The sequence below is a fragment of the Hakea prostrata genome, unplaced genomic scaffold, assembly GCF_041222555.1.
Source record: "Hakea prostrata isolate BN-2017 unplaced genomic scaffold, UWA_Hpros_2 contig_64, whole genome shotgun sequence".
In the NCBI taxonomy this organism is placed as follows: Eukaryota; Viridiplantae; Streptophyta; class Magnoliopsida; order Proteales; family Proteaceae; genus Hakea; species Hakea prostrata.
The window spans coordinates 111,829-183,917 of NW_028291183.1; the positions used below are offsets into that span (position 1 = coordinate 111,829).

Consider the following 72,089-nt stretch of genomic DNA (forward strand, 5'->3'; position numbering starts at 1 on the left):
GGATCGATCCAGAACTTGGAGGAATGCTTAAGAATAGTATGAGGACACTACAAATCAAGGAATTAACATAATCCAATAGTCTAAATAGAAAGCCCCAAATTGAGCTACTAAGTTCAAGAGACAAGCATCATAGCATGGATTGAAATTGATTGCATTGACATTGAAAAGGCATGCATTAGAAATTTGATTAGGATCATATGCTAGTGATAAACATGTACATAGCATACTATACACCTCAATTTTGTACAAGATGGCATGATGTTAAGAAGAAAATCAAAGAATGTATATGTTAGGCTTGAAATGGGGGCATAGCATCAATAGATAGGTAAGAGGATCATAGGTTAAGCAAGAGTGGACACTTGGAGTGATGGTTGCAAGGTTGCAGCACCATCTCCAAGGTCTCAACAGCAAGAGAGGGATAGAAAAGAATAGAAAAAGATAGAATAGAGAGTGGAATGATGAATCATACCTTGTAGTTGTAGATGGAGACAAGAAATAATGATTAACAATGAGTTTTGGTAGAGTATCCTTCACAAATGCCTAAGAGTTGCTTTGGGAAGCTCCCCCCACGTTCTCAGGAGTGAAAATGATTGCAATAGGGCTCAAAACACGAGGCTAGTATAAATAGAATAGGGAATATTACAAAGAATCATCAACTTGGCTGACTGGGAAACTTTGGTCGATGGTCCTTGGTCAATGGCATCGACCAAAGAGGATCGACCAAAATTTATATCAACAGAAAAGTCAAGTTTAATTCAGCAACTTCACACAGGGTTTTGAAGGGCTATACAGGGTTAAATTGAGTGGGGTTTTTTTCTACAATTCAATCAAGAAGTCTAGTTTCAGGGAATACCTTTGGATTGTGCACGGGAGGTCATTAGGTACTTCAACTAAATCATTCTTCTCCGATGCGCAGACTTTCATTAAACACCGACAATGTACTCAAGTAAGGGGTATCATCGTCAATGTCTATGGGCTCGGTCTCTGACTCCTAATTATCAATCAAAAGGGTCCATAAGTCTCTTCTACCACCGCTTCAGGTCTTCGGACCTAAAAACAACAGTGGATCCGGGTTAGGGTCAGGGTTAGAATAGGGCTAGATATTACAATGGGGTTTCTAACCAAACACTTCTAGACATCCTAGGCATGACATCCAATAATTATGAGAATTGCTAAGGGGCATCATAGGATTGTGTTCCATACCACCTTCACTGATGTCTCAAGACAGAAACACCCAATTGGCATTCCCCAATTTACAATCACAACCTAAGCATTCGCATTACAACATGATTTCAAACACATCATCATAACACAAATCAATCTCAATCTGAACAGTCACAAATCTAACACATATGTATAACATCATTAATCAACTATATTCTGAAATTACAGAGTCATAGATCATGTTTATGTCCTAAAAACAGCAGCATGTAATCATACGTTCAAGTTCTATAGTAAGCAATACTGAAATTGTAGTTATGTATAGGTGAACGTCCTCACCTTGTCGACTTGAAACCCTTGAAGAGTGGACCAAAAGATGAGTTCAAACTTGCCAAAAAAAAAGCCCTAACAATTTGATGATTTGATGTTATGAATAAACCCTAAAGGTTCGAAGTTGAAAATTGGGCAAATCAAGGCATTCTACTGTCACAGTGTCCCTTTAAGCCTGGCTATGTCACTTGAGGCTGCCATGCCAAGCCACCAACGCTACTGTGTACAGACAACACACTACAAGAAAAAGTGGCAATTGCCGCGAAGCTTTTGCCACGGAAAAAAGATACCCTGGCAAAAGGCCACATATTGTCACGGAAGCTAAGGAACCGTAATATTTAAGGGATTATATGCCACTGAAAAATAATTCCGTGGCAAAAACTCAGTATATACCACGGTAATTACCGTAACAAATAGATTGACTAAATGCTACGGTAATTACCGTAGCAAATAGTCAATTTCAAAGTCTTGCAAAAATGGTAGAATACTTAAATCATTTGCCACGGTAGCATATTACCGTGGCAAATAGATTGACTAAATCCAACCCATCGAGTTTAATTATAATAAGGCTTAAGCCATTTGCCACGGTAGTATATTACCATGGTAAATAAATTTACTAAATCGAAAATTGGTTATAATACTTAGACCATTTGCCATAAGCATTGGATATAATACAATTTGCGACGGTTATATTACCGTGGCAAATATATTCACTGAATTGTGTGAAAAACACTTTGGTTATATATATAATACTTAACCATTTGCCACGGTAGTAAATTACCGTGGCAAATAGTTTTTTTTTTTTTTTTTGGTAAAAGGAGATTTAATTAAAAGAGGGACAAGAGCCCAAGACATCCTGAGTACAAGCTTCAAGAAGCCAAGGAACGGAATTAGACCAGACCATCCTACTTGTCAAGGATAGGGCCTTCCTAGCTAGACAATCGGCTACACAATTAGCCCATCTAGAAATAAAACGAACCAACCATGACGGTTCAATCTTGAAAAGATGACGGATATCTTCTACCACACGATGAGCATCCAGATCACAAGGGAAAAAAGGGTCTTCCACAATATGAATCAGGTTTATTGAGTCACACTCAAATATAATATTCAATAGTCCTTCATCTCGAACCCACATCAAAGCCTCTCTCAGAGCCATCGCTTTGCCCGCAAGAGTGCTGCAACATCCTCCAGGAATCGAGATGGCTGTAATGCATATGCCATCTGAATTTCTCAGGAGAAAACCGAATCCTATTCTGTCATCGGCCGGAGAACAAGCAAAATCAAAGTTTATCTTCAGAATATTTGCTGCGGAGGTTCCCAAACCCTAGAACAGGTATGTGAATGCTGTGTATTCTCTGGCGATCCATTCCAAAATTCCTTGAATGCTTTCCAAGCTCGATCTACTATCTGATCCGGACTCCACTTGACATTATTGAAGTAGAGGTCGTTCCAAGCTAACCAAATACTCCAGCGAGTGAAGAAACAGAGACTCAGCTTCTCTTGTTTTATCTTCTTCTCCGGGAAGTGGATGCTGTTCCAATTATTCAGAAGCCTCATCATAGATTTTCGGGAGTGTGCTTCGATAATTCCGGTAAGTCCCACACCAAACCATATGGCCCTAGAATGATCACAATCGAATATTAGATGATCTAATGATTCTGTTTCCTTTCCACATCTTTTGCATACTGGATCAACTTAATTTGTCTGATCAAAAGATTTTCCCCTATAACTAAAGCCTGGTTCAAAACCCTCCACACAAAGGATCTGATTTTAGGGAGACATTTAGCATGCCAGATCAGCTTCCATGCACCTGTGTTTACTTCGTCCCACTTATGTAGCCGAGAGGAGGAAGGAACCAAGTTCATTCTTGAATCACGCCAATTACAGAGTAAGTGATATGCACTTTTAACAGGAAAAATGCCATTAGAAGCTCCTCCCCAGATTGCTGCATCGTTCCCTGGAATATTACTGAGATGAATCTTCAAGATTGCATTTACCTCTTGCTGTGTAAATAATTGTTGTAGTAGATGTCTATTCCAGATATTAGAATTGGGCTCCATCAGCTCAGAAACCATTTGTAAATTACATGATGCTGGCTTAGTAGAGGAAATATGGAAAGAGGGGAGACTGGGAATCCAGTTCTCATTCCAGATAAGAGAATTCCTTCCATTACCAATAGAGGAAATGATGCCCATCTGAAGTACTTCTCTACCCTTGAGAATGCTCTGCCAGGCCCACGAAGCTGTATAACCTTTTCGGGCCTCTAAGAAAATGCAGTTAGGGTAGTAAATGGATTTAATAAATCGAGCCCAATTGGACTCCGGCCGTGTCCATAACCTCCATGCCACTTTAGCAAGAAGAGCCCAATTTTGCAAAATAGGGTCGCGAAAACCTAGCCCCCCTTTTTCCTTTGATCTGCATAACCTTGACCAAGACATCCAATGCAATTTACGTTCCTCCCCTTTTTGCCACCAATAGAAGTTGGAAATGATGCTTCTTGTATCATTGTGAATTGATGTTGGAAGAAGGAAATGGGAGCCCGAATATGATGACATGGTAGAAGCAACTGACTTTATAAGAATTTCACGCCCAGCTTGAGAAAGTAACTTTTCCTTCCAACCTTGAGTTCTTTTGCCAACTTTCTCACCTAACTCCTTAAAGATTTCAGACTTCTTGACTCCAAAATCAGAAGGTAATCCGAGATACTTCAAAGGCCCTTCACCATATTTAATTTTTAGAACTCTAGAAAACCATCTTCGAAAGCGAATAGGAGTGTTAGGACTAAAAGTGAATGAAGATTTACCTTCATTAATAGTCTTTCCACTCACTCGACAATAAAGCTCCATACATGCTTTGAGCTGACAAATCTGTTGAAGGTTGACTTCTGAGAACATTAGGCAATCATCAGCAAATAGGAGACGTGAGATCCGAGGAGCTCTGTTTTTCACATTGATTCCTTTAATTAACTCTTGGCCCTCTGCATCATTCACAATGGAACTTAGAACTTGAGAACCCAGAATAAATATAAAAGGAGAAAGAGTCGCCTTGGCGAATGCCTCGAGTTGGACAAAAGGAACCTTTCTCTACCCCATTAATCAACAAGGAGTAAGAAACTGAAGTAGTGCACTCCATGACCATATCTACCCATTTATTTGAGAACCCCAATTTGAGAAGCGAGGCTTTGATAAAAGGCCATTCCAATCGATCATATGCTTTTTGCATATCTAATTTCATCCGAAGAAATTTTTTTTCCCTTTTTTTCGATGCTTCACATAATGAAATATCTCATGGGCCATAAAGACATTATCTGAAATGAGTCTATGAGGAATAAAAGCCGATTGGGAGGGAGAAATAATACTTGCTAATGAATCATTTAGTCTATCAGCAAAGATTTTTTATATGAGCTTGATCACCACCCCACAGAGACTAATTGGTCTGAACTGACCTGGAGACTCCGGATTATCACATTTTGGTATTAGGCAAACATATGTTCTATTTAGCTCCCTTGACATAATACCAGAAGTGAAGAAATCTTTAACAAAGCTACAAATTTCTTCTTTCGTGATCTCCCAAAATTTCTGGTAAAAAAGGGGAGGGAACCCATCAGGACCAGGGGATTTAAGAGGACCCATTGCTTTCAGAGCCGAAAGGATTTCTTCATCATTTGGAATGCTACATAATAGTCCATTTAGCTCACTATTAACCACTGGTTGTACTTTCTCCAATGCAATATCCAGTGCAGCTTGGGAGAAGCCCTCCAAAGTGACAGCACCACTAAAATGATTCAATAAAAGCTCCTCCAATTGGTTTTCATTTGCTGTCCAACTACCATCAGATTTTTTTAACTTTAAAATTCTGTTTTTTCTTCTTCTTTGAATAGTCGAAGCATGAAAAAAAGCCGAATTTTGATCACCATGTTTTATCCATTCTATTCTTGACTTTTGATGCCATAAGACCTCCTCCCTCTTCAACTCTTCATCAAGTAGATCCTTTAAGTGTTCTTCTTCATCAATCAGCTCACTGTAATTAGGCCTACTTTGAATGATCTCAATCTGATTTTTTAGATCTTTGATTTTTTCTTGCAAGATACCAAAGTCCATCTTGTTCCACTTCTTGAGAGTTCTCTTACAATTTTCAGATTTCTGAAAAAGAGGGTGCTTTTCATTTCTGCTGCTAGATACTCTCCAACCTTCGCTAACCACTTCTTTACACCTTGGATGTCTCAACCACATGGCTTCAAAACGGAATGGACGGAATCCATTCACTTTGCCTCCAGCCGAATCCAAAAGAATTGGATTATGGTCCGAACAAAATGCAGGTTTAATGAAGACAGCCGAGTCTTCAAAGAGGTAATTCCAATTTGCATTTGCTAGAACTCGATCCAACTTTATACGAATATTGGCCCCACCTCTTCGCCTATTATTCCATGTAAAACACGGCCCATTTGAACCTAAGTCCATTAAGGCACATTGTGATATCATCATATCTTGGAACTGGCTAATATCCTTGCTCCCTTTTTTGTTGCCCCCTGATTTTTGTTGCCAACTAAGGAAACTGTTAAAATCACCCATGCATATCCAGGTACCCACTCTAAGTCTACTGATATTAATCAGCTGAACCCACACTTTTTGTCGCTGATTTCTGATAGGATCACCATAGACACATGATAAATAGAATTTTTTTTTCCTTCAACAGTAATTTCAAAGTCCATCAACCGGTTATTTGCAAAGATAGTACTTACCTGGGTTCCATTCTTCCAAAATAAAGCAAGCCCGCCAGCTGAGCCCACTGTATCTACTGTAAAGCAACCATCAAATTTAATTTTTTTCTTTATCTCCACCATTCTCTTGTGATGACTTTTGGTCTCAGCCAAAAATAATAAATTTGGAAGCTCCGATTTAGAGAGATTCTTTAATGCACGAATTGCCCTGGTACTTCCTAACCCCTGACAATTCCAACTTAGGATTTTCATAACTCCCCGTGGGACTGATAAACCCCAGTCTCCACGGGTCCAACTCCTAAAAAATGACCATCATCATCATTGAGGAGAATATTAGCTTGAGTGACATCAACTGATTTCTTTCTTGGCCGACCTCTCCTGCCTTTAGAGAGAGTCCTAGATGGTTCAACAATGTTCAAGGAGTTTCTCTTTTTAGAAGTGGGCTGGGCTTTTGGAACATTTGCTATCAATAAAGGAGGAGGCCTAGATAATTCACCAATAACCTGACTGGGCTTAGAAATTACATCATCAACAGGCCCTTTGTTCACCATAGACTCCACCGAGAGCATAATAGGATTAAAATGGGCTTGGGTAGAGGGAGGCCCATTAAACAAGGGATTATGATTTTGCAAGAAAGCATCGTTCTGAGTAGAGGTGGGTGTTTGCTGGCCACTACTTTTAAAATTCTAATTTGGCAGATGTGGGATAAACATTGACTTAGAAACATCCTGGATACCTTTATCTTTGGAAGTCAGATTGAAGTTAGCCATATGGTTCAGAAGAGAGACGATGGCAGGGGAATGGTCAGGGCACATCCGAAGATACTCCTGAATGGAAGAGGGCAGTTGTTCATGGCAATTGAAATTTGGGGCCTCTGAAAAATTTTCTGCAGGTGAACTACCCGATGGATGAACAAAGCTAGTTTGGGTTTTATTGAAATTGAAATCAGAAAAGGTGTTCTCATACCTTTCACCAGAAAGGAAATTCTGCAGGTGAGTGTTGGCAACGACTGCATCATCTGCCATCCTCATTTCAAGGTTACTCGGAGCCGTAGGCAGATTGACCATCTGCTCTTTCCCTGCTCTTCTATTTGACATTTCCTCCTCAAAGCAAGAGCCCTGATTTTCCGAGCGGACTCCGGTGGTCTGAGCTCCTCTTGCCGGAGTAGTTTCAGAGGACGCACCTTCATTTTCTACAGAATATAGCTTAGTAAAAATCACCTTTGCTTTCTTGATAAGCCTTGCCTTTGTTACTGCCCCTCTAATTTCTGTATCACATTTGGGTTTGGGTCTTGCCTTGCAAATATTTTGATCACTGCAACCATGGTTGTCACGGTGTAGTTTCAGCTCTTCAAATTTTCTCATACATCTTCCTTCTTCATGGCCTATTCTTCCACAGAAACTGCAATAAGTTGGTAATCTTTCATACTTAACTGGAGCTTCAACACCTGATCCTTGGGGATTGTTAACCTTGATACAAGTTCAAAGGGGTTTGCAAACATTGATACACACCCTAGCTCTCACATATGAAACTTTTGTACCAAATTGCATACCTTCAATCACCATAACAGAGCTTGTTTCTCCTAGTGTTCGTATTATCTTCATGACGATGTCAAGATCCAAGAACTCAATCGGAAGTGAGTGAATCTGAATCCAGAAATCACAATATTTAAACTCCCAGTTCTTCTTCTCATTCCAAGGTTCAAGTAAGAGTAAGTTTCCAGCCACAGTCAAGGGACCTTCTTTCATCACGTTTTCTTTATCCAGCTGATGTTGGAACTGAAATAGAAATTTCCTCTCTTCCAAGTTTGTGATTTCAACTTTGTGACAAGTATTCCATGCATTAAGTAAGCTTTCTATAACAGCTTGTCTTCTGAATATCTTACCTTCCATCACATACCCAACTAAAGTATTTTCCCATGATTTTTTCACCCGCAGTTCATCAGCAGCATCTAAGGAAACCTCATTATCAGAATCATCTGAGTTCCATTCTGTTCTTGGAGATCCATTGTGGGATGAGGGTGGATAAAAAGGGGATGAGGAACCATGTTCAGGAATTTTGATGGGGATCAGAGTTCCTGGGATTGACAAAGGATGTTCCGGTTGAGACATTTGAAACTTCAAAGGAGGTAATGAGGAAGGAATATCTAAGGAGAAGAGAAGAAATAGCAGAGGACAGAACAGACAGATCTTAAGCAAACTGAAAAAGGCCTTAAGAGATTAGGAGAACTTCACGCCGGAGGGCGGAGAGGGCACACGCCGGAGGGCGGAGACCATTTCTAACTTCCCGGTAAAGGAAATTATGAGTTTGTGGCAAATAGATTCACTAAATCGATTTTTAATGGATTAATATATACAACGGACATAACTTCTCGTAATAACAGATTAACATATAAAACTTTATGGACACATGCCTAAATGCTACGGTAATAACTGTGGGTATAGATTGACTAAATGCATTACCGTGGCAAAAGTTTCATATATTACATCATCTATTTGCTACAGTAGGTGATTACAGTGGCAAATAGATATAGCAGAGATTATTTTAGGCGCCTTCCACTTATTCTCGCTGATATAACAGGACTTCTTTGAGATTTCATCGGTGATTGCAGTGGAGAACCAGCACATGGAGCTGAGAAGCTTAGGTCGTGGTTCTGGATCCTCTTCCTGTCGGTGATTGCAGCGGTTAGTCATTCGTTTCAACCCTTGAGTTGCCGATGAGGTTGAAAAGGATCTCATGAGCTCTGTTTCAAGCTAAATTGATGGACTGAAAGGCCTGCCATTCTCTTTTTCCCTCATTGCTAGGGTAAGGTTTGCTGATCATAAGACCTTGTACATTTTCGAATCATTGGCTCTTAGTTATTGATGCGTCCAAAATCTGCTCAGCCCTTAGATCTCCTCGTGATGACTTGCAAAACGAAAGTGTCAGATGTGGCCCGACCGCTGGGATCGGGAGTCCACCTCCGAAGGCTAAGTCAGTTGATGAACTTAATCACAAACGGCTCTGCTAGAAGCACAGAGCTAAGGAATGAAGAACTGGGAAAGGTGATCTAGATAGCAGATCGCAGATAGTTTAGGTCTATCAGTATGTATCTGAACCTGAGTCTCAGATAGTATTCTTTTCGATCGATTGATCCCTCCCTCACCTTGTATGGTAGTGAGGTTTATATAGAGTGTACCTTCGAATCTCCTTCGTTGGATGCACTTGAGCCTTCTTCGGGTATTCGTTGGATCTTATCAGTTAGATCCGTTGAGCGATAGACTTCTACTAGTTTGGGCTAGTAGAGGACTCCTGATATAACCTTTAGGTTATGCGATGGTTATCCCTTCGATAATGATTATCCGCAGCCGTCAGTTTGAGTCTGCCATCATTAGGGTGATTACCCTAATCCATAAGTAAGATTAGGGCACGCTTGCAGCCGAATAAGCTTTCTTCTTCAGCAAGCCATCTTCCGGATCCGGTTCGCTCGGGAGCGATTCGGTTTTCTCTGTCTCGACCGGGGTCGAGGGTCGGACCAGGTATGAACCCGGTCTGATCATAAACTCTCCATATCACGAGCCCCCCCAGACCAAGCGTTCGGTCGATCCCGAGGGCTTGGTTTTTAACTGGGTTCGTTGTCAGGTGATGATCTCTACGTGCTTCATTAAATGTCATATCACATTTAATGCGGTGGTCACTTTTCCTTGAGCGTTGTGAGTGTAAGGCCACATATCTCGTTGCAGTTGATCTGTCGTGGCTCACGTCATCCAAGCGACGGTTTCCGAACGCCTATTTCGGATTCGTGAGTTCAAACTTTCAAAACGTCTTTCAATCTTGATCGTTGATTTTGAATCAATCTCGATCGTTCGATTCCCGAACACTCGTGCGGGAGTTTTAAAAAGCGGTTCGTTGTCTTCGTAGGTTTCATTCTTCCTGTCTGGAATTTGAACCTTTGTTGTATGCCTTCGCGCCTTCCTCGCTCTCAAGCTTCCGTCTCCTTGAATCAATAAGTTTCTTGGTCTTTTTCTTTTTGTAGTTTCTTGAAACGAGTAATGGCGGACGATAGGGCTTCTTTAGTACCCCATGATGGTAATAGCGGTGATGCTTTTGCTTCTCCTGCTCCCGAACGATCGGATAGTGATAACAAAACCCTAACTGTCCTCTGGCAGGAGTTCGCTGAAGTTTCTCAAAAAGGTTTTGAAAGAAAAACCGAAACTTCTCCTATCCTTCTCGAGTCTGGATCTTCCAAGATTGTCGAGTCTTCTAGGCAGCCTCAAACCTCGGGGTCCAATGGTAGACCTGGCTCTGTTCCCTCCATTTACAATGAGGAAACCCTTCTTTCAGCTGTCCAAGATTTTGATCTTCCTTCCTCTTATCAGGTTAGGGCTCCCCACCCTGATGAGAGGGTTGATTCATCCCTTTCGGGTGAATTTTCTCTGTATATAGATGCACTGGAAAGCGGGGTTCGCTTTCCCTTTTTTAATCCTTTGTTCTCCGCAGTTTTGAATCACTGGAACATTTGTCCCGGAATGCTCCTCCCCAATAGCTGGCGTCTCATCGTCGGCTTCTTGGGTTTGTGTTTTGAGCTTGGCATTATGCTATCTCTTTCTCTTTTTGTACATTTTCATGTTCTTTCTATCTCCCATCCTCCCGGATGGATTTTTCTTTCCAAACGCAATAAGGCTGAACTTGATTGGAGAGGCAGCATCCTTGTCAAAGGAACTTGCCCTTCTAACCACAAAAGATGGCGCGAACGATACTTTTTCTGTCGAGCGCCTCCATCAGATCTTAACTTCCCAACCACCTGGAGGAGGTTTACTTCTTCGTCCGAGAGTAACCGGGGCCTTCCCTTATCCAAAGAAGACGAGGCGGCCATCAGGAAGATCAAATCCATTCCGTGGTATCAAGAGATACATGGATATGAAGTGGAGTATAACTCCATCCTTGAAGATGGGGCTTGGCTCATTGTGAGCTTCTAACCATCATCCTTTGATTTGACTGAAGTGATATGTTTTGAATTCGACTCTTGTCCTTCTTCGTTGCGGTGCCTCCCCGGAATGAACCCTGAAAGCCTGCGGGTGAAGGCCGCTAGGGCCGTTGTGACAGCCGAACAACAATCGCCCAGGGTCTTGACCGTAGATCAAGAGGCTTCTCTTCCCTCTCCCGACCCCTCTTATAGGGGTATCTGGAATACCGGGCCCTGTAGGCGATGCTTCGGGTAAAGGGAAGAAACCAATGGTGGAGAGGTCTAATGTCTCTTCCTCCGCCCGAACCAAGAGGAGGCATGACACAATTGATGCTCCCTCCAATAAAAAATCCAAAGCTTCGACGGATGGTGAGGAGGTCTTCACCCCCGGTGGACCCCGAAGATAACCGACAGGGTTACTCGGGATCCCGAGAAAGCTGCAGAATGGAGCTCCCTCAGTCTTGCTCCTTCTGATCGCCAGGAGTTTGAAGCCCTGAACGGCGTACCTTTCTCCGAGTTGCTAGGTCTCTACAACATTCAAGCTTATCGCATGGGGCAGAACGACATTTGGGAGCGAATCCTTGGATCGATCCATGACTTCGACACTGCTCCTTTTCGTGAGGTATGCCACCAAGAGGTCTTCGGGAAAGTTGGTATGGATCTCCCGGACTGGGCCCAGGAAGAAAATGATCCTTTTCCAGCTGACCCTCAATATGAGGCATACCTGAATGACGAGCCGGCACTTCCAGAGGAGAAATCACAAGCCGAGTCTCAAGTTGTTGCTGTAGAGGACTCAGCCGATGCCGCTCTTGAGGAAGGCTCTTCTCATGATCCTGAGAAAAGTTCTCCCGACCAGGGTCCCTCGGGCAACAATGAAGAAAAGGCTTAGGGAGTTGTCTTTTTGTAAAGATTTACCCTCAATTTAATGAATAGACATTTCTTTTTTCATGTTGGCCTTTATATTTCCCCATCTCCAGCCGAAATCTTGCGTTGAATATCAAAGTATTAATGATAAAACTTATCACTTAACTTTTCATTCCTCGCCGAATAATAATCTTGTAGAAATATTATGAAGATGCGTTTCGGGAAGATGCATTAATCTTCCCCACCATTTCATTTATTGCAAAGTCCGCACGTTTCCCTTCTGCGAAGTTCAAACGTTTTCTGCTTTTGTATACCATTCACTGTTTCCAATGAATCGGAAATACATCCGTTATTTTAATGGCGGTGCGACGATTGGAGGTATCTCTGCATCAGGTGCTCGCTTCCACATGTTTCCATGTGGCATCCCTTCGACCGTTGATCTTGCTTTTTGCGGATTTCGAAGCGTCATTTCAATCTAGGTCGTCGGTTGTCCTTAGCCTTCAACCGTCGTCTTATACCTGAGGCTATTTAAAGCCTTCGTGGGTACTCTCCATCTATCCTGACTTCTGCAAGTTAGATTTGCTAAAGTGCCAAAGCGACCTTTCGTCCTTCGGCCTGCTTCCGTATTCCTCGTACTCCAACAACAGCTCTATCAACTTCGAACAAGTGAGTTTTTTGATTACTCATCTCCTTCCCCACTTCCCCCCTGAGTAAACTGCACAGTAGTTATACTTGGGGTTTAGTTTGTTGGTTTGTCAGAAGTTTTAGAAAACTAGGGTTTCCCCGCTATTGCTGTCGTTTATTTTTGTACTGATACGGCTGGTTTTTTTTTTTTTTTTTTTTTTGCATAGTGGCTCCCAAGATCAACCCGAACTTTATCAGAGCAAAATCTTGCAAGAAAATCGTTCCGTCGGTGGTGGTTGGGGCCGGTGCGGTGGTTTCAGCTAGTGAATCCTCCAAGCGTAAGGCGACTGCTGGCGGTGAATCTTCAAGTCAGATTCCCGCAGTTTCTATTGATGCCGTCCCTGCGCCTCCTTTGCCCAAAGTGATCGCTCGTCTTTCCTAGGAAGATCTTGATCACTCCGTTGCCGATGGTGCTGCTGGTGAGCCTGTTGGTGAGCCTGTTGGTGCACCCCCGAAGGAGACTCTTCGGGCATCTGAGGCAACTATGTTGGCGTCTGATGAAGGTGTGGTCTCAGCAGGTGCTGCTCCTATTTCTAACTCTAGTGCTTGTTTGGCATCCTCCTCCTCTCCTTCCGAGTTGGAGGATTTTGCCACTAGGAAGCGCCGTCGGGTGATAAGTGATGCAGCCCATCCTTCTCTTGGTGTAGCTCATCCTTCTCATCCTTCGCCTGAATTAGTGTCAAACGAGTTTGACAGAGCGTTGGAATGGTGTACTGCTGCTCGAATGACTTCTGAGAGCGCAGTTCTTTCCAAACTTCCAGATGAAGTCTTTACGAAGTCACTGGTGATGTAAGTCTTTCTTCATTATCCTCTGATTCTGAAAAATTACTTTTCTGCTCCTCGATAACTCGGAAGTTGTTTGCAGAAGTCTTGCTGGTAACTTCCACAACCAAGTGGAAGCAGTTACTAGACTCAATAGGTTGAGCAATGAAGTTTCTAGGCTTCGGGAAATCTTTGAAGCTAAAGATGTTTAGATTGCTCGCCTTCGGAATCTAGCTTGGGAGGTGGCAGGAGAAAAAAAATTTCTATGATTGGTCGTCTTCGGTCGGACTTGGATGATGCTAGGGAGAAGATCCGGCGACTGGAGCGAACAGTTGGAAAGTCAGGAGCCAAAGGATCTGAAACATTACCTGAAAGGCAAGCTGTCGTTCCTTTGCCCGAATCCCTTCCAACCGATGTTCGCAGAGCTGCGTCTTCAAATATTTACACAGTAAGCCCTTTGTTGATATGCTGAATGCTTATAACTTGCAGGCGTACCGGGATGGTGAGAACGAAGTATGGGAATCAATATTAAGGAAGGATCCTCATTTTGATACGACTCCCTACAGGTCTGTTTGCCATCCTGAAGTATTTACCGACACGGGTATTCCTCCTCCCGATTGGACCAAGGATAAGATTGATCCTCCACCTTCCGATCCAGATATTATGCAATATCTCGGAAGATTCTCCTGTTTATTCTCCCCTGGAAGAAGTCAATTATGACGAGCTTGTACTGAATGCGAGTTTGGTCGAGGACCATTCTTCTCCTGGACAAGCTGGACAAAGAGTATGAAATTGCGGAGGATTTTATGCATACCAAAATATTTTTGTAATCCTCATTTCTTCTCTTCTTTTCCTTGAATCCCCACCAATGGTTGACTCATATGTTTGTTCTAGCAAAGTCGCATCGATCTTGTATAACTTGTTAACAGTCACCTATAATGATTTTCTTCTTTGATCGAAGATTGTATCCAGCTCTTGTAATTGTTTTGATACTGGCCTCTTTGGATCTTTTGAAGAAATAAGAAATTACTTTATCTTGAACTTTGCTAGCCACTTGAATCGCCGTTGTATTAGGTCTTAGTTGTCTGAAACAATGCCTTTACTTAAGGATTTCCGGAGAAATACAATAAGTCTAAGAAGGAACTCACTCGGGTTTTAAACCGATGCCTTTACTTAAGGATTTCCGGAGAAATACAATAAGTCTGAGAAGGAACTCACTCGGGTTTTAAACCGATGCCTTTACTTAAGGATTTCCGGAGAAATACAATAAGTCTGAGAAGGAACTCACTCGGGTTTTAAACCGATGCCTTTACTTAAGGATAATTCAAAAATTCAATAAGTCTCGAAGGAACTCACTCGGGTTTCAAACCGACGCCTTGCAAAAGGAACTCACTCGGATTTTCATCCGATGCCCCGACTTAAGAAAGTTCGAAAAATTTCCATAAGTGTTGAAGGACCCATATGAATTTTCATCCGATGCCTTATAGTTGGATCTTGTTCTTGAATGTGGTGTATGATGCCCCCCAATCAAAAGATAGTTTGTTGAAAGCCAAAAATTGCATTGATTGAGTTGAAAATGATTACATCGCGAACAAAATTGAAATCATCCTCAAGGATAAAACTTTTTGAGATGCCTAGCATTCCACGAACGATCCAACTCTTTCTGGGAATTGATGTTCTTCAGCCGGTAAGCTCCTGAACCGACCGGTTTCACAACCATATAAGGTCCTTCCCAGGAAGGGTCCAACTTTCTTTGGTGACGCGGGTCGGAAGCTAGGGTGTTTCTCAACACCAAATCTCCAGCTAAGTACCGACGATTCTTCACTCGAGTATTATAATGAGACGCTATCCTTCTTTGATAATGTTGAGTTCGTGCTATTGCCTTTGCCCGAACTTCGTCCAACAAATCAAGACTATCAAGCAATCCTTGTTCATTTGCTTTTTCCTCGAACTCACGATCCCGTAATGTCCCCGCCATTATCTCCACTGGTGCCAATGCTTCGGATCCATATGCCAACCTGAATGGAGTTTCTCCTGTGGGTGTTCGAACCGTAGTTCTATAAGCCCATAGTACATTATGTAGTTCTTCGACCCAAGAAGCTTTGTCAGCTTCGAGTCTTCTTTTTATTCCTTCCAGTAGCGTTCGGTTAGTAACCTCTACGGCCATGCCATCGCTTTGGGGGTATGCCACTGAGGACATACGATGCTCGATCATATATGTTCCACAGAATTGCTCAAATTGTGGACAGTCGAACTGAGTACCATGGTCAGTGACAATAATCTTTGGAATCCCAAAGCGATATATGATTGATTCAAGCACAAATTTCTCCACTTTTTTCTCAGTAATTGTCGCCAGTGCACTGGCTTCTACCCATTTTGTGAAGTAATCAATTGCTACTATCAGATATTCCCGTCTGCCTGATGCCTTGGTGAATTTGCCCATGATATCAATTCCCCACATTGCAAAGGGAATGGGATTTAGAATTGAAGTCATAGTTTCCGCCGGGCGCTTCGATTCTGTCACGCCCTCCCAGCCGGTACCCTATCTGGCATACCCGAGAGTGTGATCCACAGCCCGAAGATCAGGTATCGAGTGATCAACCTCCCACATAAACAATAACATAATCATGAACAATCATAATAAAAGTGCGGAAGATAAATCATAGATCCAATAAAGAAAGAATGAATCATAAATGAATCAGAATAGTAGATATAATCAGAGTATCAAACAGATAAGTAAAGTGAGGCAAAAATCCCACTTTACAACCAGCGGAAAAGTAGCTCTAAAGAGAATAAACTAAATAAAATCTAATCCCAGTAGCTAGTACATTGGGTAACTAAATTGTTCTCCACTTTATAGACAACATCCTTGTAAGTGTAAATCTCATAAATGGCACAAGGACGCTTCAACTCAATGGTCGGACTAAGCATCGTACGGAGCATAACCACTCGCGGGATCTTCGAGTAATTGTGGTAACCGCAATCACCTTCCCGGAGATATGCCTCTTCGCCTTGCGCTTCTTCATAGGGACCGTCATAGTACTCGGTACTGCAGGATAGTCTAACAACATTGTACAATAAAGGAATGAGTTTCAAAGAAACTCGGTAAAGGCGATTAAAAATCCATAATAACATAAATGGCGGGATTCCGAACAAACATAAATGCAATATGATATGAGACAAGCAATGAATGAATGAATCTAACTCTATGTATGCTGGTCTCTATTGGCGGACATGCTTTAAGTCATAGCACCGTACTTCTTTAGGAAGGTCCACTCACATCCTCAACCATTAAAGATATCTTGGATTCTCTCACGGATCATTTCACCGGTCTTGAGCAGCCGATTGGTAATGGGTCCTTCATCCCTCGGGACAAACCATGGCGGGGGTTAAGTCAACACACTCTCTCACAACCATTTGGTATAAGTGCTGGCGCATGTCGGGGTAAAACCTAGCCAAATGCAAGTCTTCTACTTAGTTACATCAAGTCGGATCCAGATACTTCCATTCCTCGTCCCCGACGATCCTTTCCGGTATCCTTCACACTAGAGTCCTCATAGTCCCTGACTACGGACTCATCAACCCTATTGATCATCCACATATGGTAAACGGGAAGCTCTCACGTCCTCTCACGGGTTGGTTACCGGTCTTAAGCGCCCGTGAGCCCAAGTCTAACCATATGCAACCCTACCAATAAATGGCCCCCACAATGTGATTCCTGTCCTCTCACGGGTTGGTTACCGGTCTTGAGCGCCCATGAATCCCCATTGCTACCACGGGTCGTTCGGTCTCAATACCCCCTCCGATTAGGGTCTGACATAACAGGACATCCTAGCCAAACACTACTAGACAATCCTAGATATGTCATCCAACAGTTTAGGAAGGTGTCCAGAGGGCATCTCCGGAAACATCCCATAATATTCCCGTAGTAGTCCAAGAACAGAAGTGTCAAAAGGACACCTCTCCTTTCCAAACCATACTTAAGCATACACATGCATCAATTCATATCATCACATATATGGTAACTTCATATATGGAAAGAAATCAATAATTACAATCACTTTTATAACATTGGTAAGTAAATCATACATGAATCAATTTAATATGAATAAGTAATGCTACTGTAATCAAAGTTATGCAACAGTAGTATATCATTGTAAGAATCTAATTTAGGAATCATATCTATGATATTCAAATATAGAAACTAGATTCATGCTATCTATGTAATTAAGGAAATAACCATCCTTACCTTTTATAACTCGCAAAGGAATCCTAAGAAGTCAAGTAAGATCTCGGCAAACTTGAGAAGAAGGTCCTAAACAAGTATATACAACATATTAGGAAAGATCCCTAACAGAAAAGATACCAAAACATCCAACATAGACCAATTCTGGAGTTGCTGTACTCATTGGTCGAGTGGATTGGTCGACTGGTCCAATCGACCAATGCAGACAGTAGCCTATAAAATCAGAGTTTTAAGATATGAAATCCGAATTTGGTGGTTCAAAAGGGTACTAATCAAGGGGTAGACTACATCAGTAGTATTCTAACATATAGGGGACCTCAAAACACCAATCAAATCAAGATATCAAGATCCAAATTAGGAAACAAAAAGTTACCATAATTAAATCAACCATGGATCTTGATGAATTTGAAATAGAAAACAAAGACATGAACAATAGGAGGATGGATCATTGCTTCAGGTAAAGGTATCATGAAAACATACTTAGATCTTCAAGGAACAAGGCTTAGAAGCATAAATCTAAATAAGGAAATAAAACCTACCATATATGTAACTACCATGCATCATGAAGAACACATAGTAAGGTTGAAGAGAACTCTAGAGATCTATAGATTATGGATCATGGAAGGAAAACACAGTAATTAACTACTAACATGATCAATCATAGAAGATCCAAAGAGATCAGAATTCAAATCAGATGTTTAACAAAGATTAGATCATGGTTTGATCATGATTCCTTCAAAAGCTTGCAATGATCATGGTTAAGATCATTGTTCTAGCCTCAAATCCTTAGGATGATCATGAGAACATGTTCAGAGATGTTTGCAACAGAGAATGCAGCATCTCTTCTACTGTCTCAACTCAAAAAGGAAAGAAAAACAAAGATGGAGGAGAAGAAGAGAGAGTAGACATACCTTTTGATGCAAAAAGAAGAGTTTCGACGAAGATCCGTCAAGAAAACACCAAGGATGCAAGAGAGATGACTTGCAGAGGTCTTTGGTTCGTTCCAGAGAGTTTGGAGGCAGCAAATACGAAGTGGACTCGAGATTGGACTTAAATAGAGCAAGAACAACCTAATTGCCAAAGACAGCACTCATTGGTCGAGTGGATTGGTCGACTCGCCCGATCGACCAATCGGTCGACCAATGCTGACAGCAAGACCAAAACAGGGAATTGAAGGTCCAGATCAAATCCAATCCTAAAGGGGTTTTGCACACAAGTCAAGTGACTTACCTAATAGGTAGAAATGCCTTCAAACCAAGATAGAGAGCACTCCAAGTCCATCAACTAATCAGATCTTCATCAGGATTCAGTTTCCAAAAATAGAACCTCATCATCAACTTTCATGGATTCAAAGCCAGACACCAAGTCCTCCACTGGGATGGCCCAAAGCTGACTTCTTACTTTACTTCGGGTCATCGGACCTACAAATAACAAGGTTTCCGGGTCAAGGTTAGGGCTGGGTTTTACATTCTCCCCCCTTAAAGAAATTTCGTCCCGAAATTGAAAGCGTACTGTGCTTCCAAAGAGGTAAGGAAACTTCTCCTTCATATCTTCTTCCTTCTCCCAAGAAGTTTCTTCAGGGGTATGGTTCTTCCACCGAATCTTCACCAAAGGAATGGTGCGATTCCGCAGCTGCTTGTCCTTCCTATCCAAGATTTCGGCCGGTTCTTCATCATAGGTCAAATCAGCACTAAGTCCTTCGGGTGCTTGCTGCAAAATGTGTTCGGATTCTCTATGTATTTTCGGAGCATCGAAATATGAAACACATTGTGAACACCAGCAAGAGGCGGAGGTAATGCTAATCGATACGCAACAGGTCCAACCTTTTCCAAAATCTTGAAAGGTCCAATGTAACGAGGGCTAAGCTTTCCCTTAACATTGAATCTCATCACACCCTTCATTGGTGAGACCTTGGGAAAGACTTTCTCTCCAACTTGAAATTCCAAATCGGTCCTTCTCTTATCAGCATAAGATTTTTGTCTCGACTGGGCAGACTTAATCCTTTCTCTTATCATATCTACCATAGCACTTGTAGCTTCAATCATCTCAGGACCTAAGACTTTTCTTTCACCTGTCTCTCAGTCCAGTACAAAGGTGTCCTACAAGTACTGCCATACAAAGCCTTGAATGGAGCCATGCCTATTGTTGCTTGATAAGCGTTGTTATAGGCAAACTCAACCAAAGCTAGGTGTTCATCCCAATTACCACCCATATCCACCACACAAGATCTGAGCATGTCTTCCAATGTCTGAATTGTCCGCTCGGATTGTCCATCGATCGTGGATGATGAGCTGTACTCAAGTTCAATTGGGTTCCCAAGGCCTTCTCGCAAACTATTCCAAAACCTTGAGGTGAACCTAGGATCACGATCCGAAACAATACTCAATGGCACACCATGCGGACGAACCACATTATCCACATAAAGCCTTGCTAGCTTATCCGGAGTATGAGTGATCTTCATAGGAATGAAATGGGCTGATTTGGTCAACCTATCAACAATCACCCACACAAAGTGTCATTGCCTTTACTTGTCCGAGGCAAGCTAGTCACAAAGTCCATGGAGATATCCTCCCACTTCCAACTAGGAATAGGAAGAGGCTGAAGTAATCCAGATGGAGGTTGTCGAACGGCTTTCACACGTTGGCAAGTCTCACACTTGGCAACAAAATCATCAACATCCGCCTTTAGACCAATCCACCAAAAAATGTTCCTTCAAGTCTTTGTACATCTTGGTGCTTCCCGGGTGTATAGTAAAGACCGACTGGTGTGCTTCCTTCAATATTTCTTTCTTAACTTCTTCGTTTGCAGCACGCACGCAGGTCTTCCTCTAAACAACAAAGCACCATCCATGGATATACCAAAGTCGGGGTCCGACTCAGGATTCGAAGAAATCTTCTCAACTTTGATCAAAAACTCTTGATCAGAACTCTGCAGAGCAACAATCTTATCTCTAAGACCAGATCTTGCCGTCATGGCGTAAAGAATAAAATCAGAATTCTCAGGGACGATTTCCAAATCAAAACTCTCAATAGAAGACCACAATGGTAAACTCAAAGCATTCAAATCCAAAGTCTTCTTCTGGTTCTTCCTACTAAGAGCATCAGCAACAACATTTGCTTTCCCAGGGTGATACTGAATATCACAATCATAATCGGAGACTAGTTCCAACCATCTCCTTTGTCTCATGTTCAACTCCTTTTGGGTAAAGAAGTATTTCAAACTCTTATGATCCGTGAAAATGGCAATCTTCTCACCGTAAAGGTAATGTCTCCAAATCTTCAAAGCAAAGACAACGGCGGCAAGTTCTAGATCGTGAGTGGGGTAATTCCGCTCATAATCCTTCAATTGCCGAGAAGCATAGGCTACGACCTTGCCATGTTGCATCAGTACACAACCCAAACCAATCTTTGACGCATCGGTATAAACTGTCATACCACCGGAACTATCAGGTATAGTCAAAACCGGGGCACTTGTCAATCTATCCTTCAACTCTTAATTCTTCTCACAGGCGTCAGACCAAACAAACTTTTCTTCTTTCCTAGTCAACTTAGTCATAGGAGCAGCCAACCGAGAAAAGTTCTCAATAAACCTTCGGTAGTAACCCGCCAATCCAAGAAAACTTCTTATTTCCGTTCTTGACTTCGGTCTTTCCCAATCAGCCACAGCTTGGACCTTTTCAGGATCGACACGAATACCTTCGGCTGAAACTACATGACCAAGGAATACCACTCTCTTAAGCCAGAAATCACACTTGCTAAACTTAGCGAACAACTTCTTTTCTCGCAACCTTTGCAAAGTGAAACTTAGATGACTCGCATGCTCTTCATCGCTCTTCGAATAGATCAAGATGTCATCAATGAAAACAATCACGAACTTATCAAGCACATCATGAAATACTCGGTTCATGAGGTCCATGAACACTGCAGGAGCATTGGTCAATCCGAAGGGCATGACTCTAAACTCGTAGTGACCATACCGCGTTCGGAAAGCTGTCTTGAAGATATCACTAGACTTCACTTTCAATTGGTGATATCCGGACCTTAAGTCAATCTTTGAGAACACAACTGCACCCTTCAACTGATCGAAGAGATCATCGATTCTGGGCAGCGGATATCTATTCTTGATAGTCAACTTATTCAACTCACGGTAGTCGATGCACAAGCGCATACTACCGTCTTTCTTCTTGACGAACAAGACCGGAGCTCCCCAAGGTGACACACTAGGCTGCACGAAACCTCTATCAATGAGCTCATTCAACTGATTTTGCAACTCTTTCAACTCAGTAGGAGCCATCCTGTACGGAGCTTTAGATACCGGAGCAGCACCAGGGACGAGATCAATAGAGAATTCGACATCTCTGTCCGGAGGCACTCCGATAGATCATCGGGGAAGACATCAACAAAGTCGCAGACAACTCGACTTCATCGACTCTTTTCTCCACTATACCCTTGCCTTCGGATGAAGCATCATCCACTAGGGCATAGACTTGCATCAGTGCAGACAGCACCTTCTTACAAACCCTTCTCTTTTCACCCTGAAATTCAAAGACCGGACTTCCACAAATATGGAACTGAATCTTCTTTGAGGAACAAAGGAACACAGCCTTGTGGGCTGTCAACCAATCAATTCCCAAAATAACATCGAAGTCCTTCATGTCAAGAATCACAAAATTGGCTTCCAAGTTCTTCTCACCAATCAACACAGGACATTTAGATAACCCCTTATCTAGTTTCACAACAGGACCAGTAGGTGTACTAATCAATAAACAACTAGACAACTTCTCAGGGCTTAGGTTAGTCTTCTTGATGAATGCAGATGACATGAACGAATGAGATGCACCCGTATCAAATAAGACAAATGCAGAAATAGAAGCGACTAACAATGTACCCGTAATCACATCATGGCTAGGATCCTGCTCAAAGCCTGGAAATACTGAAAACTCTACCAGGGAGGGAGGAGCAGGAGCACTCTTCACCACTGGGCAGGGCTGCTGGGCAGGCCGCTTCGGACAGCACGAGCAAAATGACCAGCTTGCTTGCAGTAGAAGCAAACAGGATTGCTTTGGATCCAACAGGGGTGGCTGCAACGGAGGGCTTCGAACAAAAGGCCTTGCACTTGCACTTGCACTTGCACTTGCTGGTGGTCGGTTTCCGCCATACTGTCTAAACTGGCCGGGCTGCTGAAAACCCGTGTTCTGACCTACACTCTTAGCCTGAAAGGTAGGAGTGGGGTAGGGTGTAGGTCTCACAAAACGACGGTCATTACGATCCACCAAACCAGAATTCCTTGACTGCCAAGGCTTTTGCACACGAGCACTTTCCTTCTCTCGTTTCTTCCAACTTCTTCGAGTTCTGCACCACTTGAGCATAGCTCACTATAGGCTGGACTGTGAAGTAAGCTTTAATGGCAGGGCGCAGTCCTTTGAAGAACTTCTTTGCTTTCGCGAGGTCATCCCTCAGAGAATCTGGAGCAAAGAAATGAAGCTCCTCGAACTTCTGTTGGTACTCCAACACAGACAGAGTTCCTTGAGTCAGAATCATAAACTCAGCTTCCTTCGCATCTTTTACCGCCTCGGGAAAGTAATTCATACAAAAAGCCTCTTTGAATAACTCCCAAGTTACAACTCCTGCATGCAAACCTTCCAAAATAGGACGAGTGGAGATCCACCATGCATCAGCTTCTTGTTGCAACTTCCGTTCAGCAAACAAAATCTTCTCGAGCTTCCGAGCATTGCAGATGTCGGAAAGCCTTCTCCAACTCACGAAGCCACTTGTTAGGAAACAAGGGTTCCTTGGTAACTCCAGTGAAAGTGGGTACTTGCATCTTCAGAAAACTCTCCATCAGGCGAGTATGAGGAGTTCCAGCTAAACCTCTTAATCTTCCTTCCATTTTCATCTTCTCATGCTTGCATTTCAATAAAACCATGCTTTACTTGTATCCAATGCTAGAAATCATGCTTAGGAATGCTTAGAAACATATTCCTTAGGTTTTAAACACAATGCCATGCATAGACAACAAGTTTTAACATATTGGTGCTCATCTCGCAAAGTTTTATACCGAAATCGATATCTTTAGAAAAATTTCGTTTCCTCTCAAACCGCTTGAAATTTTCGCACGAGATCAAATGCTACATGCTCAAGATGACATTGTAGATAGGTCCATACAATTTGATTTAACCAATTTTAACTTTTCAAAAATCCAATTTTGACCTAAATTGCAAAATCCCCAAATTTCCTTCTTGCTGAATTTTTCGCTTTAATCCAAGTTTTCGATCGATTTTCATCAAACAAACTTCATAGACATGAAATTCCAAGTATTGCGCACATGCTAGTATGTTCAAATCAAATTTCCCCCAAATTTGAAATTTTCCGAAAAATTACGAAAATACCCTTTTGGCTCAAATCTTAAAATAGCACTAATTGGAATTGTCTCTTGTCTCTTTCACAGATACACTATGCAAAGGGGAGGGCGAGGACGAGGTAGAGGTCGTGGTCGCATCGTAGGTGCTCTTAGGGGCAGAGGTCGGGTTCCTTCGAGCCTAGACGGGAGGTTAGGAGACCGGACATGTTTGACACACCTCGAGCCGAGTTCCTGTACGAGGCCTACTTCGCGATTCGCAATATTGAGATGGGACGTCTACTTCACTTACGCCAGCTCAGAGCCTTTAGGATTCGGCAGAGGTTCGACACATTGCAGTGGACTCATCTCTTCACCGAGGATCTACCGGTATACCCGGAACTAGTGAGGTTGTTCTTCAGCAACCTTACTTACACAGAGGAGGCTCGAGGCCAAGGACATCCACTTAGACTTGTCCTCGGGAGCGTGGTCTTCCGGACTCGGATTCGCTTCTCTACCCGGACACCGGCTGAGATCTTGCGAGTTCCTTACTATCCACAAGCAGTGTGTGTGGATACCCGCAGGAGCAGATCCGGACAGCCATCTGATGCCGTACGAGCTTCGCGAGATATGCTCTACGCTATGGGATAGCCGTCGATGCTTCACACCGTGGACCAGCGGACGGATGACGGATTCTGCACGGATTATCGGTCGCATAGTTAGCCGAAACATTATGCCGAAAGCCGGACATCACCATCGGGTCACAGTGATGGAGGCCTTAGTCATCTACCGCATCTACATGGGCTTCGAGATCGATCTCTCCTACATCATTCAGCAGGTCATGCCGGACTTAGTTCTGCGGCCTAGCATGCGGAACCTTTGCTATGGGAGGCTACCGACTTTGATCTTCGGGCATTTCGGGGTGAGTTTCGAGGATACATCGGTGGACACCGGATCACGGGGATACTCTATTGGGACTCGGACCATTCGTCGAGATGAGACTACAGCAGTCGAGAGAGATCTCCGGTCCGGAGGGTGAGGATGATGATGAATCGGAGGATGAGGATCGGGGATCGAGAGGATGGAGGAGAGGATATCGGTCCCGATAGTGATGATCAGGCCGGAGATGATGCAGATATGCGCGAGGCTGAGCCTGTGCATCACGAGTTTCCTTCATCACACTTCGAGGCAGGTGGCCCTTCACATGCAGTTCCGGAGACTTCAGATCTTGGAGCACAGATGAGATCGATGACTTCCATGCTAGAGAGAATGGAGGTCGGACAGAGCAGATGTACGAGAGGATGGAGTCACGACAGATAGGATAGAGCATCGGTGACTCAGCTAGTAGAGGAGTTCGGAGCATACAGAGATCGAGAAGATCACCTAGATAGATCGTACCTTAGGATTTCCATTTATACATTTCAGATGTAATCATTGTAAAAACTTTTGAAATTAATGAAGTTCATTTTGTTCCTCTTTAATTATTGTATGTTATGCAACTTTCTTTTCCTTGCATTAGTGACATTTGTTCAAGTATAATTATGGTATGTTATTCGAAATGTTCGTTATGCCTCAAAGGTCAAGTTTCTAATTCAGGTGTTCTATTATTCACTTCTAAGAGTAGAAGAGTCATTTCAGATCAATGACTCAGAATGTTCAGTTGTTGTCTTTTGTGGTTAGGATCTCCTCGAACCAAAGGCTCGATACCAATCATACGCCCTCCCAGCCCGGTACCCTATCCGGCATACCCGAGAGTGTGATCCACAGCCCGAAGATCGGGTATCGAGTGATCAACCTCCCACATAAACAATAACATAATCATGAACAATCATAATAAAAGTGCGGAAGATAAATCATAGATCCAATAAAGAAAGAATGAATCATAAATGAATCGGAATAGTAGATATAATCAGAGTATCAAACAGATAAGTAAAGTGAGGCAAAAATCCCACTTTACAACCAGCGGAAAAGTAGCTCTAAAGAGAATAAACTAAATAAAATCTAATCCCAGTAGCTAGTACATTGGGTAACTAAATTGTTCTCCACTTTATAGACAACATCCTTGTAAGTGTAAATCTCATAAATGGCACAAGGACGCTTCCACTCAATGGTCGGACTAAGCATCGTACGGAGCATAACCACTCGCGGGATCTTCGAGTAATTGTGGTAACCGCAATCACCTTCCCGGAGATATGCCTCTTCGCCTTGCGCTTCTTCATAGGGACCGTCATAGTACTCGGTAGACTGCAGGATAGTCTAACAACATTGTACAATAAAGGAATGAGTTTCAAAGAAACTCAAGAAGGCGATTAAAAATCCATAATAACATAAATGGCAGGATTCCGAACAAACATAAATGCAATATGATATGAGACAAGCAATGAATGAATGAATCTAACTCTATGTATGCTGGTCTCTATTGGCGGACATGCTTTAAGTCATAGCACCGTACTTCTTTAGGAAGGTCCACTCACATCCTCAACCATTAAAGATATCTTGGATTCTCTCACGGATCATTTCACCGGTCTTGAGCAGCCGATTGGTAATGGGTCCTTCATCCCTCGAGGACAAACCATGGCAGGGGGTTAAGTCAACACATTCTCTCACAACCATTTGGTATAAGTACTGGCGCATGTCGGGGTAAAACCTAGCCAAATGCAAGTCTTCTACTTAGTTACATCAAGTCGGATCCAGATACTTCCATTCCTCGTCCCCGACGATCCTTTCCGGTATCCTTCACACTAGAGTCCTCATAGTCCCCGACTACGGACTCATCAACCCTATTGATCATCCACATATGGTAAACGGGAAGCTCTCACGTCCTCTCACGGGTTGGTTACCGGTCTTAAGCGCCCGTGAGCCCAAGTCTAACCATATGCAACCCTACCAATAAATGGCCCCCACAATGTGATTCCTGTCCTCTCACGGGTTGGTTACCGGTCTTGAGCGCCCATGAATCCCCATTGCTACCACGGGTCGTTCGGTCTCAATACCCCTCCGATTAGGGTCGACATAACAGGACATCCTAGCCAAACACTACTAGACAATCCTAGATATGTCATCCAACAGTTTAGGAAGGTGTCCAGAGGGCATCTCCGGAAACATCCCATAATATTCCCGTAGTAGTCCAAGAACAGAAGTGTCAAAAGGACACCTCTCCTTTCCAAACCATACTTAAGCATACACATGCATCAATTCATATCATCACATATATGGTAACTTCATATATGGAAAGAAATCAATAATTACAATCACTTTTATAACATTGGTAAGTAAATCATACATGAATCAATTTAATATGAATAAGTAATGCTACTATAATCAAAGTTATGCAACAGTAGTATATCATTGTAAGAATCTAATTTAGGAATCATATCTATGATATTCAAATATAGAAACTAGATTCATGCTATCTATGTAATTAAGGAAATAACCATCCTTACCTTTTATAACTCGCAAAGGAATCCTAAGAAGTCAAGTAAGATCTCGGCAAACTTGAGAAGAAGGTCCTAAACAAGTATATACAACATATTAGGAAAGATCCCTAACAGAAAAGATACCAAAACATCCAACATAGACCAATTCTGGAGTTGCTGTACTCATTGGTCGAGTGGATTGGTCGACTGGTCCAGTCGACCAATCAGTCGACCAATGCAGACAGTAGCCTATAAAATCAGAGTTTTAAGATATGAAATCCGAATTTGGTGGTTCAAAAGGGTACTAATCAAGGGGTAGACTACATCAGTAGTATTCTAACATATAGGGGACCTCAAAACACCAATCAAATCAAGATATCAAGATCCAAATTAGGAAACAAAAAGTTACCATAATTAAATCAACCATGGATCTTGATGAATTTGAAATAGAAAACAAAGACATGAACAATAGGAGGATGGATCATTGCTTCAGGTAAAGGTATCATGAAAACATACTTAGATCTTCAAGGAACAAGGCTTAGAAGCATAAATCTAAATAAGGAAATAAAACCTACCATATATGTAACTACCATGCATCATGAAGAACACATAGTAAGGTAGAAGAGAACACTAGAGATCTATAGATTATGGATCATGGAAGGAAAACACAGTAATTAACTACTAACATGATCAATCATAGAAGATCCAAAGAGATCAGAATTCAAATCAGATGTTTAACAAAGATTAGATCATGGTTTGATCATGATTCCTTCAAAAGCTTGCAATGATCATGGTTAAGATCATTGTTCTAGCCTCAAATCCTTAGGATGATCATGAGAACATGTTCAGAGATGTTTGCAACAGAGAATGCAGCATCTCTTCTACTGTCTCAACTCAAAAAGGAAAGAAAAACAAAGATGGAGGAGAAGAAGAGAGAGTAGACATACCTTTTGATGCAAAAAGAAGAGTTTCGACGAAGATCCGTCAAGAAAACACCAAGGATGCAAGAGAGATGACTTGCAGAGGTCTTTGGTTCGTTCCAGAGAGTTTGGAGGCAGCAAATACGAAGTGGACTCGAGATTGGACTTAAATAGAGCAAGAACAACCTAATTGCCAAAGACAGCACTCATTGGTCGAGTGGATTGGTCGATGGCCCATCGACCAATCGACGACCAATGCCGACAAAGAAGACCAAAACAGGGAATTGAAGGTCCAGATCAAATCCAATCCTAAAGGGGTTTTGCACACAAGTCAAGTGACTTACCTAATAGGTAGAAATGCCTTCAAACCAAGATAGAGAGCACTCCAAGTCCATCAACTAATCAGATCTTCATCAGGATTCAGTTTCCAAAAATAGAACCTCATCATCAACTTTCATGGATTCAAAGCCAGACACCAAGTCCTCCACTGGGATGGCCCAAAGCTGACTTCTTACTTTACTTCGGGTCATCGGACCTACAAATAACAAGGTTTCCGGGTCAAGGTTAGGGCTGGGTTTTACAGATACTGTAGCATGAATTTGACAGTTACCACATCGACGAACGTAGTCCATAGCAGCCTCCTGGATCTTAGGCCAATATAACCCAAGTCTTAGAATTTTGTGGGCCAGGGCTCGGCCACCCATGTGAGCTCCACAAATTCCTTCATGAACTTCAGCCAAAGCTGATTTTGCTCCTTGGGGGCCTATACATCTCATAAGGGGTCCAGCATAAGATCTTTTGTATAGTCTCCCATTCTGAATGACAAATCTAGCTGACCGAATCTTGATCAACCTTGCCTCTACTGGATCCTCGGGTAATTTGTCATCCCTTAGATACTCGATTATTGGATCCATCCAAAGAACGTTCTCGCTTCAATATAAGAAATTTCTTTCTCATGATAACTTGGAAAAGTTATCTCTTCAATGTAGACCGAAGGGTCTAGATTCTTTTCCTTGGCATTGGCTAGTCGGGATAGCTCATCCGCCATCGAATTTTCATTCCTCGAAATCCGAGATATCTTCAAATTCCGAAATTGGTTTTGAAATGCCTGTACTATCTCCCGATATTTTTGCAAGCGTGGTTCTTTAATGCCATACTCCCCCTGGACTTGGTTGACTATAAGCTGAGAGTCACTATAAATAGTAACATCTGCAATAGCTAATGCTTTTGACAACCGAAGTCCTGCTATCAGGGCCTCATATTCCGCTTCGTTATTACTTGCATCAAATGCGAATCTCAAAGCATATCGAATAATAAATCCTGCTGGACTTTTTAATAGAATTCCAGCGCCTGCTCCATCTTTATTACTCGAACCATCCACATATACCTCCCAAGTGGTTGGTATAATGGGATCCTCAATGGTGGGCTCCACTGGTGCAGTAGTTTCTACTACAAAGTAGGCTAATGCCTGAGCTTTGATTGCAGTTCTCGGCTTAAAGCTCACTTGGAACTCACTGAGCTCAACCGACCAGGACACCATCCTTCAAGACAAATCAGGTTTGTTAAGAACTTTACTAAGAGGAAAAGTTGTAAATACCTCAATTGGATGAGCTCGAAAATATGGCCTTAGCTTCCTGGCGGCCATCATGAGAGCGAGCTCGCTTTTCAATCTGCGAATATCTCGTCTCCGCATCTAGCAACACGTGGCTTACATAGTAAATCGGCCACTGTTTCTTATCTTTCTCCCGAACAAGTACTGCACTGACCGCCGAAAGGGACGTCGCTAGATATAGCTGTAATATTTCCCCCTTCTCTCGGTCCGGACAGGATCGGTGGTTGTCCAAGTGCTTCTTTTAATTCCTCGAAAGCTTTTCGGCACTCTTCAGTCCACTTTGCTTCCTTATCGCCCTTCGAGGTCTTTAAGTGCCTTGAAGAAAGGCAAACATTTTTCTCCGGACTTGGAGATAAATCGATTTAATGCAGCAACTCTCCCTGTCAAACATTGTACATCCCGAATGGTTTTGGGAGCCTCCATATCAATCAGAGCTTGTATTTTGGCAGGATTAGCCTCAATTCCCCTTTGTGATACCATGAAACCCAAAAATTTGCCCGAGGAGACTCCAAAGGCACATTTTTCTCGGGTTTAGCTTCATTTGATGTTTCCAAGATCTTGAGAAAACCTCAGTCAAATCTGCAATATGATTTGCTTTTGTAAAGCTTTTCACTAGCATGTCGTCAACATAAGCTTCAACATTCTTTCCAATCAGCTCTTTGAAAATCTTGTTGACGGCCCTCTGATATGTTGCTCCTGCATTCTTAAGGCCAAAAGGCATGACCTTGTAATAATAGCTCTCACGATCAGTCATGAAAGCCGTATACTTCTCATCCTCCTTATTCATAAGGATCTGATTATACCCCGAGTAGGCATCCATGAAACTTAAAGTTTCATATCCTGAGATCGCATCTATCAAGAGGTCAATCCGAGGCAACGGGTAGCAATCTTTTGGGCAAGCTTTGTTTAGATCTGTGTAGTCTGTACACATCCTCCACTTCCCATTCGCCTTTTTCACCATCACCACGTTGGCCAACCAAGTTGGGCACTCAATTGGTTCTATGAAACCAGAATTCTTAAGTTTTTCAACTTCGCTTCGAACGGCTTCATACTTTTCAATGGAGAAATTTCTTCTTTTCTATATCACTGGTTTCGCCTTAGGGTCTATCCGAGTTTGTGCTCTCCGCAATGGTCCGATCGATTCCAGGCATGTCCTCAGCAGACCATGCGAATACATCCTTATTCTGTTGAAGAAATAACTTCAACTCATCTTTAAACTCTTCCAGTTGTTCAAACCCGATATAAGTAATCTTTTTCTCATCTTCGGTACACAGCTGGATTTGCTCCAGTTTCTCCACTGGTTCGAGCCTTTGCATCTCTGTCTCTTCCCGATCATCTCGAACTTCTATGGGGAGGGCAGTTACCTTCCTCGGACCCTCCTTGTCTTTTAAATAGGCAAAATAACACTGCCGAGAGATCTTCCTGGTCGGAGGAGACTTGACCAATTCCCATATCAGTCAGGAATTTTATCTTCAGGTGTTTTGTCGAAACAATAGCACCTATCTTGGATAAAGATGGTCGCCCAAGAATCATATTATAGGCTGGTAGTTCTCGAACCACCAAAAAATTGATTCAGACAGTTGTTTCCTTAGGAAAACTTCCAATAGATAAATCCAACTGAACCGATCCTTCCGCTACCGCAGATGACCCCGCAAAGCCATATAGGTGTGTAGATGAAGGTTTCATCAAGTCCCGATCCACCTTCAATTTTTGATACACTTCGTAGGAAATTAGGTCAGCTGCAGACCCTGTATCAATCAAAACTCTATGCACTTCCCGCCGTGCAATCTCTACCTTGATGACTATAGCATCATCATAAGGTAAACAAACGTCTCTTTCGTCTTCCTCGCTAAAGGTGATAGAATCTTCACCATTCAGCTTCTTCCGCTTCTGCACCTCTCCGGCTCCAACAAATTTGGATTTTGTTTTCAGACTCCGGAATGATTCGGGCTCTGGTCCCCCGAAGATGGTAAGGATCGGTGACCGAGTAGCAGCTTCAATCACCTCCTTGCCTTTTTTAGACTTCGGGGCCTCCCTCGATCGTTCTGAACTAACCGAACGATCCCTCTTTGGAGCAGCCGCACGTGGCCCACGTGGCTCCTCCCTTCTCCCCGCTAACAAACCGGACAGATGTCCCCGAGATATCAATCTCTCAATATCTGCCTTCAAATGACGACAATCATTAGTATAATGACCATAGTCCTTGTGGAATCGGCAATACTTTTCCCGATCCCGCTGCTGCTCTCGGGTTTCAAAAGAATTTTAGGCGGGCACTTTAAAATATTTTTTCTTTTGAGGATATTCAAAATATCAGCCCGAGGAGCATTCAATGGAGTGTACTCACTTTTACCGGGGGACCTTTGGCGCCTAGGGCTGGGATTTTCCAACCCGATCACGAACATTTTTCTTTGGCTTCGCTTCGCTCGAGAGCCTTTTGTTCCTTATTGGAGACTTTATTATCTCCTTGGCGGGCATCTAGAATCTCCATGACTTCAGCCCGCTTCGGCATCTCTGTACCAACTCAGCATAAGTCGCAGGCATATCCTGTAGTAATAACTCCAGGAGTTTCCGATTAGTGAGTCCTGTGAATAGAGCAGTTCTGGCTACTTGTTCATACAAGTTTTCTATCTCCATCGTCACTTTGTTGAATCTTTTCGAAACTCTCTCGATCGATTCGCTCTTTCCTTGTTTGACAAGTAAACAAGGTTTCTTCGTTTTCTTGACTCGTATCCCACTCTGGAATCGCCCTATGAATTGGCGTGCCAATTCGTCAAAGTTTACAATCCTTCGCGAGGGGAGGTTTGAAAACCACTTTTGTGCTGCTCCGTTAAAGATGAACCAAAAACCCCGCATAAAATTTCATCGTAATTACTCGAAATCGCCATGGTCTCGTTGGTAATAGCCGATGTGAGCCGTTGGATCTCCCGGAGCCATCGAATGTTGAGAAGGTAGGTAAACGGAAGTTATGGGGAAACCGATATCCCGCAATTGGCTCAGAAAAAGGAGTCTTCCGAATGACCGAGTAAATATCCTCGGTTATTCTTCCCTTAGCCAACCGCCCTAATTTCTCACTGATGTTGGCCAATTCTTGACCAATCTGGGTCGGGTGATCTTCAGCAATATGATCACGACCTCGATTAACACGATCATCCCGTGCTAATCGATCATCACGAACAGCCCGTCCTTCCCGAGCATTCCTCTCGTCACGAACTGCTCGATCATCACGAACAGTTCTTCTGATAGTGGGTGAGTGAGTTCTTACCCCTGTATCCAACCTTGTGTTTGAATCAGTTGTACTCTCTTGCGGTCTGTCGAACCGATCGTCTCGCCTCGGTTGATCATCGATCCTCCGAAGTCCTCGATCTCCTTCACGGAAATTCTGATCAACATTCCGGTCTTCAGCCAGTCTCTGGTCACGTGGCAATGCACGTCTCCCTGAATCGCGTTGATCAGGCTCTTGTGGTAAAACCACTCGTCTGGTGAGCATGCGGAGTGCTTGGCTCACCTCCAAGAGTTGAATCTTTACCTGATCCAATTGATCTTGGATTGTATCAGGAGGAGGATTACGTCCTCCCTGGCCACCATCCACCTCGATAGGATTTTGGCTTTCCTGGGGAATATCCGGATTATTCACTCCAGGTATCTGAACACCGGAATTGCGTTGTGCAGCGGCTGCTGCGGCTGCTGATCTAGTCACCATGGCTTTTCAAGTCGTTTCCCACAGACGGCGCCAATTGATGCGTCCAAAATCTCCTCAACCCTTAGATCTCCTCGTGATGACCTGCAAAACGAAAGTGTCAGATGTGGCCCGACCGCTGGGGTCGGGAGTCCACCTCCGAAGGCTAAGTCAGTTGATGAACTTAATCACAAACGGCTCTGCTAGAAGCACAGAGCTAAGGAATGAAGAACTGGGAAAGGTGATCTAGATAGCAGATCGCGGATAGTTTAGGTCTATCAGTATGTATCTGAACCTGAGTCTCAGATAGTATTCTTTTCGATCGATTGATCCCTCCCTCACCTTGTATGGTAGTGAGGTTTATATAGAGTGTACCTTCGAATCTCCTTCGTTGGATGCACTTGAGCCTTCTTCGGGTATTCGTTGGATCTTATTAGTTAGATCCGTTGAGCGATAGACTTCTACTAGTTTGGGCTAGTAGAGGACTCCTGAGATAACCTTTAGGTTATGCGATGGTTATCCCTTCGATAATGATTATCCGCAGCCGTCAGTTTGAGTCTGTCATCATTAGGGTGATTACCCTAATCCATAAGTAAGATTAGGGCACGCTTGCAGCCGAATAAGCTTTCTTCTTCAGCAAGCCATCTTCCGGATCCGGTTCGCTCGGGAGCGATTCGGTTTTCTCCGTCTCGACCGGGGTCGAGGGTCGGACCAGGTATGAACCCGGTCTGATCATAAACTCTCCATATCAGTTATTATTCTGAAATCTTCAAAAATTTGGAGACGAATCTCACAAGGGTCTCTATTATTCTGAAATCTCTGTCTCTCTCAAGTAACCTCTTACTATATTTTCATTTGACATACCTGCAACTAACTAGATTTTTTCAAAAAGGTAAAATGGGATTCGGTTTTAATCAATAATGGATCTAGTGGCTTCTTCTGCAAGTGGTTTTACTATTTAATGTGGTCATTATTGATTCCTTTAAATGATTTTCAGGTAGCGAAGAGATACAGAGAGATGAAGAGAAGCTCTCCATAAATTTTGAGAAGAATCTCAGAAGTGTCTCTATTATCCTGAAATCTGTGTCTCTCTCGAGTGCAAATTTCAATAGAAGTTCTAATATTTTGAGATTGACGTGGTTTAGAAAATACTGTACAAGTAATTGGTTAACCCTAAAAAGGTATAAGTGTATCCTTACCACTGCTAAGTGAATCAGTGTCTATAATTTTCTACTATGATGTTGCTTTAACTTGGCTTTGATTCTAGCTCTTGGTCCTCGTTTGAAGAATAGTTTGAATGTAGCTAAGTTAATTTGAAATCAATAGAGGTAGTCAATCTGACTTAGCACCATTAGTTTTCACACTTGTATCCTAAATCTCTTGATTCACCATTAATGAAAACATTTTGTGAGTTATCGATGGTGGTTCACTCAGAAATTTTTAACTATTAACTAAGAGCCAATGATCCGGCGATGGTAATGGATTTCAGTTTGGATTTCAGTTTTAATCTGATGTGGTTCCATATTTCGAATTTCAAGTGTCACAGTAGGTACAAGTGCTGAGGACTATGTAGATGCCTTTGAGAAGCTTCTAAGATTGAATTTGCCTGGGAAGCAGGTGAATATTTCTTCTTATTTTTCAGTTTTTTTCACTCCTTTTTTGTTTATTTTTTGTCTCATTATTCTTATGCCACTTTCATCTTCTAATGCACCATGAGTGCAGGATAGGGAGATCATGCGAGTCCTTGTAGAGTGCTGTTTGCAAGAGAAGGATTTCAACAAGTATTACAGAGAACCATAAGTTCACCTTACAGGTACACTACCCTCTCATTAATTAGTAAGACTAACATTACATCATCGTTCAATGGACAAAAGTGTGGTTTAGGTGAATCAGGGGTGTTTTGGCCTGGTAGGTGTTGTATAGGCAACTGAAGATATTGTTAACTTCAAATTTTTTGTCTTGGAGTTTATAATTCTGACTTGTTTTCTAGCTGTTCAAGTTGTGAAGAATTTACATTGATCTCTTATTTTTTGGTGCTCTTCGCTATGGTCACTCTCTTTACTTCCAACCTTCTATCTCAGTGCTACAGGCGTGGAGATCCATCTACTGGAAAAAGAAATTACAACTTACATGGATGCTGTCAAAGCCAACTTAGGTAAACTTTTCAACCCAGATTTAGAAACTTACTTTTTTCAGAAGAACTTGTTTGTTTTAATTTTAAAAATTCTTTAACTACAGGGGGAAGAAGAGTGGCAATTTGTGGAACAATTCAATATTTGAATCTGTTTGAGGTTGCCATAGGTTACACAATTGCTGCCTCAATAAGCATGATATGAGTTATAATTAAACATAATTAGCTTTTATATCTCACCTTAAATGTTCTCAACCAACTGGTACATGATTGGATTTGGATTCATAGAGGTTTTCCTTTCTCAAATCCCAGATTTTGATCAACTTTGGTGGCTGTCTATAGTTGCTGCTGCCATGTCTTTCACCTACTCTTCAATCGGCCTTGGTCTTGGCATTACCAAAGCTGCTGGTGCTTAGCTACTACCCCTACCTATACACTTACTGCCATGCATGAATTAATGTGTATTCCACCAGAGATTAATTATGAATGAAAATCAATTTTGCAGAGAATGGGAACTTCAGAGGGAGCTTAACTGGTGTTAGCATAGAAGCTGATATAACACCCATGAAAAAGATGTGGCGAAGTGTTCAAGCTCTTGGAGCTGTTGCCTTTGCTTATTCTTTCTCTGTTATCCAAATCTTCTTACAGGCTTTGGATACTTCAGTGCTTATTGGATTTTTGATATTGCCAATGTTGCAATTGTGGTTCATCTAATTGGGGCATACCAGGTGATTACCTAAAGTCCATATAAGCCTTCACATCTGTCAAACACAGCAAATCACACCACTAAACATTAATTTTGCAGGTTTTTTGTCAACCGCTGTTTGCATTTGTGGAGAAATGGAGTGCAAAGAAAGGCCAAGTAGCGATTTCGTGGTAAATGAATATACCATAGCCATTCCTTTCTGTGGCATCAACTACCAGCTTAACCTGTTCAGATTAGTATGGAGGACAACCTTTGTGACATTGACAACAGTCATTTCCATGCTTCTACCATTCTTCAATGATGTTGTGGGAATACTTGCAGCTCTTGGGTTCGTGGCCATTGACAGTTTACTTCCCAATTGAGATGTTTATTGCGGAGAAGAAGATAGGAAGATGGACAAGTAGATGGCTTGGACTCCAGCTACTCAATGTTTCTTGTCTCTCCATCACTGTAGTTGCTGCATGTGGTTCTGTTGCAGGAGTTCTTATTGATCTCAAAACATATAAAGCGTTTGGGTCTAATTGATTATTGATGGAAAGAGTTACCATTTTAAATACATCGATTAGTTTTACACATATGGCTAAGCAATGTTATTTCTGTACATGTACTGCTATAGTGCTGTACTAAATTGCATTTACTGAAATTCCAATTTTCAGATTTTTGAATTTTATTACATACTTCTCATTATATTACGGCTCATACTTACTAGGGATAGGGATAGGGAGAGAGAGAGGGATGTGAAAGTGAGAATGCTGTTTAAAATAAAAATTTGGAAAAAATTTTAAAAAAAAACCCTTATTTGCGACGGTAGTTACCGTAGCTAAAGATAGTAGAACCGACGGAAACCAAATTCTGTTGTAAACCTTTACGATGGCTCTCTACCCGACGGAAACTTACCGTCGGATAAATTCTTTTGCTACAGTTGTAGGGCTTTTGCCACGGTAATTTTCCGTGGCAAAAGCCCTTATTTTTTGTAGTGACAAAATCTAAAATCGATCGAAAAATCATCTTTTGGGTTCCAAATCACTCTGAAATTAATTAGAAAACTTTGAAATAATAGTAGGACATTATCTAGTATGATTTAGGTATTAATCACGGCCAAATGAATGAAAACCTAATGAGTCATATATTAGATTTCATCCGAAATTGCACCGCAAGATTCACAGATAGACTAGAGTGAACAATCACGGCCAAATGAATGAAAACTTTGAAATTAATTAGAAAACTTTGAAATAATAGTAGGACATTATCTAGTATGATTTATGTATCAATCACGGCCAAATGAATGAAAACCTAATGAGTCATATATTAGATTTCATCTGAAATTGCACCGCAAGATTCACAGATTGACTAGAGTGAACAAGGATTCACTCTAGAGTAAAGAAAATAGTAAACTAAGGTTTGGAATCGTCATACAATATGATCTCATATGGTTTGAAGGTTAGACTAATCAAAAGTAGTAAAATCCAATAGATCTCATGCTAGGTCTTTACCAAAATCATACCGTGAAGTCACAGAAGAGATAGAGTAAATGGAGATTTACTCTAAAAAAAAGAAAAAAAATTAGAATAGGTACTTACAAAAAGGTAGAAACAAGAGAGAAAAAGAAACTAGAAATAGTAGAATAAATGCTAACCTTTTAGAAGAAGAATCGACGGACATAAACTTCGATAGATGCTTCCAAACCTTCCTTCACCTTGGAGAGGGTTCTCTAGAGATTCTTTGACGTTCTCTGATGGCTCTAGAACACAATGACATGATTAGAATGAAAAATCATTAAATAGGGTTTCAAAAACCTAAATTTTCCAAAATACCCTTTTTGCTCAGGAACTGGTTGGCGACCAAGGTAGACTACCAATCCTGTATTTTGGTCAAAAAGTGTGTTTTGGTGTTCTGAAATCCCTAGCTTATTCTTGGGTCTTTTTCCAAGTTATAGAAGGGTCTTACCTGATTTTTCGGGACCTTCCACTTGTGTCATTACTGTACTTTTCCACCTACCAAGTCCATCATCGTTCAGTTAATCCTTCCAAAATCCAACAAGGTTCCCGACTTGACATCATCTCCATCTACTTTCATTGGTTAAAAATCAATTCTAATGATTTCAATTCAGATGGTCCAAAGTTGCCTTATACCCACATTCTGGATTTTTGGACCTACTATATGAATTTTCGGGTTGGGGTTTTGCGGCATTTCACTCTATAACCTAAATATGGCCCACCATTATTGATTTCCCACTTCCATTACTCTTGGTTAAGAAGTTAACCAGCAAATAAAATATAATTTCATACTTCCGTTGCCCTTGGTTCAGAAATAAACCAGCATATATAGTATAACTTTGTTGTCACCAATTACAATAGTAAATGTGTTATAGCTTGCTCAACACCAAGCTGGTCGATAAGCCTCTATAAAAGCCGACCAACTGCCCTTTCCCTGCAGACTACCCCTCATTCAAGAAGGGTGGCAGTCAACTTGGCAATCGATCAGTCAACCGACTGGCTGGTCCTCAGCTGACCAACCGCCGCTTTGGGTGGCTGTTCCTCTCTTTTGTGATCTCTTGCTGTGGAAACCATGTGTTTGCATGGATGATTAAATGTGCATTTTGGTTCCTATATGCATGCATTTGGATATTGAACGGTGAGCTTTTATTTTGGACAAATTGTTGAGCCTGTTGTGTGCATAAACTCTTCCAAGATGATGAATACTAGGAACCAAAACGAGATAGAGAATCAGGCCAGCAGCTGCACTTAGAACAATAATGGTGTTGATCCTCCATGTCCGACTCAGCCACAAAGAAGCCAATAGGAAACTCCTCTCCCTGCCCCTCCTATAATGATGTTGGCTCAGGATGTCATCAATATTCTGGGGAATATAATGCAGCAGCAGCAGTTCCAGTTCAATGCAATGATGTGTGGATTCATGGATATGAATGTGGCAACGCGTATGGCTCTTCCCAACCCTAATAGAGCTGGTACATTTGCCGTGGGAGTTAATCCCAGAGATTTTACGATTGACCACATCCGAAGATGATGGAGCAATAAAGGCAATTTTTATGCCAGCCTCGAATAGATGTCCTTCAGTAGAATTTCAAGTGATTGTTAGTCCACTGACAAACGGGAAATAAATTTTGATCAATTGGACGATAAGAGGAACACAATGCTGCTACCAATTATATTAAAATGAATATTGCATTATCCATAAATATGCATCAAGACAATGAATGCAGCACTAATGAAAAATTTTTTTTATTGAAAATATAACTTTATAAATTGCATTTACAAGGCAATGAATCTCTCTCTCACGCACGGACACATATACATGCACTCACAAGCACACCACACACATACACGCTCATACTCGCACTCACACTCAAGACATGAATTCAAGATCAATAGCCTTCGCTTTTATGCTGTGAAAGCTGTTCTCAAACACAAGACAAATAGTCTAGCTTTTGATGATGTGAAAGCTATCCTCAACCATCATGGTGCTTGCAACCACAAACTAGAATTGAGAAGACATAAAGAATGAAGTTCATTATGAGTAGAAAACATAAACAATGGAAGAGGAAAAGGAAAAAACTATCGATAACTTTACATTTGTAATTTTATTTTGTCATCTTCCACTTCTTTTTCCCTCTTCTGTGCCATTGGGGACAGATTATGGTTAGCTATTTAAGGTTACAATGCAAGGCCTACTCAGAACTTGATTTCCACAATATTTCTATTCTTTTCGCCTATCCTCTTTGGAGTTTTATTTTTTGCCTTATTTTTTATTTAGCTAAACCATGATTTGGTTGTTTCAGCTTGTAATTGTATAATGTGTCAAGCTAGCCTTACTCGATCGGAAAGGGAATAAACCAAGAAGAAAGGAAGATTTTCGTTTCAAACCCAAATCAAGGATTGGAAGAAGATGACTGAGAATTACCTTAAATTATAAACCAAATGTTTCCTATGTAATGTGTTAGAGATATGAAATAATTTGCGGTATCATAATGTAACATTATAGGGGTGATGGGGGTTCTTCCCTCATTGTGTTACATCATAATATCTCATATCTTTAACAAAATGAACAGCAATATCAAGGGAATCAAATTGAAAGAAAAAAGAAAAAGAAAACTCTCATTGAAGCCCAAAATCTAACATCGAACATTTTCTTTTCTTTTCTTTTTGGTTCTCCTTATCTTTTACATCTATTAGGTACCTACATTCCAGAGTCCTACACTATTCAATGTTTTTTGCATGTCTTTGGCTAGGGTAAAGTGTGCGGGTGAACGTAGTTTGGAGAGTGTAGCATAATATCTTCTTAAATTTGATTAATGGATTTGTTCTCTAACAGGAAAAGCAAAAGCAAAACTAGAAGTCTTACTGGTGAAGTTTGGTTTAATATACTAACCTCAGCACTTAAGTCTTGTAGCGTTGCATGAAATCTTACATATCCGTATTCAGCAATCCTAACTAAACTCCAACTAGCAGCAGTAGCCTGTCCAAAGCAAACAACACATGATGGTCGGTACTACTACGAAGGAACTGCAATAGGTTACATGTAATAACGTGGATTATAATGACCCGAACCTTATTTAAGAATGAAGAACTTATAGGCATGAAGCAAAGCAAACACAAATAGAGCTTGATCAACCTGCATGAAGATGAAATTCATTTACTTACATTGGAAGGGAACTGGTCCAATGTGAATCCTGCCATACCAATGACTGCATGAACTGGAGCACTGTAATTTGTGTTATTGTAAGTGTCAACCCCATTTGCATCTTTCGTAGGTATGGCTTTGCAATTCTTTTGATAAACGGCACAAGTTCTTTCATAGTTGTGGACATGGCCCCATAGAGCAAGATCAACCTGATGATTTGGAATATAAATTGTTCATTTATGAACTTTTTGTTTTTTTCACAAGTCTGTCTCGAAGTATTTATCTTGTTCATAGGATATATATGTTAACTTACCTTATAGTCCATTAGCAAAGGCTCTACAGTTGATACAAAATTTGGATCTACACTAGGAAGTAATCCGGATACGGAAGAATACATTGGTCTGTGCCTGCGTGTGGAAATGTTTCAGTAGAAAATAGAGAGAGAGAGAGAGAGAGAGAGAGAGAGAGAGAGAGAGAGAGAGAGAGAGAGCAAGAAATAACAAGATTGTTGGGTCATACTTACCCTATAAAAATTAACCAAGGAGTTTTTGATCGATCCACTGAACCCATGTCCGTCTCCATCCATTGGTACTATAATGGATTTCACATTTGTCAGAATATAGTCAAAACAGGCAGATTTTAAGAATTGGTTTGAACACAATGTTATGGAAGAGGAAGATCATTTAAGTTACTTGCTCTGAGCTTGAGCTCCAATCATGCTCTGTAGAAATCACGATGAAATGAATAGGCCCTTGTTCTATAGAGTACCATGGCTTGTCCTTAGCACTTGTGGGCATAGGGAAATAGGTCTCATAAGGGACTCCACATTCACCACCTGAATCAGTAAGTTCGTAGACCGATCCGGAGTCTGGATAGTCTCTCTCATGGTTTCCAGTTGCAGTCATGTAGGTAACACGAGATGCTAGAGGGGTTATCTGGTTAAGGAAGAAATCCCATTCAACTAAGAAGCCCGTAGCATAGCTGATGTCCCCAATGTGGAAAATGGAGTTCACATTGCCTGATGCAACTTCTTGGGTCATGGCATCTGTAACTGATATTGATCCGGGCTGTTTATTTAAACAACATTACACAAACTCAAATAAGAATTGCATGAATGTGTGTTTTTAACAAAATGGATACAAAATCTTTTAAGGGTATGACCTGAATGTAATGCTCGACGGAGGCATCATGGGGAGCCTTCCCCATGTCCCCAAATGCAAGGAAGCTAAGTCCAGCTGATCCTCCAGCAGGAGGTGTCCAGAATTGAATTTGAGAACTCCAACCGACTGAATCACTGCAATGTGACATAAGGTTTCTCTGTTTAATGAACATTGATAGGAAAAAGAAATTTGAGAACATATAAACACACTTCTGTAACATCTTCATTAAGTGATTGGCTTCAAGCTCTCTCTCTCTCCCCTAAATTTTTTTATTTATTTTTAATTCACTTGCCTTCCATAATTGTAGGAGTAACTTGTTGAAGGTTGCAGTCCGGTCATAAGCGCAGTGTGAACATAGCCAGGCTCATGCCATCCAAAATCCTTGGCCGGGCTTATTGCATCAGTACCTAAATTCCAATTTCAGAATTGGGGGTATAAAATTAGATTCTGCAATATCTTCCCTCAGAATAAAATTAGAAAATTGAATAATGAAAGAAAAACGATAGATCACAAGTACTCACCACATATATCATTTTGGGTAAAGGTGGTAACTTGTGATGTTGCAGTGTATCCATTCCCATATTGAACTTGTTGAGGGTTTTGGTCTCCACTCACCCATGTTAATCTCATCTGCCCCAAAATAAACCCAAACACTGTAGTTAGTTCATAATCTTATCACATACTGATGTAAATCTATTCTATGAGATCAAGATGACCGAAATTACCGATTGTCCAGTTGAATCCACACTTGAGAGATGACCATACATTGGACTATTTGGATTAGCAAAGCTCACAGGATTTGTTCGTTTTAAGATACAAGGTGTATCGAAACCCCCGGCCATGAACACAAACTCTATGTCAGTTCTGATGTTGGTGACATGAAATGTTATTGAACCACTGCATGTTTTCACTATACATAAGTCACCAATGTGTTCCTGGCATACGGCATTGTTACAATCAAGATAGTTTAGATCGTTCTTCACATATTGAGCCTGTAAATCCAAAGAATATCCATTAGGTTCATATATTTTATTGATGAAAAATTAAAATTTTATGTTTCTTAGCTAGCATTGAACATGTAAATTGTAAAATCAGTAAATGTCTAATTTTGTTAGTTCTTACCTTCACAGGATAATGGCAGACAAGCGGAAGGTCACTAGTATCTCCAGTCTCAAGGTACAGTGCCTCCTTCAGAGGACAATCAGTGACACTGCACACACAACCAAGAACCCTAATATTATCACCCCACCAGAAATCTCCTAAATGGTTAAGTCTAATTTTCTTGTTTTCACTTACTTGGAGTAAGAAGGTGAGACCATGGCAACCCAATCCGAATCTGCAGGTACTATAACTCCACTTACGGTAACTGTTACATATTGTTCATTCAGAAGTCCAGAAGCTGCAACTAAACTGAAATTGATTTTAAGATATGGATTTGGATCTTCACAGCTCAGTAATGATCTTCTGTTCAGTAACCGAAAATCTGATATTGAACTGTGACGATGAAATTCTGCTACAGACTTGTTAATCTTAGAAGCTGAAGTAGAAAAAGAAGAAGATGAAGATGGCAGTGTTCTTGCTGATGATGAACCAAACATGAAAAGAAATAAGAGCAAGAGAGAAGTGAAACTAGAAGATAGAAGAGAATTCATGATTCCCAAAGAAGAAGAAGCAAGAAAAGAAGAGGTGTAAGACAGGAAAATGTTGAGGCTGCTATATATAACGTTTTGTTATTTGACTTCCTAGAAATTTTGGCATGATTCTTTGCACTTCTGTGTCATACACATGCACTTATCTAATATAATTATGCTTTTAAAAGCCTTGCTTTCTCTGTTAGTAAGATCAGATTACGTACATTAAATTCAAGTTTTATCTCTTGATACGCCAACAGGAGGATCAACCTGTAAACTTAATTGAATATCCGGACAAGTATTCTGAGAGTTAGTATTATCACTTAATAATTACTTTATTTTACATGTAGTTGACTTCTATTTCTTGTTAATTATCTATTATTAGTATAAGCTGATATAGAGATATTCACCAAATATCCATTTTTTCTCTCAACTGTATGGAAACAGTAGAATTTGATCAATCGTAATGGATTCGTTTGAAAAGTTTGGTGTTTATCTGAAACTCTTTGAGTTGGAGTGTTGCTCAGAGTTCAATCCAAATAGGATTTACATGGCTGTCAGCTAGGGTTTGTGAGATTGACATCGAAAGAGTTTTGCCCACAGGTTTGTTATCTGATATTATTGTGCATATCTTCAATATTAGGAAGTTACACTTATTCTAATATAGTTATATATCTGTACATATCTTACATTTTATATAGTTTACTTATTGTGATTTTTCATTGTAAGTTCCATTCTAGGTAGGTCTATTTTCTTATGAAGAAAGCCTGTCTCTCATTATTATATTTATAAACATTAGTTTCTTAATAATATTCATATGAATATTCAGCCAACTCTAAATTTACGATGGTTGTTTTTTTTTTTTTTCAAACAAGAAAACAATGGTGACCTTCATTAGTGGTTTTTTTTACCTCTCATTTGAGACAAGCAAGTGCCTCCCATGTACTGCGGAAGATGGCAATGGTTTATTTTCATCACCCTTGGTTGCTTCAAGATATTTGTTTTATAATTTCAAATGAAATAGATTGGTACTTGGGTTTCTAGAGCATGTATATATGTATAAACCTATGAGGTGGAAACATGCATATTAGTATCCGTTACGGAACCACCAAGAGTCCCCAATGTGGTTCGATATCTAAAGGGTGCCGTCACTAAGGGATTGTTTATTCATAAGTTCTCAGATTTTAAAATATCTATGTTTTCGAATGCGGATTGGGCAGGCTACCCTGATGATAGAAAATCCACTGGAGAGGATGCAAGTTTCTTGAGTCGGAATTCGGTTTCCCAAAGTTTCAAGAAGCAAGCCACGTTGGCCCGGTCTAGTATGAAGTCAGAATATAAGGCCTTGGCAAACACTCTTTTGAAAGAGTTACAAATCTTCTTATCCAATCATCAAGCTTTGTGGTGTGATAATGTGGCACCACTTATCTTACTTCCAACCCTATCTTTCTTACACACACGAAGCATCGACTACCACTTCGCTTGTGATAAGGTTGCTAAACAATAGCTTGAAGTCAAATTCATATCTATTAAGGATCAGCTAACAGATGTCTTCACCAAGATACTATCTTCTCAACAGTTCAACTTTTTGATTTCCAATCTCAACATTACATTCATGTCGTTCAACTCGTTAGGGGCATATTAGGGAACCACCGAGAGTCCCACATGGACTCAACCACAAAAAATCGCAGGAAGACCCTGAGAAGACTTGTGCAACAAGTAAATCACCAAAATGCAACCCAGTCACACTCAAAGATTCTCACCGGAGTTTTATCTCTATCATAAAGCCTCAACAGTCAACTTGCATCACAAATACAAACTCTTATCCTAAGATGGTTGCATATTCTAGAGATTGTAACTTAGTAAAACTCTTGTAGTTTCTCTATATAAAGCCATGTACAATTCAGTTACTTTTTTTTTTTTTGGTCAAATGTACAATTCAATTACAATAATATAGGAAACACAACAACATTCTCTACCATGGATGTATGTTGGAAGCATCAACCGAACCACGTAAACCCTAAAGTCATACTCTCTCTCTCTCTCTCTCTCTCTCTCTCTCTCTCTCTCTCTCTCTCTCTCTCTCTCTCTCCCTCCTTCTCCTATTTGACATACAATAATCCTATCTTAGCAGTATCAATATGAATGATATTTCAACCTTCTAATTAGATTAGTGTTATATTGTTGCATTCTTTTGTACCTGGATAGGAGCCATCACCCCTCCACTCCCATATTGGGCTCCTCTCCCACCTGACCTCACCTTCATTTTTCCCCAGCAAGGTATAACTACTATTGGATACCAGTATAATTTGAATGTTCCATTTGACTTTTCACATAAGTATTCTAAGAAAAAAAGGTCAAACAAAAGAGAGAACCATTCAACACTAAAAGGTGGTGTCATGACTCATGACTTTGCTATTTTAAGACAACGTAGTCACATGGACAATTGATTATTGAAGTTAAGACATTTCAGTTCTAGTGTTTCTTCTACCATGGCTTTCAGTCAATCGTGCAGCATCAAGTTTGAATAGTGGACAAAACTAGATGCATTTTCCATTGTCTACAAATGATTCGTATGTTCTTTGATTCATATGTTTTCATTAGTCAACTTCAAATCAAGTGGTCAGGATCCAGTCTGGCTGCATAGCATACAAGCACTTTCATATGTCTCTCTCTTCTCAAAAGTCCTTTTTTTTAGGAAAATTACATAGACCCCTTATGTTTGTAATCAATTACATCTACTACCCCTGTGGGGAAAAATCAATTACAGATGCCCCCTATTGTTAAGAATTGAAAGTTATAATTGGGGTAGTAAATGTATTGACTACAAACACAAGGGATCCATATGTAATTTGCCCTTTTTCGGTAGAATTCTCAAAACAAATTAAAAAAATGTCATTTCTTAGGAAGATGTCAAAATAGTTTTATGGAGATGCTATCATATGCTATGACTGCATGTTCTTTTCTCCACATAAATAGAAGAAGGCAATATAGATATGAACTTTCACAAAAGATGTCAACTCATGCTTCATTTATGCTGAGCTGATCAGATATGGTCTAAAATCTATTGGGATTGACTCCAAGGCATCCCCATTTATCAGTTCTATCTCTATCCCCTTGAGGGAGATCAAAATTTTCAACCCTTTTTTTTGTTTTTTCAAAATAAAGATTAGAATTTTATTTAAATAAAGAGATAAGAAAGGTACAATAATATGGAACCACCTCACTCAACCTTGCAACATCAGTTGCCCCACTACATCGAACCTAACTGGTTCCAAGAGATGGATAATCACTCAGCCGAAAGGTACAATAATACGGAACACACTCACTCAACCTTGCAACATCAGTTGCCCCACTACATTTAACCTGACTGGTTCCAAGAGATGGATAATCTTTTTTTTTTTTTTTTGGTAGGTCAAGATGGATAATCACTAAGCCAAAGAATCAACTAAACCTAAACCTAGGGAGCTGTAAAGCATCCCAGTTTCATCCCTTTTTGGATGTGATCAGGCCACACTTCAAGAGGTTTGCTACTAACTTAGCTAGAAAATCAGTGATAGGGTTTGCCTCACGGTGTCACATCCCCTTCCTGAGGGCTATCTGGATCAGCCTGACTGTTTGGGATTCCTACACAACCCCCCCCTGGACCAGCCAGATACAGTACCATAATCGATGCACATTCAAGATATCCAAAACAAGAGATAGCAACAGTTCACATTGTCTTACTATGTACTATACTGAGTGAGTTAATTGATCAACCTAAGCTTACAGCTCATCCAATACTTAAAAAGTAAATAAAGTGTTTTTCAATTGTTGTTTCTACAAGCAGGATGACCCCTCTTATATAATTCCCAACTCTAGGATATAGACAATCCATAGGAACATGTGTAGCAATAGTAGAGAGCATCATGAAGCGGGACGAATGGCTCCTCCTAATCCGCAGCACTAGACTCCTCCGCCTGCACGGCTTCCCCACAAGTACAATCTCAAGCCTTGTATTAGCATCTAAAAGGAAGAATTCATATGGGGATGAGTTCAAACTCGTGAGGAGGAAACAACCACATCCACAATGCAATATGACGCAGTCCTAGATACCATCCAATACATGCAAGGTATGTAGGTCTCTAATTTTGGTAACACGCCTTAAACACATACTAGTCCACAGTGGTGGCCTCTTAGTCCATGAAAAGAAAGTTTACAATTGGGTGTTTAGGGCAAAGGCCATACTCGACACCACAACTAGGGTTAAGGGGTTCTTGGTCCACTCTCATCATTTCATCTCATCATCACTAGTGAAAATAAAATGCATGACTATGGGTTTAGGACCGGCATGTGTCGGGACTTACCTAGCACAATTCAAAGTCTCTACTCTAGGTGCACTCCATGGTTTGGAGATACCATCCTCAAGCACCATCTATCTTGGCACCCCTTACCATTCTAGGAGTGTATATCCTCAAGCACCCGCTATCTTGGATGTACACCCTGGCAACCAAATACCACTACCTCAAACGCCACTATCTTGGTAGGGCATGAATGGTACACTAGGGTACTCAATGTCCCTTCACGGCTCTTATTCGGTCTATTGGGCGCCCCTTGGTAACACTACACAACACCATGGGTTGCAAACCCCAATTCTCTTGTTGGTATGGTGTCACATCCTCCCAGCCGGTACCCTAACTGGCATACCCGAGAGTGTGATCCACAGCCCCGAAGATCAAGTATCGAGGAAATCATCCTCCCACATATGCAATAACATAATCATGAACATAAATAAATCAAGGTTTAATATTATAAACAAGGTTCAAAACAAGAAATGAGCAATCAGAATAATCAGAGTGCGGAAAGATACCAGATATCCAATGATATCAAAAAGGAGTGAAGTGAGGCGGAAACTCCCTTTACCAAAATAGCGGAACGTAGTATAAAAATCAAAAAGGAAATACAAATGAAATAATGTGCTAAGAAATAAACTAAGAACAAGAATCCTCTAGTTTATAGATAACGTCTTCATAAGTGTGGACTTCATCAATCCAACTGATCTGTTCCAGCTCTATGCCGTTCTCATAAGTAGTACGCAGCTTGATCCGCCGGGGGATCATCAAAGTAATCTTGATCGTTGCCAGCACTTTGCGTGTAATACGCTTCATCAGCTTGTGCTTCACTATACTGCTCGTCATAGTATTCGGTACCTGCAGGATAATCTAACAAAAAGAAATATACAACAGAGATGAGTTTCGAAGAAACTCAGGAAGGTAGTTAATCCATAACATCATAGATAACATGTGGCAAAACATAACATGATGCAATGTAGTATGAAACAAGTAATGTATGCATGCATCTAACTCTATGTATGCTGGTCTCTATAGCAGACATGCTTTAAGTCATAGCACCCTACTTCTTTGGGTAGGTCACGCATACGGCTCCTGTTGGTAGTGGGTCCAGGCATCCCTCTCGGACAAACCATGGTAGGGGGTTAAGTCAACACACTCTCTCACAACCATTTGGCATAAGTACCGGCACATGTCAGGGAAAAGCCTAGCCCAATGCAAGTCATCTACTTAGTTACATCAAGTCAGTTCCAGATACTTCCATTCCTCCCCTCTCGGGATCCTTTCCGGTATCCTTCACACTAGAGTCACGGATATTACTCACCGGACTCATCAACCCTATTGGTTATCCACATATGGTAAACGGGAAGCTCTCATGTCCTCTCACGGATATAACTCACCGGTCTCGAGCGCCCATGAGCCCAAGTCTAGCCATATGCAACCCTCCAATAAATGGCCCCCACAATGTGATTCCCGTCCTCTCACGGATATAACTCACTGGTCTTGAGTGCCCGTGAATCCCCATTGCTACCACGGGTCGTTCGGTCTCAATACCCTTCCGAATCGGGTCTGATATAACATGGGTATATCCTAGCCAAACATTGCTAGACATCCCTAGGTATGACAACCATTGATTCGGGAAAGTGTCGATGGGCAACCCCGGAAACATCCCATACTATTTCCGATAATGTCCAAGGACAGAAGTGTCAAAAGGACACTTCCCAATCCCAAACCAAACTTAAGCAAACACATTCTTAGATCAGTCATGACATACACAACCAGTAGTTCATCATATAAAAGAGAATGTAAAAGCAACATCAGATTAAGCAGTAATAAGTAATTCATATAACATAAACAATGAAAAGATGATATAATTAAGTGCTACTGTTCCCACAGTAGGAGATCAGAATTAAAATACAATAACAGTAGGTAATCTCATAGTTTCATAAAGTAGAAACCAGAGAACAAGCAATCTATGTAGTTAAGGAATCAACTGTCCTTACCTTCTAACTTGAATGGAATCTTAAAGAATCAAGTATGATCTTGACAAAACTTGAGAAGACAGTCCTAAACAACTGCACACAACATGTTAGGAAAGATGCATAAAGGAAAAGATCATAAATCAATCGAAACAAACCAAGATTGAGGTTGTTGTACTCATTGGTCGATTGATTGGTCTGCTGGACCAGTCGACCAATGCCGCAATGACAGGTGGCTGCAAGAATCCGAATTTTGAGAATCCGAACCGAATTCGATGGTTCAAAAGGGTACAATTAAGAGGGGAATTATCATGGTAGTATTCTAGGGTATAGAGGATATCAAACCATAACTCAAAACAATTCTCACGTTACAACCTAGAAATCATGAGGTTAACCTGATTAGGGTTATCATAGGTTAGGAGGGAAAAAAAATAGAAAGATTAAAGATAATGAACTAGGATATGAAAAAATTCAGATCTAGTAAAGGAAACATAATAATTGGGTTACCATGATTAAACTAGAGGTTCTTGATCTTACCCAAGAATTAGGGTTTTACCCTTTTTGGTTCCCTCGGAAAATAATTGTGAGATCTGGATGAAGGGAGATAAATTGTTACCAAGAATAACAAGAAGGGTCATTCAATGATGAAGTTTAGGTTAACACAATATTACTCAAGAAGATTTTCCTTCACAAGGGAGGTTACCAAAAGCTCTCCAGACGATCTCACAGGTTAGGGTTTCAAAGGATTAGGGTTAGGGTTTTCAAGAATTCAATAGGTAGGGTTTAAGAACATGATGATGATCATGAGTCTTAAAGAATATGGTGAGATCAAAGAATTGATGATTACAAGAATGCTTCATCACCTTTCTGATCTCAATGAAAACGAGAATAAAAGAAAGAAAATCAGAGATAGAAGAGAGAGTGGTTGAGATCATACCTTTGCCGTAGAAAGATGAAGAATTCTTCAAGTCTTTGAAAGAGATCACCAAAGAATGCAAGGGAATGGGTTAGATTAGGGTTCTAACTCGTTCCAGAGGCTTAGGAGGCAGATGAGGCGGAGTATTCCCGAGATTAGACTTAAATAGAAGTGACATGATTCAAATTTCAAAAACAGAATCAATTGGTCGATTGATTGGTCGATTGATCCAATCGACCAATGAGTTGACCAATCAAGACAGCAACTTCAAAACAGGGAATTGAAGGCTCGGGATCAAGTCCAAACATCAAGGGGTTTTGCACACCTCTAGAGTGACATACCTAGGAGTTAGAAATGCCTTTGAATCAATACGGAGACCACTCCAAGACCATCAACTAATCCAATCTTCATCCGGGTGCATTTTCCACCATTGGAACACTAGCATCAACACTCATGGATTCCAATCCAGCCATCAAGTCTTCAACGAAATGGCCCAAAGATGACTTCTTGCCTTACTTCGGGTCCTTTGGACCTACAATAAACAGAGTTTCCGGAATAGGGTTAGGGGCTGGGTTTCACATTCTCCCCCCCCTTAAAAAAATTTCGTCCCCGAAATTGAAAGCGTACTGTGCTTCCAAAGAGATGAGGAAACTTCTCCTTCATATCTTCTTCTTTCTCCCAAGAGGCTTCTTCAGGGGGTATGGTCCTTCCAACGAATCTTTACCAAAGGGATGGTGCGATTCCGCAATTGCTTGTCCTTCTTATCCAAAATTTCAGCTGGCTCTTCATCATAGGTAAGATCAGCACTCAGCCCTTCAGGTGCCTGCTGTAAGACATGTTCCGGATTTTCAACATATTTCCGGAGCATCCAAATGTGGAACACATTATGCACAGCAGCAATAGACGGAGGTAATGCCAATCGATAAGCAACGGGTCCAACCTTTTCCAAAATTCCAAAAGGTCCAATGAAACGAGGGCTAAGCTTCCCTTTAATATTAGATCTCATCATGCCCTTCATTGGTGAAACCTTCAAGAAAACTTTCTCTCCAACTTGAAACTCCAGATCAGTCCTTCTCTTGTCGAGATAGGATTTCTGTCTTGTTTGAGGCGGAGACTTAATCCTTTCTCTTATCATATCCACCATTGCGCTCGTAGCTTCAATGAAATCAGGACCTAAGACTTTTCTTTCACCCGTCTCAGTCCAATACAATGGTGTTCTACAAGTGCAACCATACAAAGCCTTAAACGGAGCCATGCCTATCGTTGCTTGATAACTGTTATTATAGGCAAACTCAACCAAAGCTAAGTGTTCATCCCAATTTCCACCCATATCCACCACGCAAGATCTGAGCATGTCTTCCAAAGTTTGAATTGTCCGCTCAGACTGTCCATCTGATTGTGGATGATGAGCTGTACTCAAGTTCAATTGGGTTCCCAAGGCTTTCTGTAGACTATTCCAAAACCTTGAGGTGAACCTAGGATCACGATCGGACACAATACTCATCGGCACACCATGTAGACGAACCACATTATCCACATAAAGTCTAGCTAGCTTATCCAAAGTATGAGTGATCTTTATAGGAATAAAATGGGCTGATTTGGTCAACCTATCAACAATCACCCACACAGTGTCATTGCCTTTACTTGTCCTAGGCAAGCTAGTCACGAAATCCATGGAGATATCTTCCCACTTCCAGTTAGGAACAGGAAGGGGCTGAAGCAATCCAGATGGAGGTTGATGAACGGCTTTCACACGCTGGCAAGTTTCACACTTGGCAACAAAGTCGTCAACATCGGCCTTCAACCCAATCCACCAAAAGTGTTCCTTCAAGTCCTTGTACATCTTGGTGCTTCCAGGGTGTATAGTAAAGACTGACTGGTGTGCTTCCTTCAATATTTCCTTCTTAAGATCTTCATTTGCTGGCACACACAATCTACCTCTAAACAATAAAGCACCATCCATGGATATACCAAAGTCGGGATCCGACTCAGGATTCGAAGAAATCTTCTCAACTTTGTCCTTAGTTCCGAATCAAAACTCTGCAAAACAACAATCTTATCTCTAAGACCAGACCTTGCCGTCATAGCAGAAAGAAAAATAGCAGAATTCTCAGGAACAACTTCCAAATCAAAACTCTCAATAGAAGACAACAAGGGTAGACTCAAAGCATTCAAATCCAAAACCTTCTTCTGAATCTTCCTACTAAGAGCATCAGCAACAACATTTGCCTTACCAGGGTGATACTGAATATCACAATCATAATCAGAGACTAGTTCCAACCATCTTCTTTGCCTCATGTTCAACTCTTTCTGAGTAAAGAAGTATTTCAAACTCTTATGGTCCGTGAATATGGCAATTTTCTCACCATAGAGGTAATGTCTCCAAATCTTCAAAGCAAAAACAACAGCGGCAAGCTCTAAATCATGAGTGGGGTAATTCCGCTCATAATCCTTCAATTGCCGAGAGGCATAGGCTACAACCTTACCGTGCTGCATCAGTACACAACCCAAACCAATCTTCGATGCATCAATATAGACCGTCATACCACCAGAATTATCAGGTATAGTCAAAACCGGGGCACTTGTCAGTCTATCCTTCAATTCTTGGAAATTCTTCTCACAAGCATCAGACCAAACAAACTTCTCTTCTTTCCGGGTCAACTTAGTCATAGGGGCAGCTAACCGAGAAAAGTTCTCAATAAACCTTACGCAGTAACTTTGCGGACCAAGGAAACTTCTTATTTCCGTTACAGTCTTCGGTCTTTCCCAATCAGCAACTGCTTGAACTTTCTCAGGATCAACACGAATACCTTCAGCAGAATCCACATGGCCGAGGAATACTACACTCTTTAGCCAGAAATCACACTTGCTAAACTTAGCATAAAGTTTCTTTTCTCGCAGTCTTTGCAAAGTGAAATCTAGATGCCTTTCATGCTCTTCTTCACCTTTTGAATAGATCAGAATATCATCAATGAAGACAATAACAAAATTATCGAGCACATCATGGAAGACTCGGTTCATGAGGTCCATGAACACAGCAGGAGCATTAGTCAAACCAAAAGGCATGACTCTAAACTCATAATGGCCGTACCTTGTTCGGAAAGCTGTTTTGAAGACATCACTTGACTTCACTTTCAACTGGTGATATCCAGACCTTAAGTCAATCTTTGAGAACACAGCTGCACCCTTCAATTGATGAAATAGATCATGAATCCTGGGCAGCGGGTATCTATTCTTGATAGTCAGCTTATTCAACTCACGGTAATCAATGAACAGACGCATACTACCATCTTTCTTTTTGACGAACAAGACCGGAGCTCCCCAAGGTGACACACTAGGTTGTATGAAACCTCTTTCAATGAGCTCATTTAACTGGTTTTGCAACTCTTTTAACTCAGTAGGAGCCATCCTATACGGAGCCTTAGATATCGGAGCGGCACCAGGGACAAGATCAATAAAAAACTCAACATCCCTATCTGGAGGCACTCCTGATAGATCATCAGGGAAGACATCAACAAAGTCACAGACAACTTTGACTTCGTCAACTCTTTTCTCCACTTTTCTCTTGCCTTCAGAAGAAGCATCATCTACTATGGTGTAGATTTGCATCAATGTAGAAAATATCTTTTTACCAACCCGTCTTTTCTCACCTTGAAATTCAAAAACTGAACCTACGCAAGTATTGAATTGAATCTTTCTCGAGGAGCAAAGAAATACAGCTTTGTGGGTTGTTAACCAGTCAATTCCCAAAATAACATCGAAGTCTTTCATATCAAGAAGTACCAAATTAGCTTCCAAGTTTATCTTACCAACCAACACCGGACATTTAACTAATCCTTTATCTAGTTTCACAATAGGACCAGTAGGTGTACTAATCAATAAACAACTAGACAATTTCTCAGGGATTAGGTCAGTCTTCTTAATGAATGCAGATAATATGAACGAATGAGATGCACCTGTATCAAATAAAACAAATGCAGGAAAAGAAGCGACTGACAATGTACTTGTGATCACATCATGGCTTCCATCTTGCTCAGTACTAGAGATACTGAACACTCTACCAAAGGGAGGAGCAGGAGCACTCTTCACCACTAGAATAGGCTGCTGGACAGGCTTCTTCGGACAATCGCGAGCAAAATGACCGGACTGCTTACAGTAGAAGCAAATAGGATTGCTTGGTCCTACCGGAACAGCTGCAACAGGAGGCTTTTGAACAAAAGGCTTAGGATTCGCATTCACCGGCCTAGCACTTGCATTCACTGGTGGTCGATTCCCGCCATACTGAAACTGACCAGGCTGTCGGAGACCAGGGCTTTGACCTATACTCCTAGGCTGAAAATGTAAAACCCAGCCCTAACCTTGACCCGGAAACCTTGTTATTTGTAGGTCCGATGACCCGGAGTAAAGTAAGAAGTCAGCTTTGGGCCATCCCAGTGGAGGACTTGGTGTCTGGCTTTGAATCCATGAAAGTTGATGATGAAGTTCTATTTATGGAAACTGAATCTTGATGAAGATCGGATTAGTTGATGGACTTGGAGTGCTCTCTATCTTGGTTTGAAGGCATTTCTACCTATTAGGTAAGTCACTTAACTTGTGTGCAAAACCCCTTTAGGATTGGATTTGATCTGGGCCTTCAATTCCCTGTTTTGGACTTCTTTGTCGGCATTGGTCGATCGGGGCCGATCGACCAATCCACTCGACCAATGAGTCTTGTCTTTGGCAATTAGGTTTTTCTTGCTCTATTTAAGTCCAATCTCGAGTCTACTTCGTATTTGCTGCCTCCAAACTCTCTGGAGCAGACCAAAGACCTCTGCAAGTCATCTCCCTTGCATCCTTGGTGTTTTCTTGACGGATCTTCGTTGAAACTCTTCCTTTTGCATCAAAAGGTATGTCTACTCTCTCTTCTTCTCCTCCATCTTTGTTTTTCTTTCCTTTTTGAGTTGAGACAGTAGAAGAGATGCTGCATTCTCTCGTTGCAAACATCTCCGAACATGTTCTCATGATCATCCTAAGGATTTGAGGCTAGAACAATGATCTTAACCATGATCATTGCAAGCTTTTGAAGGAATCATGATCAAACCATGATCTAATCTTGTTAAACTTCTGATTTGAATTCTGATCTCTTTGGATCTTCTATATTGACCATGTTAGTAGTTAATTACTATGTTTTCTTTCCATGATCCATGATCTATCAATCTCTAATTGTTCTCTTCTACCATACTATGTGTTCTTCATGAAGCATGGTAGTTACATATATGGTAGGTTTTATTTCCTTATTTAGATTTATGCTTCTAAGCCTTTTTCCTTGAAGATCTAGGTATGTTTTCATGATACCTTTACCTGAAGCAATGATCCATCCTCCTATTGTTCTTGTCTTTGATTTCTATTTCGAATTCATCAAGATCCATGGTTGATCTAATTATGGTAACTTTTTGTTTCCTAATTTGGATCTTGATGTCTTGATTTGATTGGTGTTTTAAGGTCCCCTATATGTTAGAATACTACTGATGTAGTTTACCCCTTGATTAGTACCCTTTTGAACCACCAAATTCGGATTTCATATCTTAAAACTCTGTTTTTTTTAGGCTTATTGTCTGCATTGGTCGATTGATTGGTCGGTTGGGCCGATCGACCAATCCACTCGACCAATGGGTACAGCAACTCAGAATTGGTCCGTGTTGGATGTTTTAGTATCTTTTCTGTTAGGGATCTTTCCTAATATGTTGTATATACTTGTTTAGGACCTTCTTCTCAAGTTTGCCAAGATCTTACTTGATTTCTTAGGATTCCTTTGCGAGTTATAAAAGGTAAGGATGGTTATTTCCTTAATTACATAGATAGCATGAATCTAGTTTCTATATTTGAATATCATTGACATGTTTCCTAAATTAGATTCTTACAATGATATACTACTGTTGTATAATTTTGATTACAGTAGCATTACTTGGTTATGATTAATTGATTCATGAATGATTTATTTACCAATTATATACAAGTTGATTATACTTATTGATTTCTTTCCATATATGAAGTGACCATATATGTGATGATATGAATTGATGCATGTGTATGCTTAAGTATGGTTTGGAAAGGAGAGGTGTCCTTTTGACACTTCTGTCCTTGGACTACTACGGGAATATTATGGGATGTTTCCGGAGATGCCCTCTGGACACCTTCCTAAAACTGTTGGATGACATATCTAGGATTGTCTAGTAGTGTTTGGCTAGGATGTCTGTTATGTCGGACCCTAATCGGAGGGGTATTGAGACCGAACGACCCGTGGTAGCAATGGGGATTCATGGGCGCTCAAGACCGGTAACCAACCCGTGAGAGGACAGGGAATCACATTGTGGGGGCCATTTATTGGTAGGGTTGCATATGGTTAGACTTGGGCTCACGGGCGCTCAAGACCGGTAACCAACCCGTGAGAGGACGTGAGAGCTTCCCGTTTACCATATGTGGATGATCAATAGGGTTGATGAGTCCGTAGTCGGGGACTATGAGGACTCTAGTGTGAAGGATACCGGAAAGGATCGTCGAGGGACGAGGAATGGACGATATCTGGATCCGACTTGATGTAACTAAGTAGAAGACTTGCATTTGGCTAGGTTTTACCCTGACATGCGCCAGTACTTATACCAAATGGTTGTGAGAGAGTGTGTTGACTTAACCCCCTGCCATGGTTTGTCTTGAGGGATGAAGGACCCATTACCAATCGGCTGCTCAAGACCGGTGAAATGATCCGTGAGAGAATCCAAGATATCTTAAATGGTTGAGGATGTGAGTGGACTTTCCTTAAGAAGTACGGTGCTATGACTTAAAGCATGTCTGCCAATAGAGACCAGCATACATAGAGTTAGATTCATTCATTCATTGCTTGTCTCATGTCATATTGCATTTATGTTTGTTATGGAATCCTGCCATTTATGTTCTTATGGATTTTAAGCGCCTTCTTTGAGTTTCTTTGAAACTCATTCCTTTATTGTACAATGTTTGTTAGACTATCCTGCAGTCTTGAGTACTATGACGGTCCCTATGAAGAAGCGCAAGGCGAAGAGGCATATCTCCAGGAAGGTGATTGCGGTTACCACAATTACACTGAAGATCCCGCGAGTGGTTATGCTCCGTACGATGCTTAGTCCGACCATTGAGTGGAAGCGTCCTTGTGCCATTTATGAGATTTACACTTATAAGGATGTTGTCTATAAAGTGGAGAACAATTTAGTTACCCAATGTACTTGCTACTGGGATTAGATTTTGTCTAGTTTATTCTTTTTAGAGCTACTTTTCCGCTGGTTGTAGAGTGGGATTTTTGCCTCACTTTACTTATCTGTTTGATACTCTGATTATATCTATCATTCTGATTCATTTATGATTCATTCTTTCTTTATTGGATCTATGGTTTATCTTCCCCCCCTTTTTTTTTTTTTTTTTTTTTTTTTTTTTTTTTTTTTGTGGGGGGGGGAACCCCCTAAACCTCTTTTTCTGGGCGTGCCCCCCACCCCCCGCCTGGGCAATAGTGGGGGGGGGGGGGGAAAGGAGAAATGAAGGAGAGGAGAAGGGGTAGATCTCACCCCACCCCCCCCCCCCCCCCTTCTGATCCACCAAACCAGGGTTTCTAGACTGCCAAGGCCTTTACACGTGAGCATTCTCCTTTTCATTTTCTTCCAACTTCTTCGAGTTCTGCACCACTTGGGCATAGCTCTCTATAGGCTGGACAGTGAGATAGCCTTTAATGGTGGGGCGCAATCCTTTAAAGAACTTCTTCGCCTTAGCAATATCAGGCTTCAGGGAATCCGGAGCAAAGAAATGAAGTTCCTCAAACTTCTGTTGGTACTCTAACACAGACAAGGATCCTTGTGCGAGAGCCATGAACTCAGCTTCCTTCGCATCCTTTACCGCCTCAGGGAAATAATTCATGCAAAAAGCCTCTTTGAATAAATCCCAAGTTACAACACCTGCATGCAAACCTTCCAAAACAGGCAGAGTGGAAGTCCACCAAGCATCGGCTTCATGTTGCAACTTATGCTCAGCAAACAAAATCTTTTGAACTTCGTAGCATTGCAGATGACAAAAAGTCTTTTCCAACTCACAAATCCACTTGTTAGGGAACAAGAGTTCCTTGGTAACACCAGTAAAGCTGGGCACCTGCATCTTCAGAAAACTCTCTATCAGGCGAGTATGAGGAGTTCCAGCAAGGCCACCCGCATTTGGAATTGAGGCATGAGGATTCACATTAACACCAGCACGAGTCTTATTATGCAATGTCATGAAACCCGTCAACATTTGATTAAACTGAGCTACTTGCTGTTGCATCATATTGCCCATGATGTTGGCAATATCATGAAAGCTTCCGACATTCGGGGCACCTGGTATGTCCTGGGTACCTTGGTCATCAGTCTGCTGATCATGACCGCCTTCAGGTATTTCACCACGACCACTTCCATGACCACTGGATTCACCACGCCCACTTCTCAGAGAAACCATTCTGCAAGAACCGGAAATGTCAAAATTCCAAATTTGGAAGTTTCAATGAAATCAATATGTCCAAATGATTTTGAAAATTTAATTCATGCTTAAACACATCCATTTAGTCATCCAACAACAATTCATAGGACAAAAATCACATTTTCCAACATTTCAACCAAAATTGGAGCTACTGGGTCCATTGGTCGGTTGATTGGTCGATTGACCCAATCGACCAATGAGTCGACCAATGCTCACAGAATACGAAAATTCGCATTATAAGCCTCATTTTCACATTCAAACTTCATTCTAACTTCTTCCACAAGTGAGTGAGCTCTAGGGAAACATCTTCTAAGGTTCTTTCAAGCATCTTTGGGTGATTCAAGTGTTTTAACAACAACACCACAACTCACATTCATCAAACACAAGGTAAGACTATCATTTTCTCTTTTACTTTCATCTTCTCATGCTTGCATTTCAATCAAATCCATGTTTTACTTGTATCCATTGTTAGAAATCATGTTTAGGAATACTTAGAAACATATTCCCTAGGTTTTAAACACAATGCCATGAATAGACAACAAGTTCTAACACCTTCTTGCACTTCTCGCAGAGTTTTCGTACCGAAATCGTTATCTTTAGAAAAATTTTGATTTCTCACAAACCGCTTGGAGTTTTCGCATGAAATCAATTGCTACATGCTCCAAATGATACTGTAGCTATGTCCATATAGTTTGATTTAACCAAATTTCAACTTTTCAAAAAATCAATTTTGACCTAGAATGCAAAATCCCCAAATTCTTTCTTGCTGAATTTTTCGCTTTATGCCAAGCTTTCGATCGAATTTTATCAAATGAATTTCATAGACATGCAATTCCAAGTATTATGCACATGCTAGTATCTTCAAATCAAATTTCCCCAAATTTGAAATTTTCCGAAAATTTACGAAAATACCCTTTTGGCTTAAATCTTGAAATAGCACTTAACCAACAATGTCTTTGTCTCTACTACAGATATTCACTATGCCGAGAGGAGTACGCAGACGAGGTAGAGGTCGCATAGTAGGGGCACTCAGAGGTAGAGGTCAGGTTCCTTTAGAGCCTAGACAGCATGTCCGGAGACCAGATCACTTCGTCACTCCACAGGCCGAGTTCCCGTATGAGGCCTACTTCAGCCTCTTGCGCGGATCGAGCTAGGACGTCTATTACACCTTCGCCAGCTTCGGGTCTTTAGGATACACCAGAGGCTCGACACCTTGCAGTGGACTCATCTCTTCACAGATGATCTGCCTGTATACCTTGAGCTAGCGAGGTTGTTCTTCAGTAACCTTACCTATACCGAGGAGGCCAGAGGTCCAGGGCATCCACTTAAACTTGTCCTCAGGAGCAGGGTCCTTCAGACTCAGATTCGCTTTTCCACCAGATCGTTAGCCGAGATCTTGCGGATCCCTCACTACCCAGATCAGTGCGTATGGATACCTGCAGGAGCAGCTATAGATAGCTACTTGATGCCATATGAGCTGCGCGAGATATGCTCTACACTATGGGACAGCCGCCGGTGCTTCACTCCGAGGAACAGCGGACATATGACAGATGCTGCACGAGTTATCAGTCTCATCGTCGGCCGGAACATCATGCCGAAGGCTGGACATCACCATAGGGTCACAGTGATGGAGGCCATAGTCATCTATTGGATTTACATGGGCTTTGAGATTGACCTTTCCTACATCATACAGCAGGTTATACTGGACTTGGTTCTGTGGCCTAGCATGCGGAATCTTTGCTATGGGAGGTTATTGACCTTGATCTTCAGGCATTTCGGGGTCAGCTTCGAGGATACACCAGTGGACACTGGTCCACGAGGATATGTCATAGGGACTAGGATGATACGTCAGATGGGACTGACACAGACAGAGAGATCTCCTGGTCCAGAGGGTGAGGAGGATGATGAGACAGAGGATGGTGGAGAGGATATCGGTCCTGACAGTGGTGATGATCATGCCAGAGATGATACTGAGATGCACGAGACAGTGCCGGAACACCACGATTTCCCTTCCTCGCACTTCGAGACAGGTGGTCCTTCTCATGCGGTTTCAGAGACTTCGGATCTCAGTGCACAGATGAGATCGATGACTTCCATGCTGGAGAGGATGGAGGTCAGACAGGAGCAGCTATATGAGAGGATGGAGTCACGACAGGATAGGATCGAGCATCAGGTGACTCAGCTTTCAGAGGAGTTCCGAGCTTACAGAGATCAGAGGAGATCACCTAGATAGACTGTACTAGGATTTTCATTTATGTTTTTCAAATGTAATTGTTGTAAAACTTTTCTTAAAATCAATGAAGTTCTCTTTTTTGTTTCACTTTATTATTGTGTATTATGCACTTTTCTTTTATTGCATTAAGTGACAATTGTTTAAGTATAATTATTGTGCATTATTCAAAAGTATTCAGTTATGCTTCATTAATAATTTCTAGTCCAAGTGTTCTATTATTCACTTCTAAGAGTAGATGAGTCACTTCTGGATCTATGACTCAGAAATGTTCTGTTACTATTTTATGTGGTTAGGATTTCCTTGAACTTTGGGCTCTGATACCATTCTGTCACATCCTCCCAGCCAGTACGCTAACTGGCATACCCGAGAGTGTGATCCACAGCCCCGAAGATCAAGTATCGAGGAAATCATCCTCCCACATATGCAATAACATAATCATGAACAGAAATAAATCAAAGTTTAATATTATAAACAAGGTTCAAAACAAGAAATGAACAATCAGAATAATCAGAGTGCGGAAAGATACCAGATATCCAATGATATCAAAAAGGAGCGAAGTGAGGCGGAAACTCCCTTTACCAAAATAGCGGAACGTGGTATAAAAATCAAAAAGGAATTACAACTGAAATAATGTGCTAAGAACAAGAATCCTCTAGTTTATAGATAACGTCTTCATAAGTGTGGACTTCATCAATCCAACTGATCTGTTCCAGCTCTATGCCGTTCTCATAAGTAGTACGCAGCTTGATCCGCCGGGGGATCATCAAAGTAATCTTGATCGTTGCCAGCACTTTGCGTGTAATACGCTTCATCAGCTTGTGCTCCGCTGTACTGCTCGTCATAGTATTCGGTACCTGCAGGATAATCTAACAAAAAGAAATATACAACAGAGATGAGTTTCGAAGAAACTCAGTAAGGTAGTTAATCCATAACATCATAGATAACATGTGGCAAAACATAACATGATGCAATGTAGTATGAAACAAGTAATGTATGCATGCATCTAACTCTATGTATGCTGGTCTCTATGGCAGACGTGCTTTAAGTCATAGCACCGTACTTCTTTGGGTAGGTCAGGCATACGGCTCTGTTGGTAGTGGGTCCGGGCATCCCTCTCAAACAAACCATGGTAGGGGGTTAAGTCAACACACTCTCTCACAACCATTTGGCATAAGTACCAGCGCATGTCAGGGAAAAGCCTAGCCCAATGCAAGTCATCTACTTAGTTACATCAAGTCAGTTCCAGATACTTCCATTCCTCCCCTCTCGGGATCCTTTCCGGTATCCTTCACACTAGAGTCACGGATATTACTCACCGGACTCATCAACCCTATTGGTTATCCACATATGGTAAACGGGAAGCTCTCATGTCCTCTCACGGATATAACTCACCGGTCTCGAGCGCCCATGAGCCCAAGTCTAGCCATATGCAACCCTCCAATAAATGGCCCCCACAATGTGATTCCCGTCCTCTCACGGATATAACTCACTGGTCTTGAGTGCCCGTGAATCCCCATTGCTACCACGGGTCGTTCGGTCTCAATACCCTTCCGAATCGGGTCTGATATAATAGAGGTATATCCTAGCCAAACACTGCTAGACATCCCTAGGTATGACAACCATTGATTCGGGAAAGTGTCAATGGGCAACCCCGGAAACATCCCATACTATTTCCGATAATGTCCAAGGACAGAAGTGTCAAAAGGACACTTCCCAATCCCAAACCAAACTTAAGCAAACACATTCTTAGATCAGTCATGACATACACAACCAGTAGTTCATCATATAAAAGAGAATGTAAAAGCAACATCAGATTAAGCAGTAATAAGTAATTCATATAACATAAACAATGAAAAGATGATATAATTAAGTGCTACTGTTCCCACAGTAGGAGATCAGAATTAAAATACAATAACAGTAGGTAATCTCATAGTTTCATAAAGTAGAAACCAGAGAACAAGCAATCTATGTAGTTAAGGAATCAACTGTCCTTACCTTCTAACTTGAATGGAATCTTAAAGAATCAAGTATGATCTTGACAAAACCTGAGAAGACAGTCCTAAACAAGTGCACACAACATGTTAGGAAAGATGCATAAAGGAAAAGATCGTAAATCAATCGAAACAGACCAAGATTGAGGTTGCTGTACTCATTGGTCGATTGATTGGTCTGCTGGACCAGTCGACCAATGAGTCGACCAATGCAGACAGTGGCTTGCAAGAATCCGAATTTTGAGAATCCAGAACCGAATTCGATGGTTCAAAAGGGTACAATTAAGAGGGGAATTATCATGGTAGTATTCTAGGGTATAGAGGATATCAAACCATAACTGTCACACCCCACCCAGCCGGATCCGGTCATACCCGAATACCCGTGGGGGTGATACACCGCAAGATCTAGGTTCAGGGACAATTCCATACAATACATGATAAAGTAAATTTAAATGGACTAGAGATAAATCAGTTCAAGTATTTAATAATCAAGAATGAAAAGAAAGGATTACAATATTCAAAATCCTTTCAAAACTGAACATCAAAGTTATACGAAAAGAAAGAATATATAATGTTGCAGCGGAAATAATCTAAAGAATTCTAAGGAAAAGACTCTCCATAAGAGCAGTCTTGGCAGGAACAGGAAGAGTCATGTGCCTCCACTTCGTCTCCAATTTCACCGTCCGGGGTAACCACCGATAAGGGATCCTCAACGAAAAAGGGGTCCTCATGACCTGTAGAACAGTCTAAAGAAACAACAAAATAAAGGAATGAGTTCATAGAACTCAGTGAGGTAACACAATCACATCATATCTTCATACAATTCCAATTTCAACATTCATAAGACAAACATGTATTTAATAATATAAATAAACAAATGCAAAGTGATGATATGAGATTCCTAACTCTATAATGTAGTCTCTAAAGTAGACACGCATTAAGTCAAACACCAGTCTTCTTTGGGCAGTCTCATCACTCTTCCCTCACGGCACTTAAGCACGTCCCGTTGGGTTCTCCGCGGTTGTTGGGTAAAGTCTCATCGAGCCATGGTTGGGGATTAAGTCACCACTCTCTCACATCACCATTGGTATAAGATCTGGCGCGTGTCAGGGACAAACCTAAGCCCAGTGCAGGGTCATACAGTCTCGTACTACAATGGTCCGGATATCTCCCCCTCACGCCTAGTGCTCTGTTGGTTCAATACCTTCCCACCTATGAATGTAATCCTCAACGGGAGGCATCTGTTGGATTACATCCCTTAACCCAGTGATCATCCACATATAATAGACAGGATGATCTCCATGTCCTCTCACGGGTCGTTTCACCGGTCTTGAGTGCCCATGAGCCCTTATCTGTTATATGCAACCCTACCTCTCAATGATGATAGTGGGCCCGCTCGATACGGGACCCAGCCACTACCATCACGGGTTAATCGGCTTCAATACCCCTGCCGGAAGAGTAGTAGTACTCAAGAGGTCACCTAGCCCAACACTTCTAGACATGCCCTAAATATGCCAACCAATAGTTAGGGAAAGCGCCAAGGGCACCATAGGAATGCGTCCCATACCGCCTCCTCTCGGTATCCTATGGCGGAAATGCCAAAAGGGCATTCCCCATTCTCCAACCACAACTAAGCAATCATATAACTAGGGCGATGGGCGAACCCACAACCCAAACGAGATAATACAAGGTAGAAGAAATAATAATATTTCTCTTCTCCCTTCACATACATTCACATTCCATATCATAACAACATTAATATATTTCACAGCAAGAAGCAACATCATAAGTAATAATGATAAACATATATTATGACAATTCATATTTATCAAAAGATATAAAACAACAACAATCAATTCAATATAATGGGTTGGTTATTCCTCACCTTTTACTTTGATATTTCTCCACAGATCAATATCTCTTCCCACAAGGAAATAACCTTTGGGTAATTTATCCTAATCATGCAAAAGGATTAACCAAATAAAAATAAGAGTTAATTTGGGTTTAGTAAAATATGTAAAAATATTCCCGTAACAACCCCAAATAGAACTCTAGGTTTTAACTCACCCTTTTAACCTAAATCGGCTAAAAGTTATAATTTTGTCTTTAATTGAAGTCGAAATGAAATGAAATTGTGGGGAAAAATTAATTGAAAATAAAGAGATCACAAGGGTGTTCTCAATTTGATTTAATTTGACCTAAATCAAAGTGCCCCAAATTGGCTCTCATAAATCACCCGTGGGTAACCTAGAGAGTCAAAATGAATCACCCTTATCATGGGATTGCACCAATAACTCATTTATTAGAAAGCGACATTAAAATGAAAATTGAGAAATAAGCTATCAACCTAAACATGCTTCCCTTTCAAGATTCCTCAAAAGGGAAGGAGAGAAAATACTCACAAAATTGTGAGTAAGAGAAGGATTAAATAAAACTAACCTTTCTTGAAATTTTCTTGAAGATTCGAATCACAGAATGCCTCCGGAAGAATGGAAATCGCCCCCTCTTTCGTTTCTCCTCTTCCCGCAGCCTCAAAGTCGTTCTTGTAAAATAAAATGCGGCTACGGATGAGTTAAAACATAAAATAGGGTTTAAGAATTCGAAATTCCGTTTTTGCCCCTAAATAGAAAATAGGGTGGGGGATTGGTTCACCCAACCGGCCCAACTTTCTGTCCATGGTTGGACCCCCAAACGGACTCGGAATTCAGTGAATTTTAGCTCGTTGGAAAGGTATTTCGACGATCTTCGATTTGATACCTGATTTGTCTCCATTGGATTATCCATCGCCGATTTATGAATATGCCAAAACCGCCTTTTAGCACCATCGTGATGAATCTTCTCTCTTCTTTTAAACTCCATTAGAGTTATCAAATCATCACTAGGTTCATCCACGATCATTTGGTCATCCTCCGAACCTTTGGGCTCAACTCGAATGGTCCACAGTTGTTGCCGACTCAAGGCCCGGGTTCGCGGTCCTGAAACCATAGGTTAACAGGTTAGAAATCCGGGGGATTTCACAATAACTCAAAACAATTCTCAAGTTACAACCTAGAAATCATGAGGTTAACCTGATTAGGGTTATCATAGGTTAGGAGGGGAAAAAAAAATAGAAAGATTAAAGATAATGAACTAGAATATGAAAGAATTCAAATCTAGTAAAGGAAACATAATAATTGGGTTACCATGATTAAACTAGAGGTTCTTGATCTTACCCAAGAATTAGGGTTTTACCCTTTTTGGTTCCCTCGGAAAATAATTGTGAGATCTGGATGAAGGGAGATAAATTGTTAGCCAAGAATAACAAGAAGGTTCATTCAATGATGAAGTTTAGGTTAACACAATATTACTCAAGAAGATTTTCCTTCACAAGGGAGGTTACCAAAAGCTCTCCAGACGATCTCACAGGTTAGGGTTTTCAAGAATTCAATAGGTAGGGTTTCAGAACATGATGATGATCATGAGTCTTAAAGAATATGGTGAGATCAAAGAATTGATGATTACAAGAATGCTTCATCACCTTTCTGATCTCAATGAAAACAGAATAAAAGAAAGAAAATCAGAGATAGAAGAGAGAGTGGTTGAGATCATACCTTTGCCGTAGAAAGATGAAGAATTCTTCAAGTCTTTGAAAGAGATCACCAAAGAATGCAAGGGAATGGGTTAGATTAGGGTTCTAACTCGTTCCAGAGGCTTAGGAGGCAGATGAGGCGGAGTATTCCCGAGATTAGACTTAAATAGAAGTGACAGGATTCAAATTTCAAAAACAGAATCAATTGGTCGATTGATTGGTCGATTGATCCAATCGACCAATGAGTCGACCAATCAAGACAGCAACTTCAAAACAGGGAATTGAAGGCTCAGATCAAGTCCAAACATCAAGGGGTTTTGCACACCTCTAGAGTGACATACCTAGGAGTTAGAAATGCCTTTGAATCAATACAGAGACCACTCCAAGACCATCAACTAATCCAATCTTCATCCGGGTGCAGTTTCCACCATTGGAACACTAGCATCAACACTCATGGATTCCAATCCAGCCATCAAGTCTTCAACAGAAATGGCCCAAAGATGACTTCTTGCCTTACTTCGGGTCACTGAACCTACAATAAACAGAGTTTCTGGATTAGGGTCAGGGCTGGGTTTCACATATGGTGTTTCACTCTAGGATTGTTCCCAACCCAATGCAACTACATGGACATGGATGTGTATGCAAACAAGCACGATGATGTATGATGTAGGAGTATTTTGGAGGCAATGGCCATAGTCATCACCCCCAAGATATTATAAGAATGCAATCCCCCCCCCCCCCCAAAATAACCTTTGATCATACTACATTCACATAAAGCATTGAGATAGTAGTAAGTAAGACATTAACATATAAGCATAATGTGTGTGTTGAGTGTGGGACCCACATGTTATATTCTTAGAAGCATGCAGCATGTCATGCATGGCTTCACATTCATATTACAACATAGACACCATTTACAGTATGAGGAAATATTTAAATAGCATCCTAGGTCTAGTATCCAATTTCTCTTCATCTTGTTTGGGTTTTCAATTCGATTCAATTGTGGTTCATCGAGCACTAGTGGAACCTTATTAAGCATGATTGACATGCTGATAGCAATCATGGGCTTTATGTCCTGGCCGATCAAAATTTTGACATAACACTAGGGGATGCTGTTATTTTAACCACCAGATGGATAGAAATATACCCTAAGATTGAGGGATGAGTAGCATCAGATTGTCAATAGTAAGATCTGCCTTGGTGATTGGTGCAACCTCTATAAGCATTGAATGGAAGACGAACACCACCAGAGGAATCAGAAAGTTCATCCTTTAAATGAATCTCATGTTTATATATATATATATATATATATATATATATATATATATATATATATATAGAGAGAGAGAGAGAGAGAGAGAGAGAGAGAGAGAGAGAGAGAGAGAGAGAGAAGCACTTGAATACTTCAAAATGGATTACAAAATAATTCATAACTCCACTCAATGATGAGTAGCTAAGCATCGTCCTTGAATTAAACACTAAAAATGGTGGCACTAGAATGACAAAAATAAAATAAGACCTAGGCTTCTCCTCCTTTTCCTTGAAGAGGGCAAGAATAGACAAACCAGACACCTTCACAACTTTGAACCTGACTCTAGGAACATCTCCGACAGCATGACCCTTACGTCAAAATCCGGAAATCAACACCCCGTCATTCTCTTCAATGTAGTTTCAGCAACCATCATTAGGCACAAAGGCTCCTATCTTCTTTTCATTCTTAATCAATTGAACTCAGGCACATTTTCTAATAGTAGAGTTAGGTTGCCTGGCCTCAATACTAATCTTCTCAAGGGAAGAACCAGAAAATGGCTTCTTCCACTCATTGCCAAGGTGAGATTTCTTGTATCATTTATCGGCCCATCTCTACCTCTACAGTGGGACTTGAGCTTCCACCCACTCCCATATCTGTTTTTCCCATGGTTGCTGAGTAGAGAGATCATCTGGCTGTGTTAACAGGAAGGTAAAATACTAAATATCCCTAACTAGTTAAAGTGAAATAAGATGGCAGAATCGGGAGCAAGGGAAAGAAGCCAAAGCTTGAAGTGGAGTCGTGTTTAGTGTTCCTTCAAAGAGCGATGTCCTGACACTCTCAGATTATGATATTTGGGTTTCAAAAGTAGGAAAATCTGGGCTTAAGTCTAAGAAGGGAATAGAGAAATAAACCAAAAGAAATGGGGTAAAAAAATTTGAAGATGGGTTGGGGAGAAGCTACAGCCAGCACTCATTGCAGGTGCTATATCATCAATAATACAATGTTGATATTCTATGAGGGGCTAACAATAACACTTCGTTCTTTTTCTTTTAATGTAGGTATTTGATCAGGGTTGAGGCCGGGACGATCTCAACTAATAATAAAGACCCTCTTGACAAAACCAACGGGGGTTGGTCCAAGTGGTAAGCAGCTTGGTCCGCTTAAGCAAGGTTTCGGTATCGAATCATTGTGGATGCAAAAAATCCCCGCTGGGAGACTCACCCACCACAGCTAGGTGTACGACGCGGGTCGAACAACGGTTTATAAACCGGGGTTGGCGAGACCCTCTTGACAACTTTTGTATGCTAAAGTACTCGAATATATGCCCTTCAATAGAATTGCCAACTGATAATTAATTAGGCTTTTCTTTGTTAATTTTCTGGGTTCAGCTCTTCTTCATGAGAATATCTCCCTAGAGAGTGCCCAGTGAGCTTTGTGGGTTTGCCATGTGTTATACCAATCTAAGGGCTGAAATAAAACAAAATTAATTTTTACTCTAACTGAACCCACAAACCTAAAAACCCAATTTGAAGTCCGTTCTTCATTTTCATCTTCCTCAAGTCAGCCAAATTGGAGACTGCCATTTCTCATCGTGAAGCCTGGTCCCGTTTTTACGAGAAAAATCTGCCTTCTCTCGTGAAGGACATCCTCTTCTTCCTTTTGCGACCCTTTTTGATCCGTGCAGATAACTCCTGTTGGATTTTTCATCTTTGCACGATTACAACACAGGCAGTTTTGTCCCTACCAGGTTGCCAATGAAACACAGATTTGTCCCTATTGCTGTATTATTCTCCTTGTTAAAGAAGGGGACTGGAAATATGTTTATGGCGTACCAGTTGCAGCCCTTAGACTGGAAGAAAGGGAGTGAATAAAGCAGGAAAAGTAGATGCAGAAAACACGAAATCGACACTAGGAAGTCAGGTAGAGTTTCCTTGTGGGTCTACATTTGTGCTTCAATCCGATCTTCTATTGGTCTTCCCTGCTCACTTGTTCACTCACAGTCTCTGGAGGAAGAAGAAGATGTTCTTCAAGGGAGCAGGCACTTTTGTTTTTTCTTGTAAAAATGGGAGCAGGCAACTCAATCTCCACTCTTGTAGTCTTGAAGAAGATGAAAACGAAAGAGGGACTCCAAATCGGGTTACTGAGTTTGTGGGTTCAGTAAGGATAAAAACAAATTTTTTATTTCAGCCCTTGGATTAGTATAATCCACATGGCAAACTCATGGAGTTCATTGGGCACTCCCCGAGAGATATTCTCCACAGAGAGAAGTTGAACCCTGATTTTCTTGCTTTATATTGGTCATTAGTCCAAGGATGAATTGGAAAAAAAATCCTAACTAGTTGGAATATAAAAGTGTTGGTAATACTCCAAATATATCAATTCTATTTAATTGACGGGGAAAGATTCCTTACCTGGATTCGCTTTCCATTTTTTGTGAAGTATTCGCAGCGGAAGTAAATCTGAATCCACGTTCTCGTTCCACCACCAAATCTCTACCGAGATGATTCCACAATCACAAGAAAAGGGAAGTATTTCCACAACCCAAATGCCTGTGGAATGAAGATGGAAGAGTGATCTAAAGCAAAGGAAAGAAACCTCCAATGGGTTTCTCCTTCCTGCGTTTCTGGGAGAGAGGGAGAGAGAGATGGGAGCCGCCTCTTTTTCTTGGAAAACTTACGTAATATAAACACACTCACTTATGCGGTGGTTACCAAAATATATAACCCTATTTTGTAACCGCCCTAATAGTGAGTTTCCAGATTTGCCCTTGGGCATTTAATTTATTAATTATATTAATAAATTCCAACAACTCCCACTTGCACAAGCGCAAGTGTTAATCTTTCAATGTGTCCCAGACACACATGTATATCCCAAATATACACATTTAATCTCTTTGCTATGTATCCCAGATACATAGACCTCTAGTGTTCCAGACACATGTATATCCCAGATATACATATTCAATCTCTCTGCTATGTATCCCAGATACATAGACCTCTTGTGTCCCAGACACACATGTATATCCCAGATATACATATATATTGATCTCTTCACTATGTATCTCAAATACATAGACCACCTGTGTCCCAGACACTAATATCCACAAGTCATACTAGCAAAATGGCTTGTGTGACCAATGATATACCTGCACGTGTGAGCCCCAAACTATAAACCTTCCCAAAAAGCCAGAACGACACATCACTCGAAGAAACATATCAAATAAGCATTAGTATAACACAATGTCCTAGGTTTATTCAAACTCACAAGACTAAAGGTATCTCGATCCCTCTGAGAGATCACCTTCTTGTCCTTAAAATGTTCACTACTGTAACACATATAGTTGGCGCCAGCAAACACTTTTAGGGTGCAG

At 41.1% G+C, this 72,089-nt stretch overlaps 2 protein-coding genes, 1 long non-coding RNA gene and 1 pseudogene across 3 annotated transcripts; 2 read left to right on the plus strand and 2 right to left on the minus strand.

The window, feature by feature from the left end:
• Positions 1 to 3,143: 3,143 nt before the first annotated feature.
• LOC148999022 (uncharacterized) lies at positions 3,144 to 6,765 on the minus strand. Its single transcript, XM_089141523.1, has 3 exons — positions 6,525 to 6,765; positions 4,940 to 5,944; positions 3,144 to 4,471 (listed from the first exon to the last, which is right to left on the minus strand). The coding sequence occupies exons 1-3, from the start codon at positions 6,763 to 6,765 to the stop codon at positions 3,144 to 3,146; spliced, it is 2,574 nt and encodes an 857-aa protein (XP_088997649.1).
• A 1,858-nt stretch (positions 6,766 to 8,623) lies between these two features.
• LOC148999023 (amino acid permease 3-like) lies at positions 8,624 to 37,037 on the plus strand (annotated as a pseudogene).
• Positions 34,758 to 35,592, plus strand: LOC148999024 (uncharacterized). The gene is made up of 3 exons (XR_016171058.1): positions 34,758 to 34,856; positions 35,214 to 35,292; positions 35,398 to 35,592. It is a non-coding gene; the product is annotated as an uncharacterized LOC148999024 (long non-coding RNA).
• Positions 37,038 to 39,740: 2,703 nt separating the features above from the next.
• Positions 39,741 to 43,981, minus strand: LOC148999025 (putative inactive purple acid phosphatase 27). The gene is made up of 12 exons (XM_089141527.1): positions 43,610 to 43,981; positions 43,436 to 43,523; positions 43,039 to 43,305; positions 42,835 to 42,943; positions 42,606 to 42,720; positions 42,315 to 42,447; positions 41,846 to 42,220; positions 41,677 to 41,744; positions 41,467 to 41,560; positions 41,174 to 41,362; positions 40,902 to 40,988; positions 39,741 to 40,010 (listed from the first exon to the last, which is right to left on the minus strand). The coding sequence occupies exons 1-12, from the start codon at positions 43,963 to 43,965 to the stop codon at positions 39,954 to 39,956; spliced, it is 1,938 nt and encodes a 645-aa protein (XP_088997653.1). The 5' UTR covers positions 43,966 to 43,981; the 3' UTR covers positions 39,741 to 39,953.
• Positions 43,982 to 72,089: the final 28,108 nt, after the last annotated feature.

What these genes read in the sequence shown, in the direction of transcription:
- LOC148999022 (XM_089141523.1), bottom strand. Translation starts at nt 6,765, where the DNA reads ATGGTGAACAAAGGGCCTGTTGATGATGTAATTTCTAAGCCCAGTCAG. An exon ending in TCTCCTCAATGATGATGATG is followed by an intron (nt 5,945 to 6,524) that starts GTCATTTTTTAG and finishes TAATGGACTTAG; the next exon opens with GTTCAAATGGGCCGTGTTTT. An exon ending in TGATAATCCGGAGTCTCCAG is followed by an intron (nt 4,472 to 4,939) that starts GTCAGTTCAGAC and finishes TGAATGATGCAG; the next exon opens with AGGGCCAAGAGTTAATTAAA.
- LOC148999025 (XM_089141527.1), bottom strand. Translation starts at nt 43,965, where the DNA reads ATGAATTCTCTTCTATCTTCTAGTTTCACTTCTCTCTTGCTCTTATTT. An exon ending in CTTTGCTAATGGACTATAAG is followed by an intron (nt 41,363 to 41,466) that starts GTAAGTTAACAT and finishes CCAAATCATCAG; the next exon opens with GTTGATCTTGCTCTATGGGG. An exon ending in TACAAGACTTAAGTGCTGAG is followed by an intron (nt 40,011 to 40,901) that starts GTTAGTATATTA and finishes TCTCAATTCTAG; the next exon opens with TTTGTGGTTGCAAGCACCAT.